Consider the following 72089-nt stretch of genomic DNA (forward strand, 5'->3'; position numbering starts at 1 on the left):
TTAAAACAACATGATATGAGATTTCAAATTCAACATTGTATGAAAGAACAGAGTTGAAGGAGAAGCGTCCTCTGAGGAAACATTATAGAGGCTCCATTAAAATGGCTTCTTTGTATAAAATAGTCACACTGACCAAAGTGTACACTTGTTCAGATTGTGTTAAGGTGAACACCAGTTATTCACTTCACACTTTTATTACGCTGCAGAGAGCAGTGGCTCTTTCAAACCCTTCGCCTTTTATTCTCTATAGTTTTTCATTATTATATTTAATTCAGGTGATTCGCCTCCTTCCCCAAAGCTTCTTCTCCGGCTGTCAGAAGCAGCTGTTGGTGCCGAGGAGCAGTTCATTCAAAGAGCAAGTTTGCATTTTGATGTTCGTCGCACTAAATACAAATGGATGTTCTGGCAACACTGTGAATGCAGATGAGTCAAACTCAGTCCCTCAACGTAACAATGGACCCACATGCCTGCAAGTGTGGGAAGTATCCTGCTGCAAATCCTGCAGGATTCTCCTGCTCCTCTAATGACCACCAGGCAGTAAGATGATAACAAGGGACAGATGACACTTAAATCTAGTGAGTAACGGGGAATGTACATGTCCACTTTGTTTTATGTGTGGTTTAAGTGTGACCAAAAAAATGAAATATCCTGGAGCTCCAGTGACATTGGACACACTCAGGCTCACATCAGAGGAATCAGCCTGTTCTGTAAATCACTCCCTTGTGTTGAAGAGTGAGTAAATTCCCTCGGAGGCTGCAGAGGAGATTACAGGATGTGCTTGTCACCCCTGGTCACACGGCTGTGGTCTGTTTGATGCTGTGAAAGCTGATCCTGGTCGGAGACGTGGGGATGGACATGGCTCGTGCCACCCGCACTCGGAGAGCGTGGTTGTCCTGCCAACGGTGCCACCGCTTCCTTACCGCTGAACGCACCTGAAATGTTGAGGGTAAAAAGTGGTTATCTTCTGACGGCAGTAATGACTCTCAATCCAGCCATTTACTATTGTTCAAACTTTCATTGATGGAGCAGAAATGATTCAACTCATCTCTCCTTCTTCTTTCACTTGAAAGCTTTCTTATCCAATCATTTGAAATTTAAACATTTTAATTATAGGAGGTAAATTAGAAAGAAAAACACAGCGAAACTAATCACATACACACTTCATTTGTGATTTTATTAAGATCATATATCAAGAAACACATTTCACAGTGTGGTGAAAAACTCACCTCTCCGTTTAGAAAGCAGTAGAACACAGACACGAAGAACCCCTGCCGAACAGGACACATTACAGTCAGTCGAATGCAGCTTTGTGTAATGGCATCTTATTTAGACAAAGGAGGATTCATGGTAAATGATCTGCATTCATACAGTGATTTTCTAGTCTGTCGGCTACACAAAGAGATTTCAAATGTATTTCTCATCAACCCGTTCACACACATTCATTCATACAGCCTGAGGAGCAGTCAGGGGGTCCGGCGTCTTGCTCAAGGACACTTGGAAAACACTCAGCAGGAGCCAGCAAACCTTCTGATCACTGGACGACTCCTCTACATCCTTTGAGCCACGTGAGGACATAGATTTATGCTTTTCTTAATCTCATCATGCAATAGTTCTCGACTAAAGAGAAACTTCTTGAAATCCCCTTTTCCTTCTTTCCTCCTACTCGGTCTTAGATTAAAGCAGAGAAGATAGAAAGATTTTAAAAAGGAGCACAGAGCAGGGATCATGCCCACGTGGCCCCGTTAATCCCGACGGCTGAGAGCTCTGAACAGGAGGCAGGAGGGCTGGTTCTGTGTGAGCAGAGCCAGGATGCTCGTTCACATCATCTTCCCACTAGTAGACACAGGGCCTGAAATGTCATCCTGAAAGAAGTGATACAACTAGGCGATAAGATGAAATCAGTATGATTCACACACACACACACACACACACACACACACACACACACACACACACACACACACACACACACACACACACACACACACACTGTTCACTTTACAGACAGTGTGTGTGTGTGTGTGCTAGGTTTTCTGGGCCAGCGTCACTTTGTACCATTATCCCCATCCTCACCTGAAACGACTGTAGAAAGGAGTTGAAATAGATGAAAACGATCTGTGAGATGTCGTCCTCCCCCGGATTCACGAAGAAGAGCATGTAGGTGATGCCCAGCAGAGGAAGCAGGACCAGTGTTGCTTTCACAGCTTTTCTGTGAAGACAAGGATACAGCTGCATCTATAAAAATGACTAATGTGAGAGTGTGGAGTTTTTAGAAAATGCATGATCCTGCGTCAAGAGGTGGAAGGAAACACACACCCACCACCAGCGCTGTGATTCTCACCGTTCTTTCAGTTTGCAATGTGGGAAGCACTTTCTATTTAAGACCCACATTAAAATGCAGTGTAACTGTTGGTTCATAAATACGAATTAAATCAGTTACTTAGGCTTTGATGATGAGATGAGTGTCACCACTGACACTGAAATCTAATCAGCTCATCTTTAAGTCCAAGGGACAACTGCTCAAAATGTGTAGAAATTCCCTAAAGACAGACTTGAGATCTGTTCAAGAGACCAACAACCTGGTTTTGTGAGGTCCCAGTGAACCAAATTGGAACGGGTTCTTTGGAGATGTTCCTGAGACAAAGCGTTCAAGAGGCAAAAAAATCAAATGCTTTGTAAGAATCTAAACATTTTATCCTCCAGTCTAACTGAAAACATTTACAGCCCCCATGCAGCCAAACACTATTTATTCCTAATAGGCCCACATGTTGTCAAAAATGTTAACTAGACACAAATTGTTGGATTCAATGGATTTTGACTCGATTAGCAGCAGGTTGAAGTGTCCATTGAAGGGTTGTTATCAGAATGAAGAACTAATTAAAGAAGCAGTGAAATGCTGAAGGAGGATAAACACAAACCAAAGGGATTTTTCACAACCTGCAAACTCAAGTTGTATAAAATGAAAATATATTCCCCACATGCTTTGACATTTGAATTAAAAAATGACAGAGAATCCCATCTTCCTTTTGCTATTTCCCTCCCTTGTTGGCTCTGCTCAAACAGCTCTGGTAAAACCAACAGCGTTTTTTTGAAGGAGCCATAATGCTTTAGTTTAAGGTAAACAGTTTATGGTCCAATCCTCCACTCACTTAATTAAATCTGCTTCGCTGACATCAGCATATCTGTCACAACGAGCATGAATCCAGCTCCAGCCTGGAAAGCCTGAGGTGAAGCAGCCTGAGCAGTAACAGTAAACACACCATAATCCCCAAATAATCCCTAAAGGAGACAAACACAGTTGACGCAGCAAAAAAAACAAAAAAACACACAGCGGCCAGAAGAACAACCTGAGAACATGAAGTGGGACTCGACTCTCTCACAACAAATCTCTGCCTATTACTCACTCGTCAAGTCCTGTCAGACACATGAGAGCTTTTCCGCCTCTCACTCGGCTCACCTCCGCCGAAATAAAGTGGCGTCTCGCAGTGTAACTACCTTCAGCTCCATTTGTTTGTCTAGACTTCATTTTGTGTTTTTAACGCATTCCAAAATACTCTTTAGTTTCTGCCTTTGGCTCTTAGGGAGATAAATGAAACACAATACATTAAATGTCACTTTTGATTTTCAACTCACAAGCAATTTAATTTGTCAATCTATTTTGTGACATTGGGAGTGTTTTGGGGAGACATAACAAAGATTTTGACCAAAAATCGTCTTGAATTATCAATTTTTTAGTGAAGCACAGAGGTTGACGCCTCATAGCAAGAAGGTTCTCAAAAGAATCCCTGTTTTCCTATGTGGAGTTTGCATGTCCCCCACATGTCTGCGTGGGTTTACTCCAGCTTCCTCCAAAAGACATGCCGATCGGTGGTTAGGTTCAATGGAGACTAAAGCTCCTTTTCTACTCGTCCAAACAACCCACAAACACCCGCTTACATCTGGCTTTTATCTGCAATGGATTCAATCGATGTTCACTCAAGCTTTTTATTGGCTCTGATTGGTAGTGATGGAAACGCAGTAATTTGGCCAGATAGCGAGGTGAGAGAGCGGCTCAGTGCTCAATGTGTACCTGACATCTAACATGATGCACCGGGGGGGAAAAAACCTAAAAGGAAAACTCTACTGGCCATGGTAAAGGAGTCAATCGCCATTTTTTTACCAGGTTTACCCGCTTTTGAAAAACCTGCATACACAAAATATACATAATTGTGGTGTAAAAGAGGTACAAGTTGTCTGTAGGTGTGAAAGGTTGTTTGTCTGTGTGTGTCGGCCATGTGATAGGCTGGTGACCTGATAGACCCAGCCTCTCGCCTAATGCTAGCTGGGGCTGCAGCAAACCCCACGACCCTCAAAGTATAGTATAAGCGTCGTAGATAACATACGGATGGATGAATGAAACACATCACAATATGTTCTATGGTGTTACCGTGATTTACTGTTCAATTACACACACTAACTGCAATTACAGCCAATATATAGCAAAGAAAAAAGCCGTAAAATCAATAATAGATCTCTAGTATTAACGTGCGTCGCAGTGATTCGATTTTCTTGTTATTAATATCAGATCTTTTGATCCTCAAATATCTGAGATTTGTATGAGATTAAGTCAGAATTTGAAGTAATTCTAAACAAACAGATTAGTCTGATTTCTGAACTGGTGGCTTTGATGCTACAAACGCATTTCTTCCCTGCACGTTGCAAACATAAAGCAAAACAATCATTTTCTATACTGTGCAGTTTCACGTGCAGGAGCAACTCACCTGTATTGTATCGTCTCAGACGTAGTGGAAGCTCGTAGTTTGGTCATAAGAATTCTCACTATGTTGAAGAGGAAAACAAAATTTATCTGGGAAAAAAAAAGACAATAAACAGACTTTATAAATCAAACAAAGGAAATGACATAAGCAGTGTTTCCTCATTGAATGTTGATGAGGAGAAGAAGGGGCGTGCAAGTCAAAGAGGAGCACAGGACTCAGAAGGGGTCACCGCACTCCTCCATGCTCCATTAGTGAACACATCAGTTTGAATAAAACCTGTAATATTCAGGTTTCATACGTGTGAAACTGCTTTAAACCCCCGAGAAGATTGATTCCACTTTTCAATGAGCTGCTTGCAGGATAGAAATGACTTCCATTATAAAACCATTTTCATCTCAGGGTATATTTTCCTTTTCATCAGTTCACTCCTACAAGCACTAATGAATCAGATGTTGGTGTTGTGTTATATGAATGAATGGTTCTCATAAATAATGTAGAAATAACAGGGGTGATACAGGGAAATGGCTTCCTGCTTTGTTACTTACCAGAAGAACAAGAATAACTGGTCCCTGATAAATATAATCCATATATTTTCCAGGTTCTTTACCAAACCAACATCTGTCAACAGGAGAGGAAAGAATCATTATAGCATCCGATTGAGGACATTTCAGGAAAATGTCCGGGGAACTTATTTGAATACATACTGTTCGTTTTCGTAGTACAACTTTCCTATGGCCCAGGCTACTATTATAGGAAAGGGAATACCTGTAAAGTAAAAAAGATTAATGTAAGCCAGGAGCAACATTTAATTAGTGTCACAGTTTATTACAGACACAACTATTAATCCTCTGCCTGACTTGCATAAACCGGTAGATATCAGTCTGATAAATATGCCTGGTTGAGATCCATTGATCATTCCCTGGGAAATCGGTTTAAATGTTGAACAACGCCTTAACAAATGACGAAAGAAAAAGCTCTTAATGAAACTAATACATTTATTTGTTGAATAATATATTAACCCACAGTGAAAAACATTTAGTCAAATAACAAGAAACACACCTTTAGGCTGCTGAACACAGCAAATTGCTTTTTTTGCTCTAGAACACTTGCATCTATTGAACCCTCTGTTGTATTATATGGCTGTTGTCTGCACCCTCAGAGTTTACATTTATTCTATTAACTGTTTCCAAACTGTGCTGCTTCAGAACCTTTTTGCTGATTCGTTGGCAGCGCGCTCAGATGCAAGTTAAGCAGGCATAGTGCTTTTGGAATAACTCGCCGCTTCACCCCAGAGCACTCAGGACGGCAGTTCAAGGAAAAACCTTTCAAACAACCTGTCGCTGCTTGACTTTGCACCTCGCCAGCGTGCTGACAAGCTAATTGAGCAAAACATCTTCCAGCTAGAGCATACAAATCAGAGAGGGAGACCGAGAGACGTCCAAAGCTTTCTGTCCAAAAGGTTTCTGCCAAAAAGGTGAAACAATCAGGGAAAAGACCTTTCATGGAGATGAAAGAATACAGGTCCAAACTTGTTCTGACCCCAGCTAACATCTGGCCTCTCGTAAGAGATTTAATCTGACCTGCACTTTCATACTTTACTAATGAATTCTAGTTAACACTCTCAAAACAAGAACAAATCCAATCTCCTTACTGGCTTGTGGTTCCCTGAAGGCAGCAGCTATTTGAAATATGGAATAATACGATTTATATTGATGATTATAAATATTTATTTTCATATATTTATATGTCTGTAAGCGTCTTATTGTATTCGACATATTGCATTTTAAATAACATTATAATATCAGGTTAATATATTATACAATTATAATATTCTTTTATCTAATTCTTCCTGACGTATAAATCCCCCCCTGGCAACCATTAACTCTTATCTTTTGTTACGGATGAATTACAATATTACTTTCACAGATTAATGACAGTGTCATAGAGTAGATGATGGACATTAATTGCAGAGAATTAAAATACTATTTTTCAAGGTACCGTGGTTAATTAAAAATACACTTAACAGGTTATGAAAGTGCAGAGGAGCTGCTGCACAGGTAAAACCATCCTGATAAGAGTTAGTTACATTTTAGTAATATTTCAGTCATTCAAACAAGATTAATATGTTTGACATGCCCTTCTGGTTATTTCTATTCATAACCATGTCATCAAACTGTCATTACTGATAATACGTGATCCGTGATCTATTCTTATTTCATTCTCTTGTTCATAACGCTCCGCTGAGTCATTTTAGTAAAGTATCTGTCTCAGAGAGACAAGGAATCATGGTTCCGTGGGCATGTTTCTGCCTCAACATCAAATATTCTGACACTGGTTTTTGACTCTGTCCAATTTAACACTGAGCCTTCTCTAATAACTTCCTCTAATAATAACTAGGTTTGTAGGATTTTGACGTGGTCATGACAGGACATCTGCTTCAGGACAATCACCGGTTAAGTCAAGCACCAAATAAAAAGCTATTTCCCACACGTCAGTGCTGTTCCGTTCTCCACTTCACCCGCTGACCGGCTGCCAATTAGGTGCTTTCACACTGAACTGGGCAGAAATGTCAGATAAAACTATGGTCCGGCTGTTTGACAACCAAGTTTTCCTTTAAGAGAACTCAGCAAAAAAGTCAAATGTAAGACTTGACATATGTTGTAGTATCAAATATAAATGTGGGAATCTCTGTGGATCTGTCTCCTGCTGTCTGGCTTTCCTTCGATTTGTTTGACAACAGCTCAACCGATTGACTTCAAATATTGCAGTCCTCCCAAGGAGTTGCAGTGTGTGAATTGTTACTGCATTGGTTTTACCTGTTTGTACCTAATAAAATGAAGTGGAGATTAATCTAACCACTTTCTGTGAACACTTTCCTTAACCTTCTTCACTTAAGAATGTGTAGAGCAAGTGTTTTTTTTAAATCGGTGCAGTAAAATGCAATTTAGAAAATGTAATGTGTTTTTGCCGTATCCTTCTGAATCAGGTATCATCAACAGTGGTGACAGGGAAATTAGATGAGTACTCGATTATTTAATGATATTGAAGTATTAATGAGAAAAAAATCATATTTTGACTGCACTGATGTGGCTAAATGTACGTCGGGTCCATAATTAATAAATATGAAGAATGAGCAGAATTTGATGAAATCTTGAGATGGGTTTTGTGAACATGTTGGATATTTAATTATCTTAATGCTCCTCCTCAGACTCCTCGCTGTGAGCTGCTTTTCCGAGACGTTGCCGTTAGCGCTGTCACAGAAGCTGCTGACGAGAGAAGCTCCAACTGAGCCCAGGACTCACACACGCAACCCATGTGACGCTGTGTTCACACAGTCAAAGGATGTTTTCTAATTTCAGCGTTTATTTAATACGACAATGGAGTTGTTTCAGTGTTTTTTTTGCGTACTGGCTTCATACGGAACAAATCTCCACCATCACACAGTGCATTGACGCCAGCTTCATGCAACCATGTCCTCTCCGAACCTGCATTTGTTGTTGGACTTTCTCTTTGTAGGAACTATTACTTTGACCTCTGGGGGGTTTTGTTTTGTCATTTAGTTAGGATGGCTTAACACCTGATGGGAGCTATCCGCAGATCGGTGGCCTGTAATAGTGGTTCACCAGATTCACGGCTTCTCTGCCTCTGATGGCTGTTGTTTTTTATCTGGCAATAATAAAAAATTCTGTCTTTATGGCGAGTATCAAATCACCGATTCAGACATAAAGAGGAAAGAAGCGGCTGTGCTTGTACATCAAAATGCAATAGAGAGACTAGATTAAATCTAATAACATGTCTATTCTGTTGGATACTATTACCAACCAGTATGGCGGTTGGTCTTCTGAGATTGACCCGCCGAATGGAAAATCGACTCAGAATTGGCTCTTGGTGGGTGCTCATGTCGGACCCGGTCTGTAATATCAAAATAACTGACCCATTTTTGAATGGACCTCATCGTGAGATTGTTTTACCTCCTGTTCCCAGGTTAGCGATTAACTTGCACCCAGAGTGTAGGTGAGAGCGATGCACTGTCAGCATGTACATACTCACACCAGCCGATGAAGAGGAAGACCCACTTCCTGAGCTTATCGGTCGAATAAGTCATTACGATGGCTGTGTGGAGGTAACATCCTTCAACAAACATCCAAAAAAAGTTGGTCACCACAAAGTAGTTGTATATTGTCGTTATAAACCGACACCAAGGCTGAAAGAGAGAAACAAAAGGACAAGATGCAAAGTCTTTTAAACGGAAACGGACACTTTTCCTCACGTGATTCTATCAAGACTTTAATAACTTTCTGCACTCTCAAGTTATAATGCATTGCATGGGACACGTGTGCCGTTACCTCGTTGCTCTCATGAATATTGTGATCTATCAACTGAAGCAAAAACCACATAACATTCCTCAGGATGAAGGTGGTGATCAAATTCCAGTGGATGATGTTTCGAAGACATCGAATGCTCCTGAACCACAAGACAAACGGAAGACATGTTAGATTATCATAATTTCCGATACCATACTGAGTACAGTTCATATTTTTAAGATGCAAGAAGATGAAATGTTTATTGCTTATGCTGCTATTTGCACATGTAAAAAACTAACCCCTTGTAATAAAAAGTTTTCTTTTGTATTGTTTAATATGTCACAGACACATAAAAAATGTATATTCTTTCCAAATACATTTTAATCTTGTTGGTTAATGGTCGTTAGCGGCATGATGATAAATAGAGAAATGAACATCCCTATCTGAATCGCTGTCGTGACAATGTTTTTGTATTTCTGAGTCACAAGCCGGTTCAAACTGCCTCACGACCAGGAGGCCGGAGGTTCCCCACCTCTGCTCTAATGGGCTATTAAAACATGAATAATTAAATTTTGCATGCTTTTAAGAGAGTTTTAGTTTGGACAATGTTAAAAATCTTCTCCCAGTATTTATATATATCCTATATATACACATCCTCGGGTGAAAAATAAAGTATCTATTGATTGTGCCATAAAATCTTAAGAGACTTAAATATGGAACAAAATATTGACTACTTCGGTCTATAATCCAAGGAAATCAATATTTGCTTTCAGAAGCCCACATCGACCAAACCCTATTGCACAGCACAGCTGAGGCCATTTGATACTTGCTATATGTGTGTGTGCATGTGTGTGTGTGTTAATGTGATTAGAAATGTTGTGAAATACACATTATGCTTTTTCTAAACCTCAGCGGAGCCGCACTGCAGACATCTATTCATTTGACATAAGCAAGTTAATGATAAGCAGTGCAAGGCTACTGCAGGACACAGTTAGAGATGCACTATTTCTGTACTTGCCTTAAGCACAAGAAGAGAATGAAGGCCACGACTAGAGCTCCCACAGAGATACAGTGGCCAAGGTAGTTGATGATCAGCGCCACTTTATAATGCATCGGATACTTCCTCTGGAAAGAAGACATGGGAGTCACTTACTTGATGCACAGACGGATAACAGGACAAAGGAAAAGAGCTGAGTAACATGGTTACATGGAAAGAGCCAGAGTGTGTCTACAGTATCAACCTGTCCAGGCTGCACTGTGATGAGAGAGAACAAATAATAATGATGATGATAATAATAATACATTTTATTTATGTAGCACTTTTAGGATGAAGTACGGAGTGTATTTCTAAAGAAAATGAAGTAAAAATTCAAATTAAAAGCCATTCAAGTCCCCCTTCTATGACATATTTATCAATCATATTGTAATAAATATAAAATAATGAATAAATAAAATAACATTATAACATAATAAATATAAACTATACATTTATATAAAAGCTCACATAAATACAGAATAACTCCAGAATAGTAATAAATGGCACAGACACACTTCAGATGTCTTGGCTTAAAAATGATCTGAGCAAAATAGAGGGAGACCCAGAAACACACAATAATCAGGAGACAAGATGTGAGCTAATCAGGACAAAACTCCTCACATACAATGCATCAGTGTTACCCTGAACCCTCAGGCTCTGCTAACAGGGACACAAGCCAGACTGTACGTACTGTACTGTGCTTGTTAAGTCATCTGGAAACAAACTTTTTAAGTGTTTCAAAACACATAGCCGATTGGTTGTCTCTGTGTGTGCCATTAGTGTGTCGACTGTGACGGGCGTCTCTCGGGGATGATTGGCAGATTGTGCAGAGAACAAAGCAGAGAGCAGGATTGCTCCTGTGTCGCCACACTAACCTTCTCCTCCAAAATGGGCTCACAATTGGAGTAATTGCTCTTCAACGCCCACGTCCCATTATCCATGCACTCCCTGTAAGCGCTCCCTGCAAGAAAGTGAATCAAACTGTAATCATGGCATCGTTGCAAACATTGTTAGCATTGAACAATGCTTGTTGAAATGTATCAATGGACACTTTCACCGATTTGTTTGTCTGCACAAATCCTCTCCATCTGTATTGGACAGCAGACAGCAGACACCTCAGTGCTGGTGCCAAACCTGTTTGTTGTGGCAAGGTTAGAGAAGCGTTTGCCAAGAGGGGGACACCTTCCAATTTCCTCAGAGCTCAGTTCAAAGTTGAGCAGCACCATCTGTCTGACTCTTACACAGAACACCACTTTAGCAATACAATGTTTTATTTGGTGGGGGGAAAGCAAATCCTCTTACTCTGTCAGTTTATTTGCATATCTTTTTAGAAGCCCCGCTTTCCATAATCAACTTCCAAACGTTTCATTTGGCTGTTCCTCACGGGGCATTGACTGGGCGCTTTATCTCAGCAGCCCCGAGAAAACGGAGAAAGATTTGGGGCCGACACAGAGCAGCAATAAATCTATTTTCTATTATGACCTGCCACTCAAAGTGATCAGTTAAACCACTCTGCTGCCAAGATACACATCATGTATTCAAGTGGTTTTATTATTGTGCAGGAAAACTCTCCTTGATTAGGCTCCTGTCAGATTAATTTTTTTTAAAACCCACATTAAAAATAACAAATTCAATTTATCTTTTATATTTTAATTCAACCAAAGAATATTTTTCTTTGTCGAGGCCTCTGATGTGAATAACTCAGCTCCAAATGGACAGCTGTCAGATCACTGTCGCCTAAGTGGATGTGATTAGTTAACCTCAACATTATTTGATAAAGATGCTTTTACATTGTATCAAATGATCCAACCTCTTGTGAGGAAATAAACTCTAATATAGATGAACAGATAAATGTGTTTAGAACTTATACAAGTCAAATAATTAACTATTCATATTGGTATCAGCCTCCAAAAATCCATATCGGTCAGGCTCTAACAGACACGCCTGATCTCTTTCCCTCGATCCAACCCTTTGTCCTGATCTGCCCTGATATTCAATGTGATTTTTTTTGTCCATCATTCAAAGTTTTTTTCAATAGTTTGAGTAATTGAACAATAGACAAAAGGGAGAAAAACATGTCCTCCAAGGCAGAGGTAGCTAACAAGATGTGTAGAAAAGGACAACACACTAATACTGGTGTTGTCCCATTGTAGATTTAGACAAATCTCACATGGAGCGTCATCTTCGTATTCCCCCGTCCTGATGTGAAGATTCTTGTAAACCACAGAGAGGAAACCACCTCAGAAACAGTGAACTGAAGGCAACAGCATCCTTTGCATTTGAATTAATGTCACACAACATGCCATTTGTGTTAAAAGAGTGTGTGGCAGCTAGAAGAAGAAGTAGCAAAACAAACAAAACCTTTACCAACGAGCTCACATTAGCCTTTTCATTTGACTTCAGGCATTTATTTGGTAATGATTTGTGTTGTGTTAAAGAGGGAAAAACCCAGTTCTCTGCCATTTGATTTAGAGCTAAGTAGCCCAGAACACAGCTGTAAATCAAAGTGAGTCAAACCACTCCAGCTCGTGAATGAGTGGTTTCCCCACGAGAGGCAGTAAAACAGTCAATTGCAGTACGCTCTGAAAAACACACAGCGCTCGGAGTTTGACTGTTGTTGTTCAGCGATGGGACTGAGGGGTATGAACATTAACTCAGACAAATAAACTAGAGGTTGTATTGAAAAAGAAGAAATTACTTTTCAAAGCTCTTTCTGCTGTTGTATCGGGCTCCTCACACAATACTGGATCTGTATTTGAAATAAGTCCGAACAATACAACACAAACTACCACTGATTCAAGTGGTCTTTTGCACAATAATGGGCTTAAAGGGAGTCGTGTGTTCTTGTTATACTCTATTCACACTATGATGATATATTAGTCTCTAATTCTTCTCTTAAAAGCCATTGATCTTTACAGCCTCTTGGGTTGCCAGGTTTTGGATAAACCCTCTGGCTGGATTATCCAGTGTGGCATTGACGTGGCTCTTCAGGAAAACCCTTCAAATTTGACCTTTTGACCTCTGAACTTCTGGCTTTATGAATAATGTATTAACATTCATATCTGCAAGCTTGATGGTTTACAGAAAGACTTAACATCAGCAGTTGTTAATGTGCTATTACAAAAAACAGACGGTAAACATCAGGCAAAATGGATTTTTTACCAACCTGGTGACCTACAGTATGTTCTCAGTAATGGTAACCCATTGCAAAAAATCAGTTAAAATGATCGTTATAAGAAAATGGGAACTTGAATTACCTCCCTATGTTTCTATGCCTCCACCAGCCAATGCAGCTGGAAGCCTTCAAGTTTTCTCTCTTTATTTTTGACCAATCACATTTGAGCCAGCCTCGGTATCCGGAAATGCAACTTTTAAATTAATTTGCGCTCATATGGAGATAACGTCTAGACCCAAAACAATGTACAAAAAGTTTTGCCGTTTGTATTTTGTGTGGGGAAACATTTGACTCGTGTGGACTCGGACTGTGAACATTGCACGGTGAATGGAAGATGCAGACTGGGCCTGTATATCTGCCGTCTACACCGGAAACTCCAAATTATCGTGGATTGCCAACCGGAGTTTAATTTGTCGTCAGACGATGAGATGGCCTCCTGACTCTCTGATTATCCTTGTGTGCTTTTGTCTGCAGAGCCTGAGGAAGGTGGACTGTTTATTGGCATCTCTTAATTGGGCAAATGAATCCTCCCAATTCAGAGCTGCTCAAAGCGAGTATTATGAATTAATCTGTGCAGATAATCATAATAATATGCCATTTTATATCATTCTAACTGTTTTGGGGGAATCAAACTGAGAGTCAGCACGACAGCATCTAGAGGATATCGGCGTCACGTCAAATCAACAGCAACTGATATTCCTCCAGTCAGGTTAGTTTGCAACATCTCTCAACCCAGCGAGTCAGGAACCCACTGTTCTCTGCCAGTCCGAGGCTCAAGGCTTTTCAACTCCTAACAATGGCTTTCAAGCAACCCACTAATTTGCAACACTGCTATAATTTGCAAAGAAAACCATGACAACTATTATAAAAAAAAGCATCTTTACATAATGAGATAATATCACAGCAGCAGCACAAGGTGTTTTCCTGATAAAATTCTCGCGCTCCAGGCAAATATCACGCTGGGTTTGTGAAACAAGCGGTGATGGCGCAGGAATAGAGGAAGGGGAGCAGGTTGTGAGGTTTGTCCCTGTAAGCGATTCCACTGAGGCAGGACTAATTCAAGGCACTGGTGCAGGAAGAGCAGATTTCCCTCTAACCATCTGTGCATTACGCATGATAAAGCGATTCTCTTAACTTTTTCTCTCCCTTACGGTGCGTTAAAGTCATACTGTTAAAAATAAAAAATCACTTAATGAATCTGTCGAGTTTGGGAAACGGGAGAACGTGTTAATAACGCTGTGAACAACCCGACACTGACCACACTCCGCTGGTGTAAAGGCGGAGGGGGAAGAAACGGCGCGATTTCCAACTGGCGCACTCCGCAGCCACACAGCCCACCTCCTCCACCGGCCACCCTGCCAACTCCTCTGCTTTTCTTGGACGCATGCAAGCAAACACCAAAGGATTGTCAGAGGATTAGAAGACTGGAAGCATGTTAGTTGATGTAAATGAGGAAAAAAGCATTGCTGAAAAGTTATGTAACTTGGGTGTGTGTGGGCTGTTTCAATCAGGGGGCGTAAAAAAACAAACAAATTCAATTATTGATTCTGAAATGAATTAGAAATTCACATTCCTAATTATTCTGAAAGACTAAACCAAACAGTATGTGACTCCTATGCCGGCGAGCTTGACCTGTTTCTTTGAGCCGATGTTTGCTGTGCGCCGAACCGTGGCCTCTACAACAATGCCACAGGAATATTACAGTACAGCATTTTTCACTTAAAGCTTGTGTAAGCCTGCCTGCCTTGCTCGGGTGTCTGATTGCCCTGTGCTTTAGCCCGGGCATCTGTCTCTTTAGGGCTGTGTTGCGTTTGTCCGACAGGAGATTGTTTTTTCTGATTGAGTGAACTCCGAATAAGGATGTGACACGAGCGCTGCCGCTCTCCGGTCGCCCCCAAATTAGTCAGATGTTCCAGTTGTTGTGAAACAGACAGTAAATCTGGGGCCTTCTGTTTGGATGAGTTGAGAGACAATAAAATGGAAACAGCTCATGCGAGTTGAACACCTGAGCCCGTTTGAGCAGCGTTTCCTGAAAGCCACATGGAATTTAATTTGAGCATCTGACAGAGCAAAGCAGCTCACACCATAACAGCACGGGAATCTCTAATCATTTCAGTTTGACATTTCATTTAGGTGACGGGAACTGGAGCAATTAGCAGTTATTCATGCAGACGGTAGGTGAGGACATGAGCTGTCCTGAAGATAGATGTTGATTATCAGCCATAATATTGTAACCATCTTCACCACAATGCTATTTGCTCCTATAGAAGCCAATGGACTACACTACCCACAATCCTAAGGTGTAGTAGCAACGTCTCTGATTGGTGAAGCTTGATTTTGACCCTGGAAATGTTTACCACAACCGCGAAATCATGTCCGATCGGACCGTTCAGCGTTACTACACTAGGTTACTCTACTGTACGATATATAAAACACTCAGTACAAACATTCAAAACTATAATATATTGGAACACTTTAACAACTAGGTATAATTTAAGAAGAGGCAAGATGGCACTCGTTAAAAAGGGTATGTATGTAATGTAGTGTAATGTACATTTTATATATGAGGTCTGTTTTCCAATTACTTTTTGCTACGAATCACGTTTTTGTTATGGTCAGAATTCATCTGGTGGCTGGTCGCCCTGGCTCAGGCTTCAAAATTATTTTTATAAAGATTTTATGAAACGTCAATAGAGAAAACAAAGGATTCTTTGGTAACTTTTTATGAACTTATGGTCTAGTTGTGCATCAGAAACAGTTCTGACCCTGAGTCTCAAAATCCATTTTATTGATAAGTAGTGCTTCAAACGAACGATTCTCCTGAAGATCCCACTGGGGGGAGCTTGTTGTCCTGAAGGAAGCACCAGGCCACAAATGGTCTTCATGACAACAGACATCATGTCGAAGGCCCTGAAACTCAGAGACTCGCCTGTCATGCTTCAGGGACCGGCTGCATCCAGCCGTAGACGGGTGATGCCAAATAGCCTGAGTCTCTATAAAGAAATGCTAGTGAAATAGTGATACACATATATGATGGAGATAACATTTGATTTAACATTAATGTGATTGATTTCAAGAAGATTGATTAAGCAAAGGAACCTGGTAGGATGAAGTGTGTTGTGTTGCAGTTTCTGAAAAGTAATATATTGATTGAGGACATTGATTTAAACAGACACCACAGAAACGTGCCTCAGTGCAGAGTTCAGGCACTACGACATCAGAGGACCTCCTGGAACGTGGCATCTCGTCTTGACCCGAGGTTTAAATTGCACTATGTTGAAGAATAAAGCTTTTTCTGAGCGGGAGCTCCTTCCGTTGGCACACAGCATTATCCTGATAAGAGCATCCGAGGCAGCACAAAGCACAGAACCTGAGGGGCCGCCCAAAAAAAGGAAGAAAACTTCACGTAGCCTTTTCAGAGTTTCCAGTGCATCAAACAAGGAGGAACCCATTCAATTTTGGAGCAGATCCAGATAAAGACTCTCTGAGCCCCAATCTAATTAAGTCTCACCTTCATTACTGCACAGTAAAAATAACAGTGGAAAGATATTTCTACCAGATAGAGGAGACTATAGACAATTCAGATTCCACTATGCTCTTCTCCACCGCTGTGCGAGCTGGGGTTTTGCCACTGAAACATTGAATCTTTGATGTTTGTCTGGAACTTTTTGGGGTTATGTTCGTTTTTTCCAATTGTCATGATGGTTCATATAATTTGTCAAGCTGGCTTCTCATCTCCAAGTCTGTTGCTTTTGCTTTTTTTTTGTGCGTCATCGACTGCTACTGCCCTTTTGGTCTTAGATGCAAAAGTATCCTTTTCAAAAGGGCAAAACTTATTTTTTTCCTCACATGTTTCCTCAATTTATTCTTTGCCTGTTAAAGAGAATACCCTTAGAGATATGTGAAAAAAACTAAGCACTACACACTTGTGACAGATTTATGCAGAATTAGATCACACATGAAAGCAGGAAGGAGGAACTCAAACTGTTCTTTATCTGAAGAGAAGCTAAAACAAGGTCTCCCGTTTCCAAAAATGATATATTTATGTCGCCGATGACCTGTGGTTCACATCATAAAATGTTAGTCTCCAGTGGATCTAACCAGTCAACACTAACTCGCCGTTTCTACGGCCTTGATTGACCCAAGTGTGATCAAACACAACATGGCAGCTAAACCACTTTACAAAAACTGCACTGTCCTTGTCACATTCACTCAGTTTGACATTTTGTCAGAGGTGCTGATCCTTTTCAAAGCAAAACAAAGTCCCCGGCTTTTGGGTATTATCAGTGCACAGTCCCAAAAATGACTGGATCACCTCAAATCCCTCTCTGGGAGGTTTATTCTGAGGAGGCACTCAAACCCAAATCACAATTCACAAAGGCATCACAAAGTGTTTGAACTCATCCCAGCAGATAAGCACCTTCTGGTACGTTGGCAGCATTACTCTAAAACTTGCAGCTGTTACATCCAGTGTGAATTTGACTCCTGGCTTCAGTAACTAATCAATAACTAGCACTTTATTCCTTTAAATGTGTGAAACATTATCTACTAACCTGACCCGTCTCATTTTAAAAAGGGATTTCAACAACTTTTCTGGAATATTCTCAAATATTTTTGTATTGATTAAAATATCACAAGCACAAAAGGTTGGGAACAAGTGCACCATGTTATTTATTGCAACTAGAAAAATACAACTATAATCATACAGTTTCTCCTGAGGAAGAGCAGCTATACAGCCATTTCAGCAAGAAAAGTTGTAAAGTGTTTTGCTGCTTTTAGGTTATAATGTTACAACAATATATAGATGCTCTACTTTCATTTCAAACATCAGGCTCTGTCTGTCCAGTCATTAATAAACTGAGCAAGCAGAAGAAGAAAAGCAGCTACAGCTCAATCAAACACACGTCCTTCTCTGACTGTTTCAAGTGTTTCAAAAGACGTATGACCACAAGAAGACCACGAGTCAGACGAGCAGGTCATTAATCTCTGTGTTTTGAAGAGTGAACTGTGAGATAAATCAGAATAACCTAAATACCTTATGAAGTAGCGATCCAAGGGAGATCTGAAATTCCCTGTCCTCTCATACAAGATTACTGGGTCACTCCACAATCTTTGCAAAGAGAGTCAAAAACGTAATGACTGACGACTTTGTTACAGGGTTCGAGATGACATGCAGTGATGGTTGTATCTGCAGCATTTCACTTGCGGTTCTGAAGAAATAATCACATGAGATTTGTGATTTCTTCCATTTGGTTTTGTGCAGAAATGCAGCCTCACTGTCTGTCGGCTCTAATTCTTTTTAACCTCTTTTAACTTTTTCCCCCTTTTTCCAAAATGCCAGGATTCAGTGAACTTCTGACCAAATTGCGATCTCTCAGAAAGCATAAATGTACATTTGATCTTATTTTTTCCCGGAGGATGTGTGATTATTGACACTTTTACTTCTTGTCAATGGGTTAAAACAAATTCAACGAATTTTTACCACAAGGCCGCAGATGAACTTGCTTTTAACTACGTGGTTGCATCATGGCGGCCTCGCGTATCCTGCGTTTGCTTGGACGGTGTTTGCAATATCCACATGAACTGTAGGGGCAGTATTTACAGATTGCGAATCTGGACGATCTAAACAGTTCTGTGGTGCACCCTCTAGTGGAATACTTCAGTAACACATGTGGTACACGCATAGTTCACAACAAGTAACTGAACGATTACACTCGTGATGCATCAGGTTGTCTTTGCTTACTCTATCTATACTTTTCTGTATCTTGAGTAAAAGATCGATAAAAGAAATATAAAAAGACTTTGTTGCCCCTGTGGATTGACACACTGAAGGTAGTGAGGTTTTATATTTTCTGAAGGACTCAGAATAAACCACCTGTCGGTGCGTCTTGCGGTGACCTGATCAGGGAGCGCCGCTGCTCCACTGGGCTGCAGAAGCTATTTCCAGAGGCTGAACCGAGACGGAACAACCTTTTGGAAAAGATGCCACTTCACAAAAAATAGCCTGTTCCTTTTTCCAGCCACATTGGAAGACACCTTGGAGGAGCCTCAGGCTGAACCGCTCTGTGAGATTTCTGTGTCCTCTCTGCTGAAAATGTATTTTATATCCATTAAACACGTCAGTCTTTCATATGAGGGTGAATAACTATTTCCCCAGAGCAGGGAGGGAGGGAGAAGCTATGATTGGCAGCCTCATTACACTCTAGATGGTTCATTGAATTGAATAAATGAACTAATGTGTCGGAGCTAAATGTATGTACGTGACATGTGTTTTGATGCTTTACTTACTTATGCCCCATGGCGAGGCTGTTTAGGCATCAGGGATGTTAACGAGTCAAATATCTGCTCTGGTAATTCATTAATGAACCTGGTATTAATATGTTCTTTTATTCATGCGCTCATTAGAAGAGCATATCTAATTGGGTGATTATTTTCAATAAGAAGAGAAATGGAAAGTGAAAAGAAAGCGGGATTTCTCAGATGAACTCGAGGGAAGGAGCAGGTTTTGTTTGGATTTCAGTCACTCAGCTGCTGCACGTACAGACTGCACATACTGCGAGTGTTTTTATAGATAAAGGTTTTCTTTGTTGAATGCAGTTTTAGAGGGATGTTGATGTCACAGCATTAACGTTATAATATACATGTATGTACATTTCACAGCATATGATCAATTTTAAACCTATTTTGCGTTCATGTTTTATACCATGATTGTCAAAGCTTTGTAATACCTCCAAATGGGGTAATGCTCAACAGGAGCCCAGCAAATTATTGAACATATTTCATCTAATAATTATTTTCTTTCTGCCGATCATTTTCTTGATTGGTGAATTGTTTGGTTTGGACCATAAATCCCACCTCTCGCTGGGGGTCCCAGGGTCTCCTTGGAAACCTGTGTAATTCCTGCAAAGAATCTTCCCCTGTTTTACAGGAGCTTCTGAAGGTTGTGGTGAAGAGTTAGTAAGTAGTTATAGGTTTAAACGTTTATTATAGAATATAAGATTGCTTATTGAGAACCTGTGTGCTCTGTGTTTTATCAGTTATTTTTGCACTTGTTTTGTTCTCACTATTTTGGGTGCATTTTAGCATCCTTGTGTTTTTGTGATCTTATTTTTCTTGAAAGCTTTGAACCAGTAGCTTAGAGTTCAGGATTTAGACCCCTCAGTAGACCCCCTTCTGCATATTATCAATTTTAAAGGTTTTTTTTAAGTGCTAAGAATAAATAGCCGCAACATATATTTTAAATATTTATAAATATTGACATTTCAGAAGCTGGAACCTGAGAGTTTGGGGATTTTCTGTTTAAAAATTGACTTCATTAGGAGTTTGATATGTTTCTTTTTTTTTTGTAAATATCATCTAGATGGTTGATCAAATACTTTAGTATTTTTTACTACGTATGTTTTAGAAGCATTGCACCATGAATTGCAATGAGCATGTGTTTGTGCCTCCTCTTGTTTTGCAGGTAACAACAAACCTCTTAAAAAGCTTTGTGCCTTGAGCGATGACCACTGATGCAAATACACCAACAGAGCCTGAGGAGGAGTTGCTGGTTAATCTTCCACTCGCAGCTGTGTCTCCCCTCCTGTTTGTCTATAAGGAATCCCACTAATAAATGGAGAAACGTCGTCTGTCTGTCTGTCCTTCGATTTCCTCGTCAGCCACTCGTCCGATCGACTTTGGAAACAGCTTATCGCAGCAGCAGCCTCCAACGGCTTCATATGCACGATAACTTGAGGCGAATGCATCCTGGGGCGCTTTGTTAAAAATACAAACAAGGCAGCACTTCTTTGTTTATATTTTATCTCCAACCGAATATGATGTATTAGGACTATTAACAGGCAGAGCAAGTATCGTGTGCTCTACTGCAATTTAACATTACATCATCCATCATCTAATGCCGTTATTCAGCTGCTGTATATTTTTGAGTGAGAAAATAACTTAACTAAAGTCTTAGACTGTCTACATCATTAGTAATGTTTTCCTTTGCCTGGATTTTCTTAACTGTAATAAATACATAAGTAAAAACATGTCAATATAAAGTTTTAAGTCAAGTTCTGCGGGAAAAGAGTTGTTATAACACACAAATTAATGGAATTAGATCAAATATAATGATAGAAACTGATGTTGTATATTGAAACAGACCTGCAGTGAAGTTTTGACCTTAATTCATAGAGAGAAATGCGTATTACAGGCCTGTTGTATTATACTTTAGTACTGTAGGTGTAGCTAATTGGCAAAATTCCAGAATGAACAGAAATGATAGATGACTGCATACAATATGGAATTACTGATGAAATAACAAGCACGTTTTGAACAGGCATTGCACTGGTAACAACTATAAGTCATAGGTTCAGTGTGTTTGCTGTCAAACTGCTGAAATCTGATGATGAGAAAATGAGCAAGAGGCAATGCGCTACAAGTGTTTAGCCCTGAGGAAGCCCCACATGGAGCAGGGTGTGTCTGCTTAAAGAGAATATATTAAACCACATTACACGATTAGGAAGCATGCATATGTCAGATGTGATGAGCACTCTACCCTAGCAATTTAAAGCAGACCATTAAAAAGTTTTTGTCAGTCCGACCATTGTCATTAGAATTTACCAATGTGGTTGTGCACGTCCCTTGCACCGCAACACAGAGCCCCCGATCTCATTTTCACCTCCAAAAAAGGTGTTACTCCATTTATATTGGAGGAAATTTTGTTTGGGCTGAAGATGAGTTCCTTAAAAATAGCCAGGCATCTCACAGAGCAAGGTTATAATCAATCATCAACCTTTAATGTAATAGCTTGGCTTTGTGGAGGGGTAGGAAATAAATGAGTACGAAAACATTCTTTTTGAAGGTCCCGTGTTGTAGAATGTGAGAATCCCTGCCTTTTTTTTTTACTGTAATGTAGGTTAAAGTGTTAATAGGTGCTCAATCCACAGAGAAATGCAGAAAGCCTTAAAACAAGCCATCAAGACCTCATGAATTTGGGGATGTCAGAAATATATACTCACGACTCTCAGCTACGCCCCCAGGATGTCTGACATTTCTGAACAGCACAATAGAGTGAGGATACCTGACCCAAGCCTGTGGGGAGTAGCAGTCGGCTAGAATCCATTACGTTTGAAAAGAGAACAGCCAATTAGACGAGAGACTCAGAGACCGACACCGAACGCCCTCTTCTAGCCCCAGAGAAGAACGTGAGAGATGAGATGTAAAACTATTTCTAAATGGGTTCTCTATATATATATATCCATATCTTCTATGATGTTCCACCAGTTAACTGAGAAAAAAAAACACGTGTGAAAACATCAACTTGGGACGAGGGTGAGGACGAAAGGAAGGAAAGACACCTTCACTGCCGGGGCATCGCTGTGACCTGATTTTGATGTGTTAGGTAATTCAGTGTTAAGAGAAACTGTCAAGGTTTTATATCTGAGACGAGGAATTTAGAAATGAAAAGGCTCTAGCGCCCAGGAAAATGTGTCTTGTGCCGTAGCGTAGTGTGTGTGAATGCTGAGCCAGTGGTGAGTGCCGCCGGGGGAGGCTGGTGCTGATTGGACCCCCCAGGGGGACTCTGTGTGCAGTGGCTAGTGACATGTTGGCTACACATGCTGGCCTGAATTTGTTGACTGACTAACCTCTTGCCAGGTGTAAGTGGAGCAGAGGATTCAAGTGGGTAAGTTCCCTGCAGGAAAGCGACTTTACAGGAAGCAAATTCACTGGATTCAGTGACGACAGACAATCAAGCGAGTTGTGGCAGCGGGACGTGTGTGATTCTTGGCAGGAGAAACTGCACATGATGGGAGGTCCGCCGAACAGAGTAGGATGAGTGTCTGAGAGAGAGGTTTTTTAATAAAGGTTTCACAGCTTTTTAAGATAGGAATATGAGATTCGTATTAGTCCTCCGCGGGAGAACTCTGTGGGAACGTGTCAATTCGCTGACAAGAAGACATAAAACAGCATTACACTCATTCAGACTCTCATTAAGCTGCAGTGGGGGACATTGGTGAGTCATTAGGATGTGCTAATGCTACACTGAGAATGATTTCGACAAGCGGAAGGATTTCTTTTTGCACCGCTTGGCAAAATGTCCGTAAAGGCTTAAATCAATTCCACAACCATAGCTCCCGATGCTCTCCAGTTTACATCACTCATGGTATGTAGCTTTAAAAGATTAGCACCCACAGGTCTACCCTCTGATATTATTAGCCTTTTTCAATTTTAAGAGATTGCAATTATGGGTCTTTGTTTGTGTTTGCACATTCTCCAGAGGTTGCCTTTAAGATTCTCCAGTCAGTCACGTTCACAACAACACAGAAATCTGGGTGGCACAGCATTCAGGAGGTGGACATAATGTATACATTTCTTGATTTTTAGCATGTTTACAACCACGTCAGCACATATTACATAAAAAACAGACACATCTTTGTGTCCTGATAAGCTTGTTTTCTTTCCATTTTCAGTTCTGCATCCGTGGCTTGTTAGAAACATCATCAATGCAACCACTCGCTTGTGGTAAATCCTGCAGTTAATCACCGGCTGTATTCTCACATGGGCTCATGACAGTTTTTACTAGGGGGGGTGGCAGGATAAACTCAGGAAAATGTCTCCAAAAATGGACTTGGACATTTGTATTCTCACATATCCAGAGTTCAGTCTTAAGCAGCTTATGTTGACAATGGGACTGTCAGGATGGAACCCGCCTTGCGCACAATGTCAGCTGGGATTGACTCAAGCCCCCCACGACCTTTAAAATACAAGCAGTATAGATAACGGATGGATGAATTCAAAGTTGTTTTCAAAAGGAGGCGTTTTCACACATAAGGAAAAACATTGTAATCATTGCCTGTGAAAGATGAGGTGCTCTTGCACGGACTCATCTCTGATTTGGAATAAATCGTCAAAGGTGTATTCCCGACACGCAAACACGGCAGCCGCTCCCCTCTCCTCTCGGTACGCGATACTCATCGCAGCGCTCATACTATGTCTCGGACTTTATTAATCCTGATAAGAGAGTCAATAAAGTTCTACTGTGTATCCCGACTTGCTGGCAGGATGCGTCCTCTGTGACAATGAACGCACAAACAAAGAGGCGAGGGGAGTTTATCGTAGGAGGAGGCAGGATGGACTGAGTAATTACAGTTGCCCGCCCTGGGAGTAATAACAGGGAAACCGTACAGGTCACCATGATGTGGCTTGGATTTGCAAAAAACAATTCTTCAGCGTTGATATCATTCTTCTATACTGCTGTGAACATGGTGTCTCGCCCGAGGCTCGACAGGAAGCACGTCGCATGGTGGTGACAAAGCAGGGACAATAAATGACTTTCAAGCCATGTTTAATAACTCTGCCCCAACTGCGGTGATGAGCATTTCATGTAAACCAGAGAACTGAATAAATACACAAAAAAGGGACAGTGGAGGGTTTAAAAATGCATAAACCTCTTAAGCCACTCTGCGCACACATTAATATTTATATATGCTTGAAGGAAAAGGGAAGGAATTTATAGCCCCTCACCTGCACAGGCCTGTTAAGCCGCTGAAATCTCAGGTTTTTGTACGAGAAATTTCAACATTTTGCTGACAGTAAACTTCAGGTGTTTCTCAAAAGTGTTACAGAAAAACTACGAGGTTGCACGAGATATGGCGTTTGCTTCTTCCCGTGTTAAGACTGGGGATACAAAGCACACGGGCTGGTTCTTAAAATACAACAGTGGCCAGCCATCCTGGGACATTCGTTTCTAATATGCAAGCCTGTGCATTAAATGTGCTGCTCCGAGACCGAGGACGCAAATGGAAGAGAAACTATTGTTAGTCCTACGGGTCAGATGGATACGTGGCCAAAGCAAGACACGTAAAAAAGAAACCGCACGTTCCTTTAAGCCAAATTTTGCAAAACGGGAAGTACTACTTCTACTTCAGACTCCCTTTATGGCTGTAGTGTTTTAATTAACACCTGCTCGTGTGGTGTCAGGGCCTGCTTCTATTCTTAGTGCGACCCATTTTCTGATTTGAAAATTTCATTCGTCTGTGGCTGCAGATGTGTGCTGCTAATGTGACCCAGAAGGATCGAGACAATCTCACCAGGAACCGTTGTCACTTGGTCTTGAAAATACCCAGCATCCCGGGATTTAAGTGGTGCTTCTCTGCTGTGATTAACTAGAAAATAATAATACGCTTCCACTCTAAATAATATACTACCCCAGCTCATGCATTAATCCTGATACAGTGCGTTTAATAGACTGGATCTGCTTTAAATTTGACAGGAACGACTTGTCATGTCTTGTCCTGATTTTCCCTTGGTATTTCCGATGTGGAGATCTACTGGCAGTTTACAGCGTTGCGATGCTGCGAGATGTACATGACAGAAAACCTACACACACTCAGTGGCCTCCATCAAATATTGAGTTAATTCACCAACGCTACCAGGTGCAAAACCCACCACAGAGAAACAGAAGTCTGGGAGAATCATTTACCTAAACCAGTGCAGATAGTTAGTGATGATGGGATACGGCACAAAATAACAAAGCCGTAAACTTATTGAAGAAAAAGAATCGTCGTGCTAATTCACATTCTTGTAAAGGGTTAAATGAGATAATCGATTCCACTTTCATGCCCGTTTGTTAAACAGAAAATCTACAGTTTCCTTTTGAGCATAAAGTCTGGGAACAAGCCAAAACAGCTGCCCTGGTGAGAGACGTCCTGGAGGGCTGTCATAATGAGGGGCAGTGACGGCCTAAAGGACAGAGCCCCAAGCTCGTGACCTGCGTGGGGACCAAATTAAAGAAAAGTTCATCAACACGGCTGCGGTGCCCTTTTGTAAGGTCTCATTTGCAACTCGGCCCCCTCGCTGAATCTACTCTGACTACAGTAACATGGCTTTTATCCAGTCAGTAAATCCTGTGTATGGCCGCAGTCTGAACGGTGTCCTCATTGCTTGTAGGACAGAGCAGATTCTGAACTGTTGAACCAGTTTTTTAATCCTTTAATGTGCACATTCAGGCAAAGCAGACGATGATTCAACGTACAATATGCAACTCCTGCCACCGGGGGTCTCTCAATCAAAACAACGACAAAAGACCTGGTTTGATGACGTGGTGAAGCAACGTGGGATCAAGGGAGTTGTCTTCACCACCTGACCAGGTGTATATCGTGTTCGCGGATATGGTTTTGTATTAAAGTTTTATTCACGTTTAGCAGCAAAAAGCAATGAATCCCTGTGATCCAGTGAGAAAGGGTGGAAGGAAAAAGCAACCGACTGGCTAGAAGATCGTTTTTCCTTAATCGTTTGCCCTGGAAGTTACAGCGAGTAAATAGTGTACATAAGTCAACTAAATACATAACATGTCTCTAGTAATTTGCCGACATTGTGATGAAGGATTGTTTCATGTTAAATCTGTAAACACGTCATACAGTGCCATCAACCCTGTCTAAAAAGACCCCTTACCCCTTATGCATTGCTGCCATAATCAACATCAACTCTAATGATCTTTCACATGGACAAAAGTGCATTAAACAACTTCCTACACCAAAGTCTCACAGTCCCATTAAAATCCCTGTGTGGTTCAATTGATCACAACTAAACCAATCCAATCTGCCACAGTGGCTCTGATACAGAAACCCATGATCTACAAGTCTGTTATCTTCAGCTAAAATTGGACTTGATGACAAAAATAGCTTCCACGACACTGTAGTGGATGTGTGAAACGGGCTGTAAAATACTGTTGTTATGTGACTGCAAAGTGCAGAAGCTACAGGAAAGGAAACAGGTTGGACGGAGACTTTGTCGTCATGGTTAATATGATAAACAGGTAGTTAAGGCTATAGGACGACCATCATCATGGTTTAAAGAAACAACGCCATCAATTTGTTTGGAACAGGAAACAAACAGCAGTCCCCCGCAGTAAAACCCAGTGTTATGTCTAAATCATCCATCCACACCAACCTCCTCGCATGCACTTGTAATAATGTTAACATTGCAAGAATTAAACCTGTACAACAGTGATCATCAACAAATAATAAAAGCAGACCGGTTCTAAAGCTGCTTCCAGACATGCACTGAAATCCAGATTCTCCAGATGTCGCTTCTAACCTGCAACAGACCCAAAAATAAAAAAACAAACTATCTGGATGAAAACACAGAGCCACACACGTATAAGACACAGACGAAGACGTCAAGAGAATTTATTGTGATCGAGTGTCGAGGTGCTGTGAACACAAACACATGATGTCCGCAGCAGAATTAATACGTTACTTCCTGCCTCCGCCCGCTGCACCACCCTTCACCTAAATCCCCCCGGAGGGATTTGTTGCTGTTGTGAACGCATCTGAGCGGAGAACCTCCCGCTGCGTTGTTCATGTATGACAGGCAATCTTTGGAGAAAGTCTGGACCCAATTCTCCGGAGTCCCTCTGGAGGACATGTCTGAAAACGGCTCAATTTGTCAGAAATAGAACGGAGCAGTTAACTGGAGCTTGCCTCAAATTCCACAAAGCATCCTTTGTGTTTTTCTCTTACCCGGCCGGTCATTGTGGAGTAATGGGTTATTGTCAAAAGCTTCGGATTCCAGCAGAACAGACAATGCTTCCTACTTGAATTCCCTCTGATGATGTTAATTATCTCCATTGTTTTGTGCATTACCTCTTTAGACTCAGACAGCCTGAAGAGATGCAATTGTTGGTCGCTCTTTCAATTAATAATCCCGCTTGCATGGAAGCAGGTCATTTTCCTGCCACGGGCCTCCGACTGATCAGGGTATTACTCTTTCCAAGTTGCCTGCATCGTACAACGGTGACGCCTGAGATGTATCCCTTGGCAAGGGGTGGTCATTCATTTGCAAATGAGGCATACAGGTTTAGATTCACTGAAAAGTTGGCATCACGAGGACGCACTTATCGGTTCCAATCTTCATGAGAGCAGCAGGATTTCCACGCCAACACCTCTCCACTTAATGCTCTCTTGGAATGATGTTTTTGCTTGTCTGACAATCAACAAAAGGATTTTCAGGACATTGCACAATAGCGTCAAAACCGGTAAAAGTTGATTAATGTTTCCTGCCAATCAGGACCACATTCTGTGATGACGTTTCTGGACTTGGAGATTTTTGCCGTCAGTGAACAGCCTCCTTGGCAGAGATCATTGTCTGGGTAGAGGCCATTTCCCTTGTTTTCATGAGTCTGTTCACACTCACACTAGATAAGGAAAATAATATTTTTCGAGGTTCGGCCCCGAACAGCGTCTGCTTCGAAAAACTGTGTTGATAACGCCTGCTGTACAATCTTCTGCTGCAAACACAGATTCCTGTAATTACCGACGCAAGGGAACAAAACAACTCAGTTACCTGTTTCATTCCACCACAGAACTGCAATCTGTCTAATAATGTGACTTCATTTTCTGAACTGATTCTCAAGCTTTCCTTTTTGATTCAATAAAACAGCGACAGGTAACAGGAGAAATATGAATCCATGTGCATGTATATCATAACCTTCTGCGCCCACAAAATGTCATAATACCCCAGTGGATGTCACACACCTAATACTTGAGCAAGAAGATTGATTTTACTGAATTATTCAATCTCATGATATTGTCTAATCCATATAGCCTGTCAAAAAACGGATCGATCCACACGTGTGTCACCAAGCAAAGGCACACGTTAGGGAAGGTGTTGACGTTTGCTGTCCTGGCAAATGGCTGCGATTTTCACACAGAGTGCACAAAACTGCCAGACGTCTCCGGCCAAAACCAAACACCAGCAGAGCAAAGGGTAAATCAGTGCATTAAGAGGTGAGGCGGCAGAGTGTGCGTGCGTGCGTGCGTGCATGCGTGCGTGCGTGCAATGTGGGACATTGCAGGATAATGGCACTGCACCTGAGCCCATTACAGAGATAACAGCCTCAGGAACTCACACCGTTATCTGGACCCGGACACTCCGTGCTTCACAGGAGTTATTTTGTGATGCTTTGCTAAATCAATCGTGCTTTTTTACATTTATGAGCGTTTCAACAACTTCAGTCGGATGATTAACACCAGAGTTACATAACGTGACAGTGGCGGTGTGATACTCTTTTCTCAACAAATGCTGCTGGTTGATCCTCAGTCTCTCAAACCCGACAGATTAAAACAGTCCAGTTATCTCCTGTAGAAACCATGATGTAGTGTTGTTGCAGCTCCAGTGGCTTTTGGCTGCAGATCGATGTGCAGTTAAGCTCAATGAGGACAGGTGTAGTTAAGGTAAAGCTAGATTGAGCAGAACCTCACTGATGGGGGGGGGGACCTTGTGAACCCAACTCTGCAGACGATAACATGAGCAGTAAATGGTGTTTCATGGCTGACTGTTAAGGTTTTAAGGCAAAAACTAAACACAGAGATGCATTCAAGTCTTTCGGGGCTGTTGTCCGTGAAGAACTTTGCATCTCTGATGGTGGTTGATCTGAAGAAATGGCGATTTGATGGTGATTATGTTCTTTCTCTCCAATTTGATCAGTTATCTATCTTATCAATTATTATAACGCTTGTGTATCAAAAACTCCAGCTGAGGGTTTCTGTGGTTTTAAGTCCATTTGCATTTTAAACATTGTGTGAACAGCTCACAGGGGAATACTGATGCAGCTGTTCCACTGACCAGAGGAGTGATGATGATTGAGGTTCACTGCCACCGTGCACTACATCTGCACAGAGGGGAGATCAAGTACAAACCTTTGATGCATCATCCCAGTGAAAATCCATAAGTTGGAAAATGAGCGATCAATAAAGTGATAGTTCACCCAAAAATGAAAAGATTCAAATTTGACTCCACACAAGGTCATTTACATCGTGTTTTTAGCCTAAATGTTCGCATTTTAGGCTAAAAAACGTGTAAATTACGCCGTTTCAAGTCGAATTTGAATGTCGGGTCTTATGAACACCATCATACCACAGGAGCAGTATGGAGGAATTTTATGGGGGTTTTTGTGTAGTTTTTTTACATTTTAAGAAGTGGTCGCCAGTTACTTCACTTGTATTGGATTTGGCTGCAACGCTGTTTACCACTGAAACTCCAAATGTGTTTTGTGGACTCAAACACTTCACCCACCCCTCCATCGGCATAGCGGTGAGTAGATAACGAGTGAATTTTAATTTTGGGGTGAACTATCCCTTTAAGTTACTAGTTTGCTTAATTGACTTTGATCTAAAAATCATTATTTTACCTTTATCTGAATTCAATATATCTCTCAATATTGCTAAATTTATTTAGATTTTTAATCAGAACAGACGACCAGTATATAAAAGAATTGTAAAGAGAGCCATTTTCTTCCAAGCACATGCATGCTGAGGAACTTTTGCAAAGATCTTACTGGTTGTGTTGTACTTCACCCCGTTGATGTACTCCGGGCAGGGTCTCTCCACGATCCTGCCGGTGCTGCTCCGCGGCCAGCACGTTCCAATCTCATCGGTCGTGGCATTGCAATAAAAACCTTAGAAATAAATAAAGACGCGCAAATGTTTCCTTTGCCAAAACACATCTCAATATTGTGCATGAAAAAAAGAGAAGGGGAGGTGGGGGGGGTGGGATCCCATTCTTACCATCAGTGCTCAGCAATGACAATGAAGCGTTTTCCAAAAAAGTGTCCTGGAAGGCGTCCATCAAACTACAGTTCAGGTCCCCGAGCTCTCCGAATATGATCTGGTAGATAGTGGCATCCATGGCGCCAGACGATAATAACACTACTAATAATAACAGGTTAATAATTCCCAGTGCGTGAGGCGATGGGCAGAGCGCGCACGGCGGTGTTCACGAGTGAATCGGAGCAAATGACACGAGCAGCGAGCCAGGCGCGCCAGCTGGGAGCGCGTGTGTGTCCGACCAATCAGAGCCGCGCACCCGCTCAATCCATCCATCCATCCACTCATCCATCCATCCATCCCTCCATCCGTCCATTCATACATCGTCGTGCAGCAGCGGCAACAACCCACGTGAAACTAACCCGAGTGACCAGATCACAGGCTCCGTCACTCACACTTCACACCTGCCACGCACCTGCCATGTTTGTTTATGACGTGGGTCAAAGTCAGAGGGTGACACGCGCAAAGTGAAGTGTGGGAGAGCTGTCACAGCCTCATGGCGCATGGACCTGTTGACGCCTGTGGATGTGCAAGCTGAACATTAAACATGAGCACTGAACCAGATCATGTGCAAAGTGTAACACAAGAAATGGGGATGATGTTGTTCAAAGCGTTGACATTTAAAAAAAAAAAGAGTAATATTTCGTATTTCACTTCTCTGCATGTATCAAAGGTTATACAGATATCGGATGATGCTTTATGGCTTTGAACTTTGAACTTGTGATTAGTGCCTTGACTGCTGGGTCCATGATCGGGGGAAACATAGCATTAACCGTGCATGTCATCCTGCTATTTCCACCTTTTCGTCCCACGTCTCCGTAAAGGTCATCTGTCCCAAAAACATCAAGAAACGTCTCTTTAAAAACTGACAGAAACAGAAAGTGTTTCATCTGTCAGGGTGTGATGATTGATAGTTGTTCTGCACAGTCGGGCTAACACCTGTCAGATTAAAAACAACCTGAGTAATTTAGTGTGACTGACCCGACTCCAGGCCTGATGACGTTCTTTGTTTACTGTAGTACAGCTGGATTTTAAAACCCTCACTGACGATTGCTTGAGAAAGAATGAGAGTTCTCTGAACAGCTTTCACCTTCAATTTAATGGGACCATTTGAGATTCACAAATGTGAAAATAATTATGACCACAATGAAAATGATCGTGTAGTTCAGCTCTCCAAACACTTAACATTTTCCCAAAAAACTGCAAATTATGGTTGAGTGACTCTCCCCTCTAACGATCAACTGCCTCGTGCTTTTGAGTGCAGACTAAACTGCGCAGTTTGGTTTAAGAGTTTCAATTGAAAAAGAAAACAATTCAACATTTCATTCAGGAGAGACTTCAGTTTTGCAAGAGAATACAGTGATATGATATAAATGAGTTAATTTGGCGCTACGCATCACAAGGGACATAAGGGAACCACGTGGGTCCCAACAATGGTGGTTGATGGGATCTAGAGGACGCTGATCTGAATGAGATGAGTGGACACTGGAGGGTAATGGGGAAGAGGAAGGTCTCAGATTTACTGAAATGACAATTAACAGTGAGAGAGAGAAGGACACATTTCAAGTTTGGCAGCAACGACACGATTGTGGCTGATTAAGATAACGGCAAAATCCGATTGGCTTACCGTAAACACCAGACACTCAGCTGATGAGAAGACGGGGAGAGCGAGAGAGAACTTTTGTATTTTCTGACATTAATGACGTCACGTTTACTCGGCTGCCCTGAACTCTTTCTGACCGTTTCTGCAAACAATCAATCAAACAGAAATAAAATAAACACTCCTACGTTTTCAGTTTGTTTATATTTTTCTTTATAGTTTCCAATAAATGACGACAACCAACATTCCCGAACTTTAAACCCGCCTAATGAAAAGAATCTCGACATGTGCCTCAGTCTAATATATCGACTGTTTGCCTGTTGAATCTGAGACGTGACCTTTTCACCAGCATGTGACTTTCTCTCTGCGCTCCCTCGGTAGCTTCCACATGCAGAGCTCCGTCTCATTCCAGCGCCCTGTGCTTTCACATCACGTACACACCGATCTGTAACACCAAGTGCTAAGTCCTGCCTCTCTGTGTTGACTTGACTGTGTGATGAATAAACGCTATAATTGGCCCCAACTAATAATAGTACACCCAAAAGTTAATGAATTCCACCGCAGCACCCGCTCTGTACTGCACTGCTTTCAGTGGTGGCATGAGAGAGGCCTGTCGTTAATCTTATCCTCCTGATTTAATAAAAAGGATAAAAAGCTCAAAGTCATATCCTGGGAAAAAGAAATCAAAAATGAGTTTGAAAAAAACATGTTGTCTCATGGACTCTATGGAAATTACTAGGGCATGGCTGGGATTTGTTTAATAAAGAATGTAGAGCGTTGTCACTTAATCATTATGACTATTTGATTTTGTATTCAGTCAATCTTTAAAGGGAAGATTGAAAGAAAAATACAGTCAGAGATCCTCCTTTTAGCCAAAAGAAGAAAATGTGTCCATTGATATATTTTAGGTTCCTGAGGTTGTTGCAGAAAAAGCATTCAATTCATCTTTTCTTCTCATTAAAACCATTTGAATTTATTTCCTGAGTTGAACGATTATTGAACATTTCTCCACCGGTTTTTGCGTCGATGCCTGATCCTTCTCTTTTTCCTCATTTCTATTCAACCTCAATTGCACCTAAAGCCAATAAATAGTGTTTAGAAAGATACAGAGTGGAGCACAAATTATCCTTTATGCAAAACGATCTGCTCCTTCATGTTTCTGTGAAACTCCATTCTACATATCTTAGCTACTCTCAAATCCTAAGGAACTTTCTCAGGGTACAAGTGTTTACAGATGCCCCAGGGCCCAATCTAGTATTACCTAGATATTATCTTATATTGTGTTTTAATATCATTGGGAATTAGTATTACCAGCTTCATCCACTCCTTACATGAGGAATATTGTACTGCGCCAACAACTAACGTGAGAACTGATCTGCAGAGGAACAGGTAGGAGTGTAATCCATCAAAAGGAATATGCTCCCTGGATGTTTAAATGTATTTACATTTTTTAATGTTTTTCTACCTAAACACTTTTTTGCCGATTGGTTTAAATTATTGAATATACTCTCCATATGACATTTTAATATATATTAAAATGTCATATGGAGAGGTAACCCCCACGAATTTAAAAGCCTGTGCATCAGAGGTACCTGGCCTACTGGATTTCTAATCATATTACCTGGAAGCTAACATGCAGAAAATTACACTCTGGATCCTGGATATGGATAATAAGTGGATTCGACTAGAAGCTTATTCTTGTTATTCCTCATCCTTAAAAGCTCTGGCATGTCTCGGCCTTTCATTTAAACCTCGGCCGCCCTCCTCTGACCCCATTTATGAGAACCTGGCAACAAACAAGCCAAGACTTTGTCTTGACTTGTCTGCCACCACCCTCATTCCCTGGGTGACCCTTTTTGTTGATGGGCTTTTTTCTAGCTTCTCACATTTACAGTTACTTCACATTCAACCTTCAGCATTTTCATTTGTTCGGGGTATTTTCAAATTCATAATTTCGCCACATCCTGCACTTTAACATTTCCCCAGGCTACTTGCAGTGACCGGCCGATCAGAAGGCCATATTTCTTGTACACGTAATCTTTTATCAGCACTTACTCTCCCTGCTCTGCATGAGATCAAGACAGGTCGGAAGCCTGAGCTGGTTATCACCTTTTTTCTGATGAACCCTGGAGTGATGCATTTGATGCAATAAATTCATCATCCTCTTGTGTCTTCACAGGATCCATCTCAGTAAAGCTTGATTATCAAAGGTCTTATCGTCTGTCCGAATGTTCTCAGACTCCCGCAGACTTGATTCATGTGTCTCGGTCGAGCTTGGTGGGAAACCGGGGTTCTGTTTTTGATCTTATATCAGAGATATGTAACAGGCTCTGGCCCCATCACCTCAGATTGTGATGTATGACAGTTTCTTAATACAGGTTGTTTATACCCTCTTTAAGTCTTATGAGTCAGGGAAGAACCCCATTAAATTTAGGTGCACATCGGGATCAGGGGGCAGATCCGGGATTTGTTTTCGCTTTCTTCAACGTGGCACGATGGGGCCTTTTTGATTATTTCACCGTCTCCAAGGGAATAAGTCGTGGATCTTGATGAAAAAATGATTCGTGAAATTGATTGTGTGAAATCTAGTGCAGCTGTATTGAATTTAAGCCTTGGCAGAGTCGGGGGGATAGAGCCGAACTGTCTGAATAAAATGGGTTTATGACAATGATTTTTTAAAGTTTAAACCGCAATTCACAAAATGAAATCATGCACTGATTCAACCAAACTTTGCAAAATTATAAGCACCTGTTTTGAATGTACAATTGCGCTCCCCTGGGGACTGAAACTCACAATAATGACCGTGTGTTTAAGGAGCTCATTTGTTGTATAATCTAGCACATTGTCTAGGATCTCAGCCTCAGCGGAGACTTGTATTTACAGGAGAAAGGATTTTAGATGATAACCTGCAGTATGTTTCATGATTTTCAGTAATCTATACCCTCTGTCTGAACAATGGTGTGTTCACAGTGAGCTCAGATCAGACGTTTCATCAGGCCTGCGTGGAACCAAAACCTGGAGCCTCAGATCTGGGCGTTTGAACATCCTGGGACCTGAAGGCATTTAAGTAAAATCCCACATAAATTCAACTCAACCACGGTGTGTAATTGATTTTATGTGGGTTATCTCTGGTGTTTCTGGGATGTCGGGTGCTTCGTGACTCATGGGTTTATTGCAAGAATAGGTTTCAGATATGGAGCCAATTTCATCAGGGTGAGGACAATTTATCAGATGCGTCGTGCAGAGATATAACTTGTGCTTATTGCTGTTCTTTACTTGTGCTCTTTCAGACTTTAAATATGGTCAAACCAAATAAACCATATGAAATTCTTGTTGGTTTCCGTCTGTTTTGTTGCCACTGGCATAACGAAAGCTCATTAAAGGAATCTCCTCATCCCTTGAGTCTAATTGACCTAACTGTAAAGCTGGGATGGGGAATCGTGGGCCTCCGGGGACGTATATGAGACAATTTGATCTGGCCTGCGAGGCAGTGCTGCTGCTTCAGAGCTGCTGGAACCTGACAAAGTTGGGTTAGGGCAAATTGTTCCAAAGTGTCAGTTTGTCTCGAGGAAACATTACAAAGCAGATTACTGATATGACACAAGATACTGAAAACACGGTGAAGGACACCGCGGGAAATTACCACTTTCTCTCTCTGTCCCTGCGATGAAACAACAGACATTTCAATCATCGTCTACCCACTAATTTCTGTGCTGGGGATTACAGCTGAGTTTGACACGGAGGAATGACTGTTTGTAAACCGGGGATGATTAGTTTGAGTTGTTTTGGCTAAAAGTTGCAGGAAGCATCATCGTGAGATACCAGACACCTCGACAGAGAGAAGCAGTTTCAGTCATGGCATTAGAGTCGTTAGTTTTTATAGTACAACAGAGTATTAGGGCCAATTAAGGTAAAAACACATTTTAGGAGATTTCAAAAAAGTTGTAATATTACAAGAATAAAGTCATGCATTCATGAGAATTAAGTCGTTATATCACAAAAAAGTTGTGAATTTATAATAATAAAGTTGTAACTGTAAGAAAATCAAGGTGGAATATTATGAAAACAAACCTCTTTTGTGAGGGAGGAAATGTTTGGTAGAGTTTCACAGCAATCTGAGTGATATTCAAAGAGATATTTGATCAAGATCTTGAATCCAGAATCAGTTGAACCAGTGTGGGTTCTCCTTGCTGCTTATTCGTTAAATAATTTAAAATTACGGCTGTAGTCTCTTAACATTCGGCTTTATTCTTGAAATCTCAGTATTTCTTTTCTTCATATGGCCATTATACTCGTGTAGTAGTGTTGTAGTTTAGCTCCTCTTACAGATACAAAATCATAAAAGCAACAACTGAAATCACAAGGGACAAACAAATGAGGAAAAAGACACAAAACAATTTACACTATTCTGTGTCTATAATAATAATTCAGTATGGGCCACAAAGGATGTTCTACAAATTGAAATGGCTAGACGCCCGTTTTAATAAAATATCATTTTCACAAGGCAGTTGTTTTGCTAAATTAAAAAAAACGGCCCTTTTTCTCAGTTTGCTGATGAAAGCATCGAGAGCCCGACGGCAGAGAATGAGAATGTGCAGAGTGGCCGTGTGTCACAGGATCATGGAGGTGTGGCTCAGAGCAAGGGCACAGCCTGAGGAAAGCTACTGCAGACAGACGGCAGGAGGAGGTGGGACGCAAATTGCCCCTCGGAGCATCAGAGGAACGTTCTGGGCTCGAAGCAATTCTCTAAATGAGAGACAACAAAATAACACCATTAGCTAAATACAACAAAAGGTCACTCGCAGAGATAATATATTGTGTCGAATATACAAAGCCACCAGCAGCAGCAGCAGCAGCAGCTATGCATCATGCATCATATAGGACAGGATCTGATTAAGCTTTAGCATGACTCCCACAGTATGGAAGGGCAAAATGATCTCATGAGTCAGCTTTACATAACTGCAGGGTTTAGTGTGAGCTACTTACTGCACTCAGTGAAATGACAGCTGCTGAATGAATACGCTCATGCACAGTGGAACAGGCATCAAGGTGACTTAATCAAAGTTTTAAGGCTGTTTGACAGAGCGGCTCAGCAGTCGCTCACTGAGCCCCGCTCAGGTGGCACGAGTGATAAGCCCTGTGCCTTGTGAGGCCGTTTCATTTGGCTGAGGATGTGAGCAGTCGACTCCAGTCAGTTCATGTCCCACTGCTGCCGGCGGCGACCTATTCCTCTGAGTCACCGCGCCGCGAAACACTGGAACGCCGTTCAGAACACACAGGCCTCATGGACGAGGACCTCTGACCACCGTGCTCTGACTGCACCGAGCGGCTGTCCTGATACACAGCAGCCGTTAAATCCCCCCCAGTTCAGTGCACGTGTTAAGAAAGACCCTCGTGTTAAAAGACCGTAAATGACCTTGCTGGCAACTGTGCTGCAATTAATAATGCTTTACTAAATGAGCTGCTGTCAGCGGTATCTCTGTGAATCCCCACATGGCACTGCTCGCCCCGGCTTCCCTGCCGAGCCGTGACAAACGCAGTGTGTTATCTCAAAGAGAGGACTGTCCATGCCTTATGTGGGTTAAATGGAAATCCCACATTGTTTGCCAGAGCCGATCATTGTTAGGCAAATCCTGCTGTGGCAACACAGATAAACGACTTCGCTTTGTACCACTCATGCAGGCTTTGTGTTTGAATCTCGCACCTCTCGTTGTACACCGTGTTTTCTCTGCGCCACAATGTGAGCAACAACTTCGAGGGCTGATGAATCATAGTTTATTTTCATAGTTAGTCATTTGTCTTTTTTTTTTACCAAGCTGTTCTCTAGGTAATCTGGCTACTGTCATAGTACTACTGTCATATAACAATGATGGAGGTTGTGTAATATCATAAATAAAATAACTCATAGATTTCACAAAGTTAAATCCCATTGAGGTTTTGAATCATGAAATATTTACATGCTGTGGGATAAACTGAAAAAGTTTCACCACATTCATGTATTTGTTTTTTTTGTGAAATTGAATAAGACAAAAAATAAAGAATGTCAATTTCACAACATAACGTTACTTTAATGTACACGTGTGTTTATAGAAAGTTGAGAAAGTAAGTTGAATTTAGAGTGTGTGCGTGTGTGTGTGTGTGTGTGTGTGTGTGTGTGTGTGTCTCAATGTCTTTATATTGAGTGTATGTAGGGCTCCATCCATCCCTCCATCCAAACCGTTCATCCTTTGAGAGTGGGGAGGCAGCAGGAGCCAATTCCACATGACAATCGTTGCCAGCGTTTCCAAACAACCATTCACGCCAATGAAGAGTCTCTAATTAACCCCACTCTGCATGTTTTTGGACTGTGGCAGGAAGTCGGAGAACCCGGAGAAAACCCACACAGTGCTGTGAAGCAACAGTGCCAACCACTGCCCCACCATGCCGCCCCAGTGCTATGTGCGTGTGTACAGGTTTGCGTATCACGGAATCATGGGAGACCACGTTCATGTCAAGACTGAAAATGTGTCTCTGTCACTATGAGAACATAAATTGCACTGAGATTGTGAGGTTTGTAAAACAGAAGGAAAGAAGAAACACGTGTTCAACGTAATGAAACGGGTTCAGAAGGAACATGTGTGTGTGTGTAGGTATAACAGACAGCTCCATAATGAAACCAGACCAACTGTGTGGGTGGAGAGAGAAGATTCACTGGTTTCTTCCAGCTTTCACCTCAGCACATTCACTTCGATGTCCGGCTCGAGCTTTGACTTTGATCCCAGTTGATGTGTTTGTTTCTGTGTGTGTGTGTGTGTGTGTGTGTGTGTGTGTGTGTGTGTGTGTGTGTGTGTGTGTGGTGTGTTTGGTGTGTGTGGACGTCCGGTGGATGATCTGAAATGACTGGTGGGTAGTTTGTGTTATTACTGGGACTATTAGGTGCGACCTGATTAAATCTATTTTGTCTTGCAAGGTTTTATTCTTTGTGAAATAAATCCTCTTGCACCGCTATGATCAGACTGGTGTGTGTAGACAGTATATTCACATCTGTTCTGAAAATGCACATTTCTATAGAACTGAATATTTCACACTGCTGTTTCAAGGATGACTTAAAATATGGTAATGAATTAAGCGTGACTTAAGTGCTTAAGTGTAAATAAACTTAGGTGTAAATTTAGATTATTTTCTTTTTCCCATAACAGTTACTGTTCTCGTCTTAAAGTTTCCATGATTTAGTGTAGACAAAATACAGTGTGTAAGTCATGTATTTTATACGTGGTTTAAATACATTTTTTATGTGAACACTGTACATAAAACTCCTCATTATTTTGTTTTTACACACAATATTATTACTTCATATATTCTGACAGGTTTGATTTTAATGAACTAGACTTACCCCTGCTTTGTTGATGCTTCCTAAAACCTCGAGGAAACATCCAATATACAAAAACACTGAAATAAAAACAACGTCTCAGAGTTTGCTCTTCCCTAAAGGAAAAACAAAGTTAATTTAGTACATGAAGTTATCACTGAGACTCAGTTTTAGAAGCAAAGCTTGGAGTAAAATAAAGCTTTGTCTCATTTACAGAGTGACAGTCAGTTCATAGCAACCTGCAGCTTGCTGTTGTTTAATAATCTCCTGAGTGTGTTTTGTTTTTTAAAGTGGAGAGGAGGAGTAGCTCGCTGCCAGGGAAGGAACCGAAACATATTTCCTCCCTTATCAAAATGGCTTCAATAAACAAAGGCTCCCAGGCTGAAGTTGATGCTCTTGTGTTGGAAAATGCTCATGTAGCATAATTAGAAGAGTGCCACTCTGAGCTGCTTGTGTGCGCTGGCATGTCCGACACCACAGTTACTCACTGCCGGATGAAGAAATATGTTGAGCGCAGCCACTTTATTTCCCAGAGGCTGATTCCGTCCATGAGCTTCATCATAATATTGCATGCCAGACTGCCGTGCCCTGGATGACTTTGTAAAATCACCTGACAAAGAGCGCTGCCTCACGGGATGACACGGCCCTCTGGGATGTCACTCCCACTGCCTCAGATTAACACTGGGTCAAATGCTTCTGGTTCTGAGGCCTTTTTTATACTATTGGGGTGCACACAACCACACAAGTCCCAATGTTTGAAAGTGTACCGAGGTGTTGCATGACATGTCTGTGTCAGATGCTTCTTGGGCAGAGGCGGACTTTTCTAAATCAGGGGCCACAATTAACACAGAGGGGCCAATTGTATGTACAACATCAATGCACAATTCCTGCTTCAGTAAAGTCATTCTTAGTTTACTGTAAGCTCTATAGCTCTTATTATATTTGTTATAAGTCATATTTATTGTCAGTATTGTTAGTAAGTAACTAGCTTATTTTTAAAATACTACTGAGAGGCGAGGGGAATTTCAGGGTTCAATCAGATTTCAGCCGGGGCCAGTGCCCCCCTGGATCCAACCCTGGATCCGCCCCTGTTCTGATAGTGAAGCCACACTTCAACCTGAAGCTTCAGTCCTGAAATGATGTCGCATCGTGCTTGGAATCATGAAACTGGAAGATGAAGCTGTACCATGATGCTGTCAGAGCTCTCGAGACTCCAGACATCTGCTTCTCATCAGCGCCCAATTTGAGGCGCGATAATGTGATCACATTAAAACATAAAAACATTCTTCATAAATATCCACTCGGTATCCAGGAGTACGAAGCCATGTGGTGTTCACAGGTGTGAGTAAAAGCACTGCAGATATAATTGCGCCGGTATATCATTACGAGTTAATAGCAGAGAAATTCCACAAGCGGCACCCTGGAGATAAATCTCAGGTTATCTTCTGAGTCTCCGTGGCACTTACACTTGAGAGGAGTTGTATTTTCTAGAGATTTATGCGGTGTATTTAAACTCTGAGACTCCTATGATCTTCACGATAATATTTGATCCTTGATAGCGGTGTTTGGTGATCTGCTTTCTTGATTTTCGCTCAAGGGCAGAGTTTTATTCTGGAGAAATGTTTGCACAGTTGACTACACATTCATCATCAATGGAGAGTGAAGGACAAACACAAACCCCCACGAGGATCAGACGACTCCTCATGTTCATGTTCCCTCTGATGGATTGGTAGATATGCAACAGCAAACAGGTTTGTGCTGCAGTCGGAGGGTGGAGAGAGTGGAGCTGACGAGCAAACTGGTGCGTTATCGAACTGAAGTGAAATTCGCAGACGTGATATTTTTGGTGAATTTGTAATAGCAATTCTTATTTGTATCATACAAATACCATATATTTGTATGATACAATTATGTGATCAGCCATCTGCTAGCAGCCAGTTAGCTTAGCAGTGGAAAGAAGTTGAAAAAATCGAATTTGTATGACTTATTACAATTTAGACAAATAATAATATATTATTTCAAATTACAGATATACTATGTATTATAATCCGGGATCATAGTGGAGATATTGAAGATTTCACTAAAGCCAAATACTCTTCTTACATTTAATCAAGCTGCAGCAAATTGCACAAATTAAAAAAATATAACAAAATTAATTTTTTACATCAACATCCATGAAACATTCCCTGTGAAATGTGTGAAAACGTAAAATAAAACCTGCCTATCTCAAAATGTTAAAGAAAGAGGAACAAATCAGTCCCATTGACCAGACCAAGACTAACATTGAATGTCTCATCCTTCCTCCAAGTTTTGTGGAAATCCCTTCAGTAGTTTTTGTGTAATCTGCAAACTAATTGAACTAATGATGGATGAGAATAGAGGTTTAAAACTTAAGCAACAAGCAAAACATTTTCTTAGTCACACAGCGTCGATCATTGATCGTTATCGTTAACAACATTTTCAGCCTTTTCTGACTGTTTGAAATGTTGCAGGGGTTTTAACAGGAGTAGCCACAGTGAGCTGGTAGATGAGGAGCCGCAGGCAACTTGTCAGCGAGGTAACGAACTCCTTTCACTGTTCGCAGACTCGCGCCGTGTGGTGCATAAAATCACATCATGTTTGCTGAATGATGGAAAATTATTGCTTGACTTCTTTAGTTTTTTTGCTGCCCTCAGAATGTTGTGCCCTGCAGAGTTGGGACCATGGTTATGTAAGTACATTGGAAGAAGACAAGAGCTGAGAGGGAATGAGCCGGTGAAATGTGTCCTTGACACAGATTAGGAAAGAAATGACTGAAGAGTGAGTTTTTCTTCAACTACTGAGTTGGGGTCATGGACTTTCTATAAAGAGGTTGGGTTATGGATGTGAATTTGGAAAAGTGTGACTATATCAAGTTTGGTTCAGTGCCATTGGCTCAGAGGTGTGTCATCTTTATGGAGGATTTGCCTTTGGAGGTAACAGCCAATATTTTGGGGCTTCCGGTGTCGACAGTGGATATCTGGGACATGACTCCGTTTAGCATTTGTCAGAAACTGTTTACAGTCCGACTCGTTTTTTATCACATGATTCAAACTTTTCTTTACACAAAACGCAAACAACGTTGTGTACAAGTTGTAGGTCTGGACGACATTTTGCCAAACCTTAGCATCGATCTACCCATGGATGCATATAAATTAAATAGCCAATAGCTGATGCATTTTGGTAAATATATCCTGGAAACAGATTCTGTAAATTCACCTGCAAAATCTGTTCAGACAAAGTGGAAGAGCAACTAAGCACAGTCCCCATCCCTGGTGTTTGTATTCCAAAATGTTTACCCCACAAGTGAATATAGAAAGTAAAGAGCATAACTCCTGGAATCTAATCTCCCACGCTGCCCCGAGTAGCACTCACATCAGGCATCATCGCCTGGATTTACTGCGGCGCCTTAATGAAGATGCGACTGAATGAAGCGGAGGTCCTCGCCATCTGAATCATAATAGAGGTGATACTTTCTGCCAGAAACTGTCACCTGATGGGCAAAGCGTCTCTGCATTCCCTCTCCGTCTGACCAGATGTCATTATCCAGGAGGTTTACCTGCCGCAGAGCTCCCAAAGTCTAAAGAGGATTTCTGAACGACACGACACGGAGAAAGACATGGTTTAAGATGCCATGTCTTTCTCACTATTTCTTTTATCACCAGAGCTAGAACATGTGAATTGATGTTGGTCTGTAAGTGATTTGCATTGTGCACAGTAATATTCTTCCCTGCTTTGTGTCATTGTTCTCGATTTCTTTGAGTTTGATTATACACATTGTTTGGTGTTCATTTTAGAACGCGTTCTGCACTGCACAGAAATATACATGAGAAAAATTTGGATTTAATCAGTAGTTATTATTTGAAATCCTCAGAATAAATCAGGCTACATTTTTACATTTCAGCTCAATTTCCACTGTCCCAACATCACATCATTCATTCATTCATTGAGAAACTCTTCAATCCTGATTTTTAAATTATACATTGTAGCATACATGATAATTAAGCTGGTTTACATTTGATTGCATTGAGTGTTATTCTTAATAAAACGTAGACCTCGAAATATATACAGTCCTTTTATATATATATATATATAAGCTGCGTATCTCTCAAAGAATTATGATGGCAGTAGTTTGTGTTATTTATTTCCACCTTGTATCCAGGGATGCAGACACTGTATTTATGAACATGAAGTTCAGGCCAGAAAATCATGAATATATTCGGGGTCTAAGATAAGAATCGAACAGGCTCAACTACCTCTATCTTTGACTTTGTAACAATTTAGGACACATTAGTCGAGTTTTGACACATCCTGAAAGGAAGCTTAAATAAAACGTGGACCCAGATATGCAGTATATTGGATCGTGATCCCTTGCCATCTGCCCTGTGCTGTGTTGAATGTGCCGAAGGTTCCAGAGGAACAAAAACTCTCAGCCTTCACGCTTCAGCTTCCCCAGAGATGTCAGGCTCATGTCGGAGGAAGAAGCTATATGAACAGAATGCAGCCGAGGACATAGAGTACTGAATTGCATCCCTCAGGATGTGTAACATGCTCAACACAGACGTTTTCCTGCAGTCAATCATTGGTCTCCAACATTGCGACAGCATAAGGCTGTTTGTGTAGGGGCAGAGTAATGCATAGGAAAGATGGTTTTATTCTAAGGGAAACAGAATCATGGATAGTTACCAATGAGCAAATACAAAAGTAACTTCTAAAATGGAATAGTTAAGAGACTGAAAATTACTGGGTGGAGACTATATATTTTTCTTTTAACTTAAAGGCCCCCATACATTTTCATTTACAGCTTTAATCCTGTGTCTCGATGTCTCAATGTCTCAATATTTTATGTAATTTGCCACATATATCAAAAAGCTAACATATTTAATGTCAAAATTCTGTTCCTGCAAAACACACTCATCCTGCCCTCAGGGGTATTTAAAAAATGTGCCCAATAATTATGTTTTCTTACATTTGTTTACTCCCTACCAGTGGCACTACATTCTGCAGGTCACTGACCGCTGCACAAGTACATACGCTGTCCGATTCATTGGTTAAATCCACAGGCGCAGGCGGAGGTGGTGGCGAAAAGTCCTCGACAGCAGAAACCAGGCCAGTGAAAATTGGTTCCATGAACATTTATTTTGTCGGTTTTGTTGAGAAATGAAGGTGGAGTATGTTGCAGATTTTTTTCACAGTCACAGTCCAAATATTAGTAACCCTTAATGTAAAAAATGTAATACTTAAATCTAAACCCCTCCCAGACCTAATTATTGTCATACAGTCCCTAAGTAGAACAAGAGAAATCCAGAGTCACAGATGACTATGACCTATTGGATTGTGTATGTGTATGTGTATGTGTATGTGTGTGTGTGTGTGTGTGTGTGTGTGTGTGTGTGTGTGTGTGTGTGTGTGTGTAATTATTATATTCACTTCCACATCCCTTTTCTCATCAGTGTCTCGTAACATATTACTGAACTGTACCGTCCTTTGCACTACGAGCTGGGGCTCCATACCATAAACTGATGTGACATGCAGCAACACAATGCATCTGTTGTACATGAATAAGAAATACTTCAGAGAAAAGCAGAGATTCTTTTCAAGAAAAAACAACTTTGGTTCAAACTTGACTCACGTTGACACATTGATTATTCAATAGAATGAAAAGGAAAAACAACAGACTGAATCAAAAAGACTCGAAGCTCTAAGGTTAACATGTGTTTGTTCTTTTCCAGGCTCTCCTGAAATCCTACTTAATTTACTTAATTAGAACCAATGGAACTGAATATAATTGCGATTGGTAGTGTGCAAATATCTGCAATATCATAACCGTGACCCAAAGGAGCGGCTGGAATAGGAGCTCTGACTCACACATTCCTGAACAAAGTGATTTACGACTATGTGAAGAATAGTTTTCTATGGCTGAGGCAAATCCTTTATTAAAGGGAAGGTGACAGTGTTTGAAACATAGAAAAGGATGACGTGTCTCTGATATTTTCGTTTTAATGTAGACGTCTGGAATTCTGAGATATCCGGACACAATAGAGGCTCCTGCGACTCTTCTTCACACAACACGAGCTGCCTCCATTGTCTCTAAGGTCAATATTTAAATTTACACAGCATTAGGTGACAGCAGAGAGGATCACATTCTCATACAGCGTTCCAGTCCCATGTGGTGACTTTACAGATACGGGCAAACGGAGCTGAAGACCCAATAAACAGAAACATTTTAAATGTGATGAATAGAGGAAAAATGTCCAAAATACATACAATTAATTGACAAAGCAAAATCCAGTATTTTCCTGTGTCAGTATGCAGACTCAAAGTAGTCAGACTTTAACAGAAAAAACTAAATGTTGAAAAACAGAAAAGAAAAGATGTTAGTACTATAACTAAAAGTATAGTCATAAATAGTAAAGTGCAGTTACTTTACTGTGTTTCCTTTGCATGAAAATAGATAATAAGGTACTTTACCAACAAGGCCAACCGCCTGAATGACCATTTATCTTCCATTGCAGAAATAACCCAAAGGAGCACAGATCGACAATAAGCTCTTTTTTTTTACAGGAAGACAAGGTCCCTGCAAATAACTAATTAAAACCAAACCTACAAGAAAAGTGAGCATTTGAACGTACATCAGTGTGATGACATATTAAATTCATGCTGAAATGACAGAAACCATTATAAACGGGAAAAAATGAAGAAGTACTTTGACTTTTTACTTTGCTCCATGTCCCTTATGTCCCATACAATAACATGGAGGAGGCAGGGTTCATGGTTATTATTTGATATTTGATCTGTAATCAAACACACATATTTTTTAACAATGCCACAAAACCGAAACGCTTTGAATGGCATAAAAAATAGAATATAATATATAAAATTAAGTTACCAGTTGTAAATAAATATTTATATGAATTGATTGTTAAGGCTGATCTGCTCATAGTGTTTACAGTTTGGGTTTAATACCAAGTTTTCTGCCACATTATAGGCTGTGGTCTGATCAGGCTGAACAAAATGGGAAATAACGCTTGTAGTGATTGATACACACCAGGATGCTCTTTGTCTTCCTGTTAATCATCCTCCCTTTCCCACCTCTCACTGCAGTGCGCCGCTCTGATTTATAATTCCACAATTTAGCAACCGGTGTTTGCACCTGTGAGTTGCCATTGCAGCCAAATGGTAATTAAAATGCTGCATTTTGAACAGCAGCACTTTCCAAAGCCGTTTTCAGACATGACCTGCGGGTAAACTCCGTAGAATTGGCTACGGAGTTTACCCGCAGTTTGCCTTTCACACATGCACAACGCAGCGGGAGGTTTTCTGCACAGACGCGTTCACAACAGCAACAAATCCTCCACGTTATTCAGGCGAGAGGTGGAGCAGCCGGGTGCAGCAGGCAGAGGCAGGAAGTGACGTATTAACTCCACTGCAGAGATCACGCGATTTTCTTGACAGCACACAGACACCGGTGTCGGCTCTTATCACCACAAACTCTCCAGACGTCTTGGTCAGTGTCTTCTATGTCTTCTACATTATACTCAGAGGCCAGGCAGAAAATGTCCGTAGAAACTGCGGAACATCTCGTTCGGACATTTGCATTCACACGTGCACCTCCTCTGGATAATATGGAGGAGCTGCACAGTTCACTGCATGTCTGAAAGCAGCTCAGCAGCTCAGTAGGGTAGAAGCTGTATCTCTTTTTGTGGTCATCATAATAGGCCCACAGTTCATTTCACTGTCGTTGCAATAGCTCTTTGTTATGTAATAGTGTCAGAGTCATTCTCCCTCCTGGATGCAAAAGTAGGTTACGCCTTCACCCCACCTACGACCCGTCACATTTTAATGGTTATTTGTAGTAAATCCTTCATTAATCTGCATCTTTTTTTCACCCACAGAATTCAATTTAATCTGTTAATCTGTAATCTGACTCCATCAATATTTAGAAAACATTAAAAATAGATGCATCATTTAAAATAGTATTTGTCTGTTAGTTTTAATGCATTAAATTAATTTAAAAGCTTCGGCATGCAAATTAATATAATTGAATATTTAATTCGTGCAAATTGACTGTGGCACTCATTTCCACAGGGATTAATCTCCATGATATCATGGTTAAAAAAACGGGCTCTGTGAATTTGCCATATGCCGCATTCAATGTACTGAATGTGCGACTTACAGAGAGATTAGTGTGAAAGAAAAACTGAAAAAGTATAATGTCCTCTATAAATATTAAAAACAATCCACTGACTGTGATGGATGGATGCACGACTGGATAGAGAGATGGACAGACAGTAGAAAAACACCAAAACCAAAGTTTATCCACTGTTGTATTGTGCTGCCTCAGGAGCATCTACAGTAACAGTGTCTCGGTACAAAATAAAGATAGACAGAGATGACAACTATTTTCATAGACAATTAAATACATGACTTTTATATTATTGAAGGTTTGATCATAGAGACAGATCCTCACAGGTTCCTTCAGCTCTGAGGAGCGTTCATGTTCTTCATCTCTTTTTGGTTTTGCTGTTTGCAAAGTTTAGTTTCACCCTCATGAATCACACAGCTCTCCACCTGACAAACAGCTGACGGACACAGTTTTCCACTTCGCTGGCTGTTGAACTATTTAGCAGCTAAAGAGCCAGATCTTTTTCTTCTTGGTGGAGAAGAAAACAGGAACTAACTATTGCTCTTAAGTACATTTATCGGATGAAATAAAAACATGACTGCAAATGAATGTTAATTTACTGTGTCTGCTGCGTCAATAAAAAAACTCACTAACCAAATTCTAGCTTTACAACCTGCAATCAATTAATCTCCTTCACACCAAGCATGCAGAACCCTCTCTGAGCCAAAACCAGTATTTATATTATTGTGTGTATCGTACACAATCGTGTTAGTTAGCTCACTTCAATCCATAATTAAGTACCTTTCCATTCACCTGCAATATCCTGTCTACAAGTATTTAATGCTACACTGCTCCTGGTCATAGTTTAAGTGAGGCTGAGCACTTAAGTGCTTCCCATTTCTCCCCTGCACCAACTCCACTTGGCTTCGACATCCACGAAATTCTTCTCTTTTCCCAAGACATCAATTGTATGTCAGGTTCATACTTAAAACTGTCCGTCTTCCCTCTGAGCCCCGGTCCATTAACACTCAGCTGCCGTCCCTCTAATCTATCTCAGCACCTGTTTCAGATTCCACTTCTCCCTGAGTGAAGCTTGGAGAATGCCTTCAAAAGGGTCAGTAATTGAACCTCCCTTTGCCGGAAGTCTGATGGCGCACAAATACACTCTGAGGGGACGGCCGTTTTTGTCGATAACAATGACGTCCAGCTTAACGCTGAGAGAGAAAAGTGAAATCCCCCCTGGGATCTGAGGAGGGCGGCAAAAGAGAGATCTGTAGCTCCACTTCAGCCAGTTTGAATGAAAGTTGGTCTCTTTCTTAAGCCTACAAAGTCCATGCGCCAAAAAAATAAAAGTTTTAATTGGATATTTATCGCGAAGACTTTCAAATTCCTTTCGACCCTCAGTCTACCGATAGACTCGTGTCCCTGACAGTGGAATATTTGTCTTTGAGCTAATCTGCTTCGTTGAATACCTAATTAATAATCATTCATGCCCTTACACTGTCACCTCCTCTTGTTTGTCAAAGGCTCGATCAGCGTTACTGTTTTACAAATCCACTTCCTCCAATATCCGGGATTAATCCCAGACATGAAGCCGTGACGACAAATGGATAGAGGTGCTGACAGAGCTGCTGACATTAATCTGGATAATACAGCATCTCTCATGAAAATCCCTCCCACCCCCTGCAAATCAAAGATGAATGCACATTTACAATCTTTACGATATCAGGATTTATAATTCTGTCATGCTGGCAATTAGTTCCCCCCCTTCCTACACATTGCCTTCATAGTGTTAAAGACATTTATGATATGGTATGTACAGTAATGGCAGACACAGCAGAAAATAGTCTTGATATCAATGTGTGCATGTTTAACCCCTGGAGTAAGAAACTGAGAATACTCAATGCATTTCCAATGTCCCCTGTAGGGACACTGGACTGATGAAGCTATAAATGCAAAAACAAAATATAGGAAACACAGGAAATGTGAAAAGTTGATCCACAAAATTGTACTTCTTTTTCTATTTCTCTGTACAGTTCTACAGTGTTGGTGTTGGCGCGCTGGACAACGTGCCATTCGTATTAATCATGTATTCTAATTATCCAATTAGTTGAACCCATGCAGCCCAAAAATATCTTCTCGACTCAGTGTGAACTCCGTCTTTGGGATTGGGTCAAATGTGATTTACCAAAATCTTACCTGAACCTGAATTTCTCAGCACCACACATCTTCTGTACCAGTGCTATTTACACTCTTTCACTCTGATGAGCAGCAGCAGCCGTGCCTGACAAATGTTTTCACATTTACAGGAAGAAAGTGAATGAAAAATAAACCAGCTGTAAAGGCAAAAATCCATTTTACACCAAGTGGGATTTTGTGATCAGTCTCTTAACTGTCTAATTATGCAGGTTTTCGCAGCGTGTTATGTTTCCTAATTGGCTAGACTGAGCTCAATAAAAGGCAGAAAGCACAGACTCAAGATCAGGATGAATCTTTAGGGTTTTACTTGAAAAAGGATCAGGATTTAAAACTGGCAGGCTGGAGATCAGAGCAGTCTGGAAACGAGGCGAGCAGGCTGCATTGATTTGTGGGAGAGCAGGTCAGGAAAGCTGTTTCCCAGATTGTTTCCCCAAATGAGGCAGGCTGACAAAGACCAGACTGGATGTGGCCAGTTACTGTCTGAGGTTGGCACAAGTTCCCAACGCACAAGTACTAGACCAAGACAAAAGGCGACCTATTATACTTACAACCTTGGGTATTCATACTGCACGTGGCCACAGTTTCAGATATTGAGGTGAATGTATGTGTGAATAATCTGTACAATGAAAACCTATTCACACTGCGCTACATGCTCGCTTTCAGAGCTGAACTGATGATGTAGATACGTTACAGAGTTCTTTACATGGTCATATGCTCCAGGCACATCATGCCCATGAAGTACAGTAACCTGCCCACACCCAAGTTCAAACCTGTACAGCGACTCGCCCTCTGCCTGGATTAATGTTTGTGTTTGGACATGTACCTGAACTCTTCCTGCCCGTCCTAAAATGTCCGGAAAATGTCCGAATACAGCTGAAAGATTTCCGGAAAATGCACAGCGAGCGAATGGACGTGGTGATGATGTTCCTCACAGGCGACGCACACGTAACTAGAAGGATACACAAAGAAGATGCCGTCAAAGATGTCATCTTAGAAAGACAACAAGATTCGAGAGCTTTTGGTGATAAGGGCCGATGCCGTCAACGTCCTGCCTCCTGCAGGCTCAACCTGACCTCCCCCCCTCACTGAATGTTCCGGACATCTTCCTGTTGTTGTGAACATGTCTGACTCGGACGCTCTCCTGCTACATTCTTCACATATGAAAGACAAACTCCAGAAAGCGCCTGAACAAGACTTCAGGGTCCTTTTCTAGTGTTCATGTCTGAAAACCGCTTCACTGTCAGAACATCTTATGAAAGATTGACAGTAATGTTGCCACACTGATTACTGAATGATGATGATGACTCTTCAGTTGGCGACTGGTGATTTGTTGACTGATGATGAGACCTGGCTGTGCAGAAGATCTGGCAGGAGCAGCTAATCAGGAAGCGACGCCCACGTGTCACAGAGGACATCATGAATGAGGGGACAGCAGACACAAGGAGGAGGAAACACCAGAGGAAAACAGGAAAAGCGGGTGAAATAGCCAACTCCCTACAAACTTCACTTGATGCCGCTTCAAAAACGAGCAGGTAACCATTTTCTATTTGAGTTAAGTTTCTAATATGGACATTTTGTGAGGATTAAAACAAACAGTTGTCCCACTTCTGTTCACGTTCTGTCTCCTTCACTTTGCTCTTCAGTGACTTCCCGGCAGGAGACAAGTGGCAGCGAGGGAGAGGAAAGACAAACGGATTCCCACACAGTCAGCAATGCTTCTAGTGATCAGAAGGAAAACGGTGCCACAGCACAAGTGGAATATATTCTCTCCTTCTTTTAATAACATTTTTTAAATTAGATGACTTTCCTTGGTGCAACTGTCCAGCCTTCTGGGCATTATCCAAACAGATCACGTAAAGTTGACGGGAAAATTGGCTTAGTGGAATCCATGTAAAAGCTCTAATCACACCATAGCGCAAATCTAATTATTCTCAGTAACCGGGCAGTAATGAGCTTTAGATTTAATGTCTTGATTTTCTGGACTTAATTTTGTTTTACCTTTGATGAGAGATTTGACATGCAGCGCTCTGATGTCCCTGATGAATGGAGTCTGCTTTGTTTGCCAGTTCCCCCCTCAACAACAGACATGCTGCTGGATTTGCATAGGCTATTCACACTAATCATTCAGTCTGGCAAGCAGCCGGATTGTTCACAGACGTACAGTAGCTGCAGCACTGACCCTGTTGTGCAGGAGGCAAATCATTCCCTGCCGCTGCCTTTTCTAACCCGCGCCCGACTCTGATGTTGTGATGATTACCTCCATCACCTGCATGATGCACCCTGCCATATGTTACCAGGATGTTTCCCTCTGAAGTAAATCCCTCTGTCTTCTATGACATTCAACACAATGCACAAACCATAATTACCACATTAGCTGTTTCATCATACGTGTTAGAACAATTTGCATTGAAATGATGCACTTACGAGCATTGCCCTTGAACCCCCCTCCCCCCGGATCATATTTTGTATGCAGAGTGGCGCCTCATGTTGGAAATTCAATTAAGAGCGTATATGCTAAATCTACAATTCTGGTGTACAACAGTCACAAGAGACTTGCTAATCAGCTTTCATGCCTCGAAGAGACAACATGTCAATCTGATTCTTGTTTTTCTGAAGTCACGTGGGCTCAGCGCACACAGGAGGTGACTCCACGCCACTAATTCACTGCACTCCTTTCAAACCTTCGCCAGGAGGTTATAAGGTGTTTTCTGCACATTATAAACCAAAGCCCGAAAGTAAAGAACTTCTCAGTGCACCGACGGCTGCTGTGATGTGCTTTGAACTTGCAGAATAAAATTTGTTCTATAAGGCTGGTTGGAGGGTGCAATTACATCCCCGGCTCAATTTCTTTGATCTGAATAACAGAGTATGGAATGTAAATTAAAACTTACTTTATAATGAACCCCCACAGTTTGGATTACAACAAAACGTGTACACTAAAACCACAGAGACACAACTAGCTCTACTGGAGTCATATATTCTCATTTCTAACACTTTTCAAGACATCCTGATAAAGTTCTGTGGTTGACCGTCCACTTTGATTGCCATCGATCTCCCCCACCACCCAACATGGGGGATAAAGACATGCTGAAAAGATGAACACTCAGAAGCTGGAACAAACGGGCTTGTTCCAAATGTGACCTCAGACAAACTTTCCGCCACCTTTTTTCTCTGATGCTTTGTGGCAGCACAATAGATCCACACGGGGCTACTGACACCGAGGTTAGCGTTTTCATCTGTGAAATTGTTGTTTTGTTTTCAAGGCGTTTAAAATCCAATTTCCCAGCCTTTGCAGGTGTTCAAGTCACACAGAGGCCAGCGCGCCATTCAGCAGCAGCTGCTTATTAAAAGAGACAGTTTTGACAAAAACAAAGGGCACCGTGACGCTAGTTTAAAAGATTATGCAGATGAGGAATCAATACTCGTAAATGAGATGCTTGACTGTGGGAATCTGGTGGAATTGTTTCAATTCTGTGTTTGTCTGATTACTTTTTATTTTTAAGCAGGTGGCTTAAAATGACACCTCTTCTTCCTATTTCTATTTTCACAGCCAAAGACCAGATAAAGATATGAGAGGATTAGCAGATTCAATACTCTCTAATAATTAGCATACTGGTCCAATAAGGAGCACGACTACTGTGTGAGGACCTGTGTTGAGATAATCGAAGGAGATGGTTCAAGAGATATCCAAAGAGAAAGTGAAAATGGATTCAAACCCACAAGGACAGAGCTCTCAAGATGTGTCTTTAACTTCTCTATCAGCTCCGTATCTAATTAATATGCTAACAAGCTTTGATAAGACCTTCTTATCACTTTTCATTCACGATTTTCAGCGTAAATGATCCAGAAATCAGGACATTTAAAGTCATTTAAGCTCCATTGATAAACTGCACCACTGGGGCAGATAGTGAGATAATAGAAAAATCTCCAGGATTCACTTTCTAAACCTAAACAGTGAGGATGGTGCTAATATTAGTAACAGAAAAAAAAAAATGTATCTGCTCATCTCATGTATGTGCTGAGGTCGACTGTGGGATACAACCTATCCACTAATGTGTTTCTGTTCTGTTTATGTATACAGTATATCTCACCCTGATGGTTTACACTTCACATATCATGAACACAGAAATGTGCAACGCTAATGATGCTCAGCAAAAAGGGAGCTCAACTGAATCAGCTTTACATCAAAAAATAAATGAACCTATGAACACAAATGAACCTGAACACAGCAAATAAAACATCAGCAAAGCACTTACGCCTCTTTAACCAACTAATCAACAACAAGCTCGTTATTTTCATCCATTATCATTTCAAAAGTCTGAACTTTAATGTACTTACATCTTGAAATGGTATAAGTACATTGTGCAGATCACTGCCAGAAGACGGTAGGAAGGTCGCTGGTTCAAATCCCAGCTCCTCCAGTCCACGTGTCAAGGTGTCTCTGGGCACTGACCCCTTAACTGCCCCAGATGGCTGAACAGGGAGTGTGTGAATGGGATGAATGAGTGATGAAGATTCACTACATGAATGTGAACCATAATATAAAGTAGTTTGAGTGGTCCTTAAAACAATAAAAACACTGTATGTATGCAGCCCATTTATCATTTTACCAAGCAAAAGAAAGAAGAGGAGTTGGACCAATCATAGCATAAGCAGTAATTGCAAGGGTGTTTGACAAATGATTCATTTCAAGAGACAGTAGCTTGGATCCAAAGATCCACACAAATGCTTTGTAAATTGATTTTCTATCTATAATTGCTTGTACACATCTTTTGGGCTAAGTTGTCCATGTAAGGCAGTTACCTGGAGAGACGGCCATGCTACCACAGCTCCAGAGTCAGTCTGCACCGTCTGCAATACTGATGTTACCTGTCATCGAGGATCAGTGGGTAATAGGCTAGTTACAAATTGAAAGATGTGTATTTTTAGAGCAATGTTACATTGGCAGGAATTCAAAAGAAGGAAATTACAACAAATTATCCCCAGAATGAAAATAGCATGAGAGCAACAGCAAAATTACAGTAAAATAACAGTTAAAAATAATACATATATAAACATGCACATGTGCTGAATTGTGACGTAAAGTGGTATTTAAAGACTTAAATTTTGGGATTAGGGAGGACAAGCTCTTTAGGCTGGTGTCCTTTTACAAATTTGTCATCACAGTTGATGACAAATTAATGCAGGGATTTATGCTAATGCTGCAATCCTTCGTGTAATTAGAAGCTGCTCTTCAAACTGTCTGCAGCCAGATGAAGAATGAAGTTGAGTGCAACGTGAGACGGGAGGAGGAGGAGGAGGAGGAGGAGGAGGAGGAACCACTTGTTGCTGCACGGGCTCAGTATGAATGCTGATTGCTGTCTGGTGAAATTCTCCTGCTTAAGTGATATTTTTAACATCATCTCAAGGATCGACACAAGTACGTCATCACCGGGCTGCGTCTACCTATGCTTCACTGGTTTGTAGCCGGGACTTAGATATTTTATTCGCTTTTTAATACAATGCATAGAAAAAAACTTATTTGAATGAGAAGATGAACTGGTTCATTTAGACAATTTCGTTGCCACTCTAATATCATCATGTTCCTACTACCAGCAAAATGATCGTCTTTTTCATTCAAACAGTAAATTATAGGAGGTGAAGGCTACAAGCAATCCTGAAACCCACTTCCTTTTCTTCTTCTGTTGTTTAATGATGTCTCAACTTGCTGCAATTGGTCCAAAAATCGGTCCTATAAAAGAAAATGACTGTTTTCACACTGCTCCCATCTGAGCCATTGTTTTTATGATCCAGACCGAGACTTCCTCTCACACCTGTTACTTTGGTCTGGACCAAACTCAAAAGTCCAGATAAATGTGAATGTGCCCTCAGACAATAATGAATAGGAAGCTGGATGGAGGCCAATGTAAAACATGGTTGTGCTTCCAAGTTTATAATCGCAAAAAAGTGATGTCATAGATTTTCAATTTGGTGCTTAAAGGCTGCTGTGACTCTTTAGTTAATCCTTATCAACTGTTGATGCTGTATCATTAATAACATCTCTACATTTAATATCACTCTTATTGTTTTCATTACAACTATTAGTCTGTCAGTGCTGAATCTCTCTCTCTCTCTCTCTCTCTCTCTCTCTCTCTCTCTCTCTCTCTTCCCCCCCACACACACACACACACACACACACACACACACACACACACTGAGTCTCGTTCTGTTGGAGGTTTCTTCCACTTAATGAGTCACTGTCGCCAAAGTGCTGCTCATTGTGGGAACCGTTGGGTTTCTCTATCATTAAGGTCTCAACCTCACTATTTAAAGACCTTGAGGCTATACAAATAACATTTTATTTATTTTGTTTTTCACGTTTATTGATGTTTTATTGTTTTACTTGTCATTCATTTCCAATCAAGTCTATTATCCACTTCACTGTTGATTCTATTTGACACTTGCAGTAGTTGGAAAAACACTGGTGGATTTATGATTGAATGCTGCTGTCGAGCAATTACAGTTCTATTGTCATCATGATCCCTGGAGACAATGCAGCTTTCATTGGATGCCGGTTTACGGAGCGTTTCATTATCCCCCATTTCAAATGAGATCACCGGGGGGGGGGGGCAATTACCTCTGGCCACCTATAATAAGTTTGCGTGTTTCCATTCTGTGATAATCAGGACTCGTGTTGAGCAATCAACACTTAGACAAATGATCAATCAGCACACGGCTGCACATTATCTACAATACCCATGAGGGGGTTCGGCTCAGTGATCTGGCTCTGACTTTAAAGTGTACAGCTATTTGTTTATGCATCGGAGTGAACACAACATGTGCAGGAATGCGTGTCTGTGAAGATTAAATTGCAGGTGATGTAACCACTGTTCCTACAGTGGAAAGTTTACATACATTAGTCAGCAATAACCGACCACATGATTAAATGTTAACTTCATGAATCGTTTCATCATGTTGAGAATATAACAGCGGTCAGACAAGCATCTAGCTTATTGGTGTTAGATGATACCATGGATATAGTAGGTTATAATTAGTGTTGCATTATAGGAGATTTATTTTCACTCGTTCCTCTGATGTGTAATAGTTTTGTGTGTAAGCTCCTCTCTCCCACATAACACAGTGCTCATGAAGATCCTAAAACACTCCTAGTGTCTGGTCTGAATAGAGCCAGAAAAGCGAGAGTGGAGACATTTTCTACATGTGCTAGAAGAAGACGCCACATTCGCACAACACAAATCAGGTGAAAAAACTGAGTTTGAATCAGTCCAAGGTTCGGTACACGGTACGTCAATCACACAGGCAGAGGTTTCCAAGATATGAGGCAAAAACATGTCAGAAACACAGAAAAGCAGGTAATACACAAACTCTCACAGCAGGGGAGAAGCTGGTATGCTAGTCACGAGGGATCAAGAGGAACTGGCAACAGACACTGAGACTAAATACTCTTGGGGGCGGGCAGCTAATGAGACACAGGTGAAACACGTGAGGGCGAAGCAGGTAATCAAACACAGGGGCAGGAAGTGAGCATCTGAAGTGAGACAGAATGTGATTATACAAAATAAATCAGGAGGACAAATAGAGAACAATATAAATAATATGAACATGACCCTAAACGCCAGGGCTGGATGTGACAGAAACATTCTGAGGAAAAGTTGCAGTACAGACAGAGGTCAAGCTCATCTAATTGTCTTTATGAAAACGGAGCTGAGCGAGCTTTCATTTCCAGCAGGCACTGAGGATTCAGCTCAAGTCTTCCAACTTTTAAAAGCTGGCTTTGTGTCTTACTACTTTTCTAGGTTCCCTCCTCCCCTGTGTCTCCTGTGCTCCCTTTTGTCTGTCTCTCTGTCTCTCCGACTCTCCTGGTGCTGATTACATTCTGTCAACCTGGAGTATATCTCCTCCTGCTCTTACCCGGCCGTTGCCTCAGATAATGTGGTAATAAATGCTCCGGGCGACTGTAGAGAACCAGTGATCTGTTTCCTTGTGGTATCTTCCAAGTTAATTGTTATCTCTCTCTCTTTGCTCCAGGGTCATTACTCATCTGCCTCCTCGCCTTCCCGTTTGCTTACCGGTGTTCCACGACCGCCCGCTATACTTCCTATCTGCTGCGCCATTCTCCCTCCTTCAGCCGACCTACACCTGCCTGCGAAGCCATTCCTCACGGCCCCTCCGCCCTCTGCCTCAGCCGGCTCATTCCACCTCTATTCCCCTTTCAATTAATCCTCTTCATTCCCTCACCTTCTAAGTCTGCCCATCTCGGTCCACAATGCAAATAATTGCTAGGTAGAAAAAATAATTAAATTCATTGTGCCGCTAAGAGGCTGTACCGGCTGCTGCTGCTGGCAAGATTCATGGAATATTTTTCCGTGTTGCTGAATGCATGAGTCGACTTTTTATGTCAATATAACATCTTTGGCCATTCCATTTGTTTTTAGCGGCTCTCTATAGACTCAAGTTGTGATTTGATCTTCAAGCACTTTACATGGATTTTAAGCTGATTATGCAAAGTGCGAATGCATCTATATCCTTGCTTGGAGAAAAAAGTGGCAGAGCGGTGGTCTGCTGTGCTCTGGCAGGGTCACATGTGTATTTGCTAAGGCAGCACCTGCAGTTTGAGTGTCTATATCCTGTGTGTAAGTGACGCATGATTCACAGAGCATCCAGTGTGGCACACTTCATGAGACAGTCAGCTGATTAGCTCTGCTGCACCAAGAACACACAATACGAGTGATAAAGTAGACCTAACAAATTATTATCGATGTGCTCTTTGGATGATTGGTAATTCTGGACTCATAATATATATTCATTGCTATCACTAGAACAGCACTCAGGGTGAATACCTCCGAACAAGAATATCCGATTTTTTTTTACATCAAGATTATTATTGAAGGATTATTTGCTGTGAAATTGATGAAAATGTAGAAAAAGTTTCAATCTTGTAATGTTGAGGGAAGTAATAAGAAAATCCACTTCCTTTTCCAGGATCGCTGCCAAAATGTGACAGGTTCTTCCTTAGCCAATGTCACATCCCGAGAATACAAATAAATGAAAAGAGTCAAAACATAACCTCCTTGGCAGAGGGAACAAAACTGGTTTTCCTCTACACCATTCAAATTAATGAGGGTATAGGATAAACAACAGAAACACCTCTCTGTACAATGTAATACATTTCTACAGCCTGTGAGATACACCCTTCAAAAGGATCATACAGTTGAATCTAAAACAATCACAGCGTTCATGGAGGTCGGCTTTTATGTGGGCCGGTTGTATTATTCTGCATTAGTTTCATTCAACTGAGAGCATAAGATGTAGCTGACAGTGAAAAATGACACTAATTATCCTGTGCTGTACCACAATGAAACTGCACTGACCCAGACTGTGTCATCATTATAGTGAGATGAAGTTATTTAATAGCAAAGATGATCACATTCGTGGAGCTGCTGAGGAAAAAAAAGGCTGAACAGGCTGTTAGATGTGTGATGATTATATTTTAATGACAAAAAGTCATCACATGACCCATTTTAATAATTAATATTCCAATTTCCTCACGGTAAATAATGTCCATTCTTATAACTGATCAGATTAAGGTGGACGGAGCACATTTGGGGAGTTTTAGACAATTTTGATTTAAGATTACGGAGTAATTGGTCGCACAGTGTAATGCTAACAATCTGTAGCTTTGCAGAAATGGTGGATGGTGGAACAAATACAAACCTCTGCACCCAACGTCCATCACACAAACCATTAGAAAGTGATATACAGGCCTGTTTGAGGAGGACTCACTAATGACAAGCAATAGGCTGTTTGGAGTGGGCATTGCACTCGCTGTCTAAATTGTGAATGTGAGTGTGAATGGTTGTGTGTGTCTGTGTGTTGTCTCAGGGATCGGCTGGTGACCTGTTCAGGCTGTAGCCCACCTCTCGCCCGATGTCAGCTGCGATTGGCTCCAGCTCAACCCCCGCGTCCCTCAAATGATGAGCGATGTAGATAATGAATGGATGGCTATTGAATGTCAATAGCCAATAGCCCCCCCATATCACTTTTCAGAAAGACAACATATTCTCACTTGAGTTTGTTTTCATGGTCGGTCAGTGTGGTGTGCTGTATGTTGTTGGAGATAGTGTTATATGTGGATGTATGTTGTATGGGCGTCTTTCTCTTTGTAGGTGTCAATAAACTTCCGGTCATCTTTTTCTCTTACCGTATAATTTTGCATGTGCTTATCATGTGTTTGACCTTTTTAAAGTACTTTACAAGTCCAATAACCAAGCCAAGGAGCTGACGTGAGATCTCGACAACAGCCGGAGTTTTACATAACAATAACACTTTTCACGACAATAACACTTCCACTGCCGCACTGAGAACCCACACTGCGTGATTATGAAAGGTGTGATATTTTCATTAATCATGCACGCCACTCCTGTGTTCTGATGCCATCTCCCCGCAGTTGTAAGTGAAGAGCCTCTTGTGCATATATTTAGTGCCACTGAGTCCACTCACTGACTGTGAAGTGGCTTTCTAGAGCTTTTTTAATGCATTATAAACAATCCCTAAAGAGAAATGGCAAACATGAAGCCCTGCAGTGTAGCGTCAAATGGAACAAGTGGCAGACTGTTGTGCAGAATGGACAAAAGCCTTTTTTTCTCAGTTATTTGTTTATTCAGTAGCATCATATTTCATTAGTCCTGTGGTGAAACACTTGCTCTGTTACCGAGATTTTACCTTATTCTCATGAGAACAGTAATGCCGGCTAAATAAAAGAATAATGATCAACATAATTCCTGTAAATCAACAAGTTCTGTTTGATGCACCACTCACTACAGACTAAAATATCTCATCAACTCTGTCGTGATCCCCAGAGGATTAACTGTACTGACATTTCTCCCAGTGACACCATGAAGTTGACATTTTTGTTATTTGTTAAAATCTCTCAACAGCTCATCAGGTGGATGATTCAATTTCATACAGATGTAATATTCCCATCAACCTCAACTGTACCTTGTGTAGGGTGCTGATCAGTAAATGTATCAGCAGTTAGCGTCGACATTAGCATTTCATTTAATGCATTGCTGTTCCTATAAGTAAAATCTCACAAATAATGTTTTTATATTATTGTGACTATTGCCTGAAACCTCTCAGTAAAAGATTTAACTGTCATTAAGGTATTTATATATGAAACATTTCACAATATAAACTGCAGGAAAACACGATATCAATATGGGTAAGTAGGGTTTAATTAAATTAATTATTAATAATATAATGTGTTATAATGTCACAGCAATATAACATTAATATGATACATTTTTTTATTAGAAAATTCCTGATTACAAAAAATATAATGCCAGGACATCACCTTAGAAATTATTTGAGGTATATTTCTCAAAATGTTCCTTATGTATTTATTTATTAATCTATCTATTTATTTATTCAACATGTACTGTACAAACATCATGTATTGTACATCTGTGACAGACAGTGACGAATTCCAAACGTTGCTTTTTGTACAGATATGTGTCTCCGTTGTGTGACCATGGAAAGTTGCTGGGTGGTGAATCATGTCTGCAGTGAGGCAGAGAGTGTGAACGATTCCCTGCTGTTCCATCAAGAGAATTGCTGTCCATGTATTTCTCCTTCACGTCCTCCAGACACTGCGACACATCAGCTTTTGTATTTGCCTGTGCATGCATGGCGAAAGTGTATGTGTGTGTAATTGCAGTAATCTGCCCAGTGTAGAAGAAATTCATCTTTTTTCGCCTGTGCTTTACAATTCTTTAGGTTTGTCAAATTGGATTGATTCAGACCGTGCAGTCTTCGCTGGTGTGAAAGTTGTCGACACACAGAACGAGAGACGCCAACAGGAGGATTTAGCAGAATCCAGCATATTTCAAACTGATTAGAGGTTCAAGAAAACCAGAGCTGAACTCCAACAAACTACTGAGTGTGGGATTGAACTTTAAAGCTCGGCTAAGTCCCAGAAACGCTGAGAGAGTCAAAGAGGGAGGAAGGCGGATCCGTTGAAGTTGGAAGTTTGCCTCTGGTGTCAAACAGAGTTAGGGATCAGATCTGCAATCCAGCGTCTGCATCACATCACACACACACACACACACACACACACCTTGTATCATTATAAAATGCAGAATTTAAATGCTCAACAGCTGTATGCAAAGAAAACAGTTGTAATTTTCCGTGTTGCGTTCTACAGCAGCAACCGAAACCAGCAACGATGGTTGTTTTCTTCTGGAAGAGGGTCATGTGATTTGACCCTGAGGGTCAGCGAAGACTACGTCACGAAAAGACTCAATCAGCAAGCGGTTACACCTCATCGTTTCCAAACATGTCTGTTTCAGCCCATCCAGACTCAAATGCTGCCCCAGAGTTTTCAAACTAAAGCCAACCACATTTCCAAACTCTAATACTCTGGAGTAGTGTGGATGCCAGATGTGTCCACGGCTTCCTCTACAGAGCTATGTGCAGCCCCTGAAGATACCATGACCTGGGTGGAAGATGTATCTCTGTGATGGATGGATGGACACACACAGGGGTCACAGGTTATACGTTCTTAATTATCATAATATTAATATTTAGTCATTTCCAGCACCTCTGCCAAACCACCTCTGATCTCAGACAACCTACTGAATAAAAATGATTTCCCACCTGAGGTCGCCATGCTTGTGCATTTTATAATAATTCACACGGGTATTCATATCAACTAGTTAAAAGGAATCTAATTTTCTGAATTGCACTTCCCCAAGAGGAGGGTAAAATGATGAATCTACCCTCTATTATAAAAAGTCAATTAAAGACAGAAATTTGAATTGGTCACACTGAAGGTTCAGAAAGAATAGAAATGGGAAATCATGGTGGAGGGTATACATGAATATATAAAGGATACATTCAAATATGTAACAGAAAATATGCAAACATGTGAAGATCACGTGAAAATAAGGCAACATTTTGTATGTAAATGCCTCGCTGTGATGATGTGAGACATTTTCCAAAGAAAATATTAATCCATTGTTGCCCTCTGCTGGACACTGGTCACAACCTCTGTGAGGCAACAACACAGACTCTCAGTCACGTTGCACATTAATCACACACACACACACACACACACACAGATTTTGTTTTATGCAATAGTATAGAAATGTCAAAGGGAGTTCTTATGAAATTGGGAGTCATAAATCCCAGTCAAACTCAATACTCATACTCTGTCATCTTTAGGTCATCAAATAATGCAGTGTTGTAAGAAAAATATAGACTAGAACTGAACAGCTGTAAAATGACATATATAGTCTGATGCTTTTTAATAATCACGACGATTTCTTCGCCTTCAGGTGTTTGTTCATGTTCCTCTGCTTCCGGCTTTCAGGCTCACTTCTGCCTCATTACAGCTCTCAGTGACGTGGAAGCCCGTCACTTAGAATCTATGCAGACAGAGAGAAGTCAAGAGAGATACATTTCACAGTGAAGCCCATACAAAACGATGCTGTTGGAACCAGTCAGCTCAACTGGCAGCAGGGAAATAAACTCCGATGGAGAGCTGTGCAGGGACGCGTGATGACATAATCAATTTACTGCATTACGCTGGTTTGTTTGTATTATTTTGGAGCAATGATGTATGAATAACATCAGCTGTTTAGGTTAAATATCCTGTCATAGTAGTAGTAGTAAAAATAAAAATAAAAATGTCATAAAAAAATGAAATAACAGATTTGATTGCCCATTAAAGAATAATCTCTGGGTTTTAATATTTGTAAAAAAAAAACAGTGGGCTGGTGGGGAACTTGTGTGCTCAACAGCAGTAATGTCGTCTTCTGCTGCAGCACTATTTCCTTATGAGTTTTTAAAGGGTTAATCCATATCCATAGCACACACTGAACGCTACTTGTTGGTCAGTTCCAATGCTTTGTCATTTTTAATCTGAATAACTTTCCAACCCAGAAGAACAAAGTGGCCAAATTTATAACTGGTTTCATCAACAGCTAGGGTGAGTTTACAGAATTAGTGGTCTGTGTGGCCTGGCTTGAGTTATCATTTCAGTTCACGGCTGATTAATACCAACTGTCCTGCCCTATTTATGAAATAAATTTGTTTTAATTTAATAAAAACATAAATATAAAGAACATAAATAATACTTTTTTAGGCCAGGGGGCACTTAGGGCATCCATATGTGTCAACTATAAAGAAAAATAAATAATGAATTAAAAATGCGACTGACAGATGTATAACAGGGTTAATTTGACCTGAACACTGCAACAGAGCAGCCCTTTCGATTCTTCTGCAGCTAAAAATGCTAAAAACTCCACTTACCTTAACCAACAGCCTACAGACTACTTAAAAGTGTCTCATTTAGTGTTCACTAGAGGGCAATGATGGGGCTGGGAGACGAGATTCAGAGCAGACACCCAGAGGTTGTTTAAAAGTGCTGATCCTTTATCTCATGTTGCAGGAACATGGTGCATATTTTGCATCTCACGGTGGATCTGGAATGAGTGGAACTCGGATGGAAATGAAGGCGTCTTGATTGCTGTGCTTACCAAATGAAAAAAAGAAAAAGAAAGAAATGCCTGTTAGGAAACAGCTATGCACATGTTTTGCAATCAATTGGTATAATGCAGAGGAAGTTCAAGCTCTCTGCTATTTAAAGTTTTTGCACAGCGGTAAACAATAGATCTATTCAGGGGGGAAATTGTTTGGGGCATTATGTTGATTTCAGTGGAGATGGGAGTCAATCTGGCCTGTGTCACACGGAGCGAGCACTGTGCGTGTGTGTGTGTGTGTGTGTGTGAGTATTGTATCGCAACAGTCTCCAACCTCGGTCACACACGGGACCCCACCCTGTTGCTATAAATGACTCCCTGAACTCCAATGGCTACACCATCTGGTGGAGGTGGGGGCGCAAATCCCTTCTGCTTATTCCCCCGCGTGTCGTTTCACAAGGTCAAGGGACAGTCCCTCGGACGGCAACAAATAAAACATAATTTCACTTACTTTGTTTCTTTTCTACAAGGGTGGATGCGTGGGCATGTGTGGACGAAGGTCGGGACAGAACACACAGTAACTCCCACAGGATCACAGTCAAGCACAGTCTGCGGCTTCTCCCAGCTCCTGAATTACCAGATGATGATTAAACACTTGGGAGTCGTTTCTCAACAAGTCAGCCCATGCAACTCAAACCAGCGGATATTATTCAACAACATGGCAGTTTTGTCAGGTTGGTCTGACCACCCCGGAGAGATACTCAGAGCTGGTGTTTGACCTCATGGAGGTACTGAATCTTTGGAGGCGTAAATAATAAACACACTAGTTTCATTGGCGCGTTATGGAGCCATACTCCCACAGGCAGTGTGTGATAGACCATACCCAGCAATGTGTGGAATTTAGGAGGTCCAATGAGTTATACAACAAAATTGTAAATACAGAAAAACCTCTGTCATTTGTCATTGGGAATCTTATCCAGGATGTTCTCAGGAAAACTTGCAGTTAAAGTTACATCTGTCTCTCTTGAACTGAAACTGCGTGTGATCTCGTGTGGTCTAACTTCTATCAGCATTACTTAGAACGATGAAAGATTTCTGTCCGTTTTCCTTGGTCAGCGTATCGTGGACGTGATCTATTCAATGACTGCAGACAAGTTAACAGCCTTGTCATTCAAAACTAAAACTAAAAACCAAGCAGTGGTGAACTGACAGAACATTCTCTCTGTCTCACCCCAAAAATAACAAGGGGGTGATGACTGAGCTTTTCCATTTCACTTTACACTGATAAATAATCAAACATCATTCATGCGATGCAGCTTCTTTTCACTGACGGTGGAGAAAGAAAAAAACACTGAGGTGAACTTTATGCGTGGGGGCCTTACGGAGTTATGGTGGATGCGAGGTATGTCCTGATAGCTGCAGAGATAAAGAGTTCTCTATGTGGCCCTCCTGACCTGTGAGGCAATCTGCAAAGGCTCCTCTGAACAGCTGAGTCGTATACAAAGATAAGTTCCTCCCCTCAGATGATCACAGGTTCATCAAATTTTTCAAAACCACCGTTTCTTATCTACATGACCTAATGGAAATCTTGTAATGAGCTAATTCTAAGTATTTACATGCGATTGGTAATTCTAACAGTGCTCTCCCCCCATCCCATCTTACAATGGCAGGATACTGAGCTGAAATAACATGCAGCCCATACCTTCCTTATTTTGAGTTCAGCAGAGTGTTATCCTAATATTTGTACAAATACTTTGTCAATAGTGCCGTTTCCTGTCCTCCCATTTGACTTTCCCTGAATTAACCTTATCACGAGAAAGCTTGTAGCAAATTATGAATACTGCAGTTCTGCACCATTCGAAGGACCTCATGTCAGGGGGGCATCAACAGGAGCAGAAAATCAGGAGTTTGGTTGATTGGTTAATCTTTACTTTTGTTAGAATGTGCGTTTCTTTGCAAAGCCGGGGGAAAGGGAGGCGAGTGTGGAATCAGCAGTTTAAAACACTTAGCTACACACCTTTTTAATTAAAAGAGCTCAGAGCATGTGCCTCATATAATATTATCACTATATACGTCTATAATTGCTTATTCCACATCAGAGTAGGCACAGTGAGCATATTATTATAGTCACACTTACCCGTGCTGAGTTTATCTAGTTATTCAATATTCAGTGTTATTTCATTTTCCTTTCTAGACTACGCATGTGCGAAGGGTCCAGAAACTACCAAGGGTCCACACATCTCAGACCTTTGTATTATTCATGATATAAAATGTGTATAATGAATTAAATAATCGCCTAAAATAAATGTTCTTTAGTACTGAAGATGTTCTGGTATTAAGTGTCAAAATCAGATTTTCTCCTATCACTGGCATTAATATTTAATCTTTACCCTGCATGGTGGCTCTGAAAGCGAAGCAAAGTTGAAAAGCACGTTAAAACAAGTACCACGGATATTTAAAAGCCTTTGTTATATCCATAGGGGTAAACCAGTAATATTTGTATATGCAGACAAAAAATAATGAAAAGACTCAGCTTTGAGGAAGTAAGATAAGGGAGAAGGATGAGAAGGAAAAGAAAGAGAGAAGGTGATGGAGATGAGAGCAGGTTCAGCCCACTGAGCCAAATGGAAACTGACTGAACTGATCATGATCAGAAGAACTTAAAGGATCAATCTAACCACAATAGAAACCTCACATTATTATGGTGTCTAAGTGCAGTATCATTATATAAATAAATGATATTATCAAGTAACCAATTAGGCCTAAAAAATTAGTTATCTAAAGTATTATATTTTGGTCTCTGGTATATGGGCTGTATATGGAGTATGATGCAGGTTTGTTCATGGGTGCTTGAAACAGGGAGGGGTGCCCTAGTATCCTAGTAACAGCACTGAGCAGAGATCAGCTGCTCTGTGCGAAACTTGCCACTTTATCTGATGTGAGGGTTTGGATTGTTTCGGGTCTGTTGTGCTTGGCCTGGTCCAATGGAGTTATTTTAAGAAAACATGTTTTATCTGTTGCCTGGTGACAAAAGAATAAGTTCAGTGACACAAAGCCTATAGTTTGTGAGAGAATGTCGGACTGCATTTCTGTTTTAAAGACCTCAAATATGCTTCCAGTTCGATTTCGCGATGAATTTAGTGATATCATTAGGCCGCTTATATTTAGCTGAATAAGTTGACTTATTTTTTCTTTTGACGGTACAATTTTGTGTTTCTGCGGAGGATAAAAACTCATCCGTAAAATATACAAGTGACACATACTCATGCTGGTGGATGGAGCTCACAAGCTGCCCACTGAGACAGGATGCAACGGACCTATCAGACTCTGTATGAGAAAACAAGCCGCGCCAGTCCAGCCTCGCAGGCGTGTTTTGAACTTGGCGAATGGTTGTCACAATGACTGGCCCCATGCCTGATAGACTTGGATTTGAAGACAACATCTGCTCAATTCTTACTGTAATCCACTGTGCAAAATGTTCCATGGAAAAGAAATTGCCTAAGAAAGTCTGTCACATGGTTCAGGATTCAGATTTTTTTTTCTTTCGCTTTCTGGTCTCTACAGACGTAGTGTGTAACTGGAAGTGACCCTTGAACCGCCTCAGTGAGCTAATGGGATGGGATCTCTAATCAAAGCAGTGGTGTTATGTGTGCTTGCGTAGATGGAAGGATCGGCAAGGAAATATGACAAAGAAAAGTATTTTTAAATACCAGGAAGGTGGGTCAATTGCAAAAGCCCTTTTCATGTCCAGTACGTCAATGCTGAAGAACTACATCCATTAATGACGTGTATGAATTATATAGTGGTATGATTTCCTCAAACTAAGTGACAAAGAAGAATGGAATGAGCTGCTGCAGAAACAGCCTCTTGGCAGTGCCCTCTCATTAACATACAGGTCCGAAAGCAGCCTTCTGCACACACATTTGATCCCTTTGTAACTAAGGGGCCTTACACCCAAGTTGCCTCAATAGCTTTTATTCCTCTCTATGGGGGTTTGGTCAGAAACCAATGCTTTAAAAAAAACGGTCACAGGTCCTTTCACTTCTGTGGCGTAAGAAAAAGAGCCAGCAGCGGTTTCGATAACAAAGAAGAAAATTACCTTTTCAAATACAAAGGATTTTATGATTACGCTTTGTGATGTTTCTCATTCAAAAAGGTAAAGGCTGACCAAAGTGGTCACAGTTCTTTATACCCATGCCAATTGCAGTTTCCAACCTTGTTCTCTGCAACTTTAAATTATCTCTTATCATTTGCCAAATTAGTGCTGTGGTTACCAGAGGCTTCACATCTGAGGGTGTTGATCAGTCGCTGTGACATTCAAAGTAATGGCTTGACAAGTGCGCCTCTGTGACACCATTTAGCCTGTGGGCAGAGACAGAGATGTGACTATTTGTTCAAACTATCCGGAGGGAGCGGTAAGGCGTGAGAATGTGTTTTCTCGTTTTTTAAGGGTGACATCTTTAATTGATCCCGCACGAAGCCTGTCAAGCTTCCATAGCAGCACGGCACAGATATGCCTCCAAAATATAACAGTGGCTGAGTCACCACCAGGAACTTTTGAGTCAGTGGGTCTTAAATGTCACATGAAGTTAACAATGAAGGCCGAGGAGTTTGACAGCTGAAACGCCACAAGGAGATATTATTCACTCCCATTGCACAAGTTTGAAGAACTGACTTTTCTAAATCAACAGATGATTTGGTTAAAGATTTGTACATGATATAATCATAAAAGACTGAAGCTCAAGCTACATATACTGCTAAGCTTTGAAAATCACAGTATTAGGTAGTGAGCCTCATAGCCACAGTTGTTCTGTAGTTGTTGCTACAAAGTCTGTGTTATATTAAGCCAATGGATTTGATTGAGTCCAATTGGCTCGCTGACATATTACTAGAGAATAACTTGGAGAGCAGCAGATATAAATCCTGGCGTGTTGGTAAGACTATTAGAAATAGCCATAGAGTGGCTTTAAATATGTACCACCAATTTGAGAATATATCTGTAAGTATGTTCCTCCTTCTGAGAAGTTGCACCACTCCCAAGAGAGGAACTCCCAAAACGTCTTCTTTGTGGTTGATCAAATTTGGGTAAAGTATCAAGCATTCAAAGTCTTGTAACTGGACCCACACGGTCCAATTACAAGACTGAATTTGAACTCCTTGGCCCGAGCTGCTCAATAGCAGGATGCCATTAACCAGAGAACACTAATACAGCTTTCACTATTCAACCTTTCAACAGCTCTCCTAAGACCTTTGCAAAGCGTGGTGCTCCGCTCCAAACATTGAATCCTCTGTCTGTTCTCTTTTGCTTTAAAATATGGATAACAGTATGACTATAACTGGAGGATATCATCTGATGTCAGCGGTAGTTGAAAGTGTCAGTGATAATAATAAAAGGCCAACTGGGTAGTTATCCGTCCAAAAAATGGAAAAGCACGTCCTCTGTTCCTCTACCAAGTTGGCATAGTGGGTTTTCTGGCACAACCGATTGCCAGAGGAAATGAAAGAACAGGCCTCTTGCTATGCAGCTACACAACTCGGCTGTTAAATGGCTATCAGGTGGAGAGACAGTCGCTTATAGTGCCGGATAAAAAAAAAATATCACCCTGGGTTTTTTAAAAGCACCAAATGTGGAAACTGTGTCTCAAGGAGCTTTTTAGGAAGATTCATGTGAAAGGGGCCTGTGAGGTTCTCCCCCCCCATATTTCATCAGGGAGAAAGCTGCAATGTGCATCGGCAATGTGTTTCCTCTTTAATCAGCAGTCTGATATAAAGTATATACATCCACAGCAGCTACTTTATAATCTCACAGTTTCCTCTTTGTTTGTTTCCTATGAGTCGAAAACAATTGATATTCCTCAAAAGCACAAACCTTAAACAAACTTACTTAAAGCCTCCCCTAACTGTTATCTTACTCCTGCTGACTAATGCAGCCTCCTCTCACTAGGGGGAACAGTAACACAATGTAGGGAAGCAGCTCCCAGATTACTTCCTTCCCTTGATAAGGCAGTGGCTACTACAGAATGGGAGACAGGAGAGTCCTTTTTGCACCCTGGGGAGCAGCACTGTGTGAGAAGATCCTGTGCCTTTGGAGCCAACACCTGCCCCGTTGCCACCCATGCACTCCCACTTCATTTCCCAGTTGACCTACGCTGATTATCAGTCCACGGTGATTTCCACCTCTGTGCGCACAATGCTTTGTATGTAAGATTTAAGGCTGACACTCGGGCTTCTAGGGAAATGCTTCCACTGTGATGTAATTGTCTCTCCTTGCTTTTGGGTGGAATGCAGAGGACATACATGTACTTAGTTTTTTGTTTGTTTAGACAGACTGGTCAGTTGGTAATCCCCCAGGTTGCATAAGGGTCAAATGGACAATATACAAATAACATCCTCATACTGAGAGCAATGTAGATTCTTTTTAAAGACTTCTTGAGATGAATTGGTCGATATTTTGTATAAATGCACACAGCTGTACTTAAAGATGATGCAGACCAACCAACATCAATTCAGAAGGTTTCATCATTGAACAACAACAAAAAAGACAAGAGATTTAAAAATAAAATTTGAAAAAAAGCCCAGAACTTCTCTCGCCTCTCTTGCAAACAAAACCAATCTCTTCATCCAACTGTATCTTCACTTTGCTGAATGCACTCACTTTGCAGAAGTATGGATGCATATAATTTCCTCTGGATCTGAAGCGCTTTGAGCAGGGCGACAACACGACACGCGTGAGTATTTTTACATCATAAAAATACAATGGAGTCACTGCACATAATGGCTCACTGTAATATTTTATGAATCCCTATAGGGCAGCTTTGTATGCACTTACGTCAGGTCAGGAGCTGGCAGGGATGTGCTGCCTTGTTTAAAGCCACATGAGGATGTCAGACACCGATTAACACACATGATTCCGCCACTTTCCCCATGTGGTTCAAGGACAGTTCCTTTGACCGCAAGGCCACTAAGAGGAACCCGACTCCCTGATGTGACTCTCTTCCTCACCGAGGGGGCTTCTACTCAGAATGAAGCCATTGATCATTGCTAAGACCTGGCAGACAGCATGGGACACTGTCCAACACGCCAGTCGCCTAGCATCCCCCCCACGCTGCTCTAGCTGCTGATTTGTATCACATCAAAGGCTTTGACATCCGTCACATTTGAGGACTTGAGAACCTGTTCGGCATGGGAAGGGAAAGAGGGGTGCTTTCTCATTTTGCAACTGGCAGAATTGTCTGTGTAAGTAGGAAGAGGTGGATGGAGTCATGCAGACAATGGCTGATATTATTACATTTGGTGTAAACAACAACTAAAGATGAAGGGTCATTTAGATCATACGATATGTCGGCTTAATGTTGCCTGTTATTCTCTATCATGATTTAAATGTACAGGCTCAAAATCATCTGACAAATCATCTTAGTCATTGAGCGTATTTCAGCAGTGACTGACAGAGAGTCGGTCG

General features: G+C 41.1%; 1 protein-coding gene across 2 annotated transcripts; it reads right to left on the minus strand.

The window, feature by feature from the left end:
* Positions 1 to 256: 256 nt before the first annotated feature.
* On the minus strand, positions 257 to 31219 carry LOC117777693 (corticotropin-releasing factor receptor 2). 2 transcript variants are annotated; one of them, XM_034612565.1, is made up of 12 exons: positions 30822 to 31219; positions 30593 to 30712; positions 10973 to 11058; positions 10080 to 10186; positions 9104 to 9221; positions 8808 to 8961; positions 5462 to 5522; positions 5303 to 5375; positions 4761 to 4846; positions 2074 to 2209; positions 1227 to 1268; positions 257 to 932 (listed from the first exon to the last, which is right to left on the minus strand). In XM_034612565.1, exons 1-12 carry the CDS (start codon positions 30940 to 30942, stop codon positions 792 to 794), a joined length of 1245 nt encoding a protein of 414 aa, XP_034468456.1. In that variant the 5' UTR covers positions 30943 to 31219; the 3' UTR covers positions 257 to 791. The 2 variants fall into 2 exon arrangements, 1 of the variants encoding a protein (XP_034468456.1); XR_004616647.1 differs by having other exon boundaries at positions 826 to 932; positions 1227 to 1862.
* Between the last annotated feature and the right edge of the window lie 40870 nt (positions 31220 to 72089).

Source organism: Hippoglossus hippoglossus, chromosome 17 (genome assembly GCF_009819705.1).
Source record: "Hippoglossus hippoglossus isolate fHipHip1 chromosome 17, fHipHip1.pri, whole genome shotgun sequence".
Lineage (NCBI taxonomy): Eukaryota > Metazoa > Chordata > Actinopteri > Pleuronectiformes > Pleuronectidae > Hippoglossus > Hippoglossus hippoglossus.

What these genes read in the sequence shown, in the direction of transcription:
- LOC117777693 (XM_034612565.1), bottom strand. Translation starts at nt 30,942, where the DNA reads ATGGATGCCACTATCTACCAGATCATATTCGGAGAGCTCGGGGACCTG. An exon ending in AGCCCATTTTGGAGGAGAAG is followed by an intron (nt 10,187 to 10,972) that starts GTTAGTGTGGCG and finishes TCTTCTTTCCAG; the next exon opens with AGGAAGTATCCGATGCATTA. An exon ending in CCTTTCTACAGTCGTTTCAG is followed by an intron (nt 1,269 to 2,073) that starts GTGAGGATGGGG and finishes CCTGTTCGGCAG; the next exon opens with GGGTTCTTCGTGTCTGTGTT.